This window comes from Erythrolamprus reginae, chromosome 4, assembly GCF_031021105.1.
Source record: "Erythrolamprus reginae isolate rEryReg1 chromosome 4, rEryReg1.hap1, whole genome shotgun sequence".
Lineage (NCBI taxonomy): Eukaryota > Metazoa > Chordata > Lepidosauria > Squamata > Dipsadidae > Erythrolamprus > Erythrolamprus reginae.
This window is the reverse complement of record NC_091953.1, coordinates 46,036,675-46,108,763: the sequence shown is the minus strand read 5'-3', so window position 1 is coordinate 46,108,763 and position 72,089 is coordinate 46,036,675. Positions and strand designations below refer to the sequence as shown.

At 38.8% G+C, this 72,089-nt stretch overlaps 1 pseudogene; it reads right to left on the bottom strand.

Moving 5' to 3' along the window:
• Nucleotides 1–31,657: 31,657 nt before the first annotated feature.
• LOC139167415 (U1 spliceosomal RNA) lies at nt 31,658–31,809 on the bottom strand (annotated as a pseudogene).
• Between the last annotated feature and the right edge of the window lie 40,280 nt (nt 31,810–72,089).

The window sequence follows — 72,089 nt, the reverse complement described above, 5'->3', positions numbered from 1 at the left end:
AATATGCTAATCTGCAAATTTTGAATTGCTTATGTTACAGATGTTTAATTATCACTTATATTGCTAGCCTTCAGGTTAAGCTTTAAAGAAAAAGCTGGCTCTAGTACACAACTGCAATGAGCTATCCAGGATAAAATGCAAAGACCTTGTAAGGGACAAATAATGGAGGTAAGAATTTAGTTGTTGATCCCTTTATTTTTCTTACAACAAATTCTTAATTGTGCACAATCTCCTTAAGCATCTGGTATGCTGATCCTATGCAAAGATGATGGAAGACATAATTGATTTATTATTTTCCAAAGTATCATCTTTGATTTAATCATTTTCATACTATGACATAACTGACAAAAACTAGTCCATGATTTATCATTTAATTATACATTAAAAAGAGAGGTCAGTTGCAAGAAAATTTTATGTATTTATTGGCTAGGTTAGGGGTCAGCATCCTTAAACACTCAGAGAGCCATTTGGATTTGTTTTCCACAGAAAAGAAAACACCGGGAGTCACAAAACTCTTCCCATGCCTATTTCCTGAGCGGCCACAAAACTAGCATTTATAGTTGAATTAAAGATTCTCTTTTCTTTTGAAACTTTTTTTCTTGGATTTATCCATGGTTGGCCTACCTTGGGTTGAAAGTTTAATAAATTGTGCATCAGTGGCTGTTGCACATTGGCAGTTGTAATGTATATTTTTAGTAACAGGGAGCCACAGCTGATGAAAGAGCTACATCCAGCTCCAGAGCTGTGAGTTGCTGACCCCTGGGCTAGGCTCATGTAGATGGAAATTGAGCACTTTGAATGACTAAACAGAACTACTGTCATTCTTTCCAAAGAGTCTGGATTTCATTTTGTTCACAAGTTGTAAAACAAAAAAATATTTTCTGAAAGGAAGAAAAAGAGGGAAAAAAGGGACTGACAACCATGATATTTTTCTGGACCATATGTGGGGGCTGTGGATGGCTGACACTATTTCAGAGAGTTTTGGTGAGGTTTCAGAGATACAACTCTTGGTCACTATTTTGAAGTGCAGTAGGGCACAGCTGTCAGCCGCATGCTATTCAATATCTTTCTCAAATGGTAGGAAAGGTCATCAGTAAGGCTGAGTGAAAGACTGTGTAGTGATTAAATAGGAAGAAACAAACTCTGGATGAATTCTAGCAAGATTGAATTAGCATTGATGAAAAATAATCTGGCTTACTTGCTCTAAAAATGATCTAGTATGGGATAACAGACCCTATGAAGGAGAAGTACAGTATATGCATAGTTTCCCATTCATCAGGAAATATTGACCATAGCTGTGGCTCGGATCTCTGTCCAATTAAGAAGGTGTACTAGTTACTTGGAGCATTTATGAAGAACAAACGCCTACAATGGTTACTGTTGAATATTCATTAGCATGATGAGCCATAGATTGTTGAATGGTGATTGGTTTAAAATGCCCGGGAAATTCAAATACGCGTCAGTTATTTTGAGCGGGAAGAAACAATGTATAAAAAGCCGGAAAGCCAATACTGTTGCAGTTCGCGCCTGGGTTACAACTCGTATAGCAATTCTGTTTCTGCTATGTGGTGAATAAACTTTACTTTAAACTGACTCCAGCTTCAGTACTTTTCATTGGCGACGAAGGAGGTCTTACCTACGTACTTCCAGAATGGATAACCTGCTTGTAGGAAAATCACCCGACCATTTCGACCCCGAGAAGTCTTCCTTTACATTTATACAACTATCAGGTTTCTTTTCCTCTATTGTATTTAATATAAATAAATGTCATATTTCATTATACTTGTCCATACAAAGTTTAGGTCTGTAGGCAATCTACTCATAGGTGGCACATACAATCAGGTCTTCAACCATTCAATGAATGAAATCATACATTTATTTTCCAATGCTGCAATATCAGCCACTGGCCAGGAAATCAGTTAATTTAAGAAACAATCCCAGTTTAAAAGCTTGGTTGCCGATACTTACTTGAGAAAAAATACAACATATGCACTTTTAAATGAAGCCCAGCTAATTCAAATATCTCTTCTCTCTTCCCATATATTCTTATATTAGAGAGGGTTAGAAATCCTTCTTCATTTATAAAAGTAGGACAACTTGCACCTCCCCATTGTTTTGATGATTGCTCATCCCTTTATCAGTGTAGGAATTAATTCTCGCAGAAATAAATCACCCAATCATTTCAGACTGAGTTGGGGTAGAATTGTGAATAAATGAATAAGTACAAACATTAAAAAGGGAAGCCCAGATTATCTGTGTTCAACCATATATTATGTAATTAATTTTGAATAAGATTTCTTTTATCCTTGTACTAGTAAATATACAATTAATAGTTCCATCTCAGAGAAATATAGTCATGTTAATACAAATAAATCATTATGTAAACTGTTGCATTAGTCAGTAATCTGACTCTCTATAGTCTTATACTCTGCCTTCTTATGATGTGTGTTGTGTGTATGTGTGTATGTGTGTCTGCCTGTCTCTCTCTCTGTTTCTGTCTCTGTCTCTTTCTGTCTGTCTGTCTATCTGTCTATCTGTCTGTCTTTGTGTGTGTGTGTGTGTTTTCCTGGGAAAGATGACTGAGAAGTTCTAAGAGTTCTTCCAAAGTATCTCCAACCTCAGAATAAGTTCAAACATCAAACTATATGCCGAAACATACAAACAGACAGATAATAACCAATTCACAGAAGATCAAACATAGATGAAATGAATTTAATGAAATTCTGTACATTAGAGAACTAACATCCAAAATACTTTAAAAGATACAGTACTCCCTATTTGAGAGTCGACTAAACAATGTCATCTGGCGGGTCCCAGGGAAAGAGCCTTCTCTGTGGCGGCCCTGACTCTCTGGAACCAGCTCCCCCTGGAGATTAGAACTGCCCCCACCCTCCTTGCCTTCCGTAAACTCCTTAAAACTCACCTCTGCCGTCAGGCATGGGGGAATTGAAGCACCCCCCCGGGCCTATACAATTTATGTATGGTATGTTTGTGTGTATGTCTGCTTTAATAATGGGGTTTTTAAATGTTTTTTAAAATTTATTAGATTTGTTATTAATTGTTTTATTGTATGCTGTGAACCTCCCCAAGTCTACAGAGAGGGGCGGCATGCAAATATAATAAATAAATTAATTAATGAATGAATAAGAACCTCTACTATTAAATGCTTTGATTATATCAGCATTCTGGTCATTACCAAATTGAAAAGTTACAATTGTTCATTACAGAATAAATACTTCTAATAAAAATATCTAAAGTAGGAGTGTTGTATTTGCTCTACAGTCAATTTGCCTATACATCTGACGTCTTTGTTGTCATTGCAATGTATTATTTAAACATTTCTGCTAACTTTTCCCAACAGGATTTCTGAAGTCTCCTCCAAGGTGAAGCCCTCTCCCTGGGATGCACAATATCATTATATTTTGAGTTTCTGACCTCTGCTCAGCAGCAATCAGTACTGCAAAGCAAGGGCAAGTGAGATCACAACATAATGGGGCCCATTGTTCTGATTATTCTTCGATGTCACAGCAAGGAGGTGGAGACCTTGCCTTAGGGATTCTGTCTCTCGACTGCATTCCTGATATGGAAACTATATAATGTGGCAGCTTAAAAAGTTAATTAAATTTTAGAGGAAATTTAACACCCAGATCATGAGAAACAATAGTTCTACTTTAGTCTGTGCTGGTCAGGTGATACTGGGCATTGCAATTTAAGATTGGATTAACATACAGTATTAGAATTCATAGAGAGAATGGTTAATAAGATGGTATATTTGAAAAAAATAAAGTATGCCTGGATTCAGCCTTGGATTAACCACTAAGCAAAATAAGTACAGTATGTGCCTGGCACCAGAGGTGAAATCAATTGTTTTTTTACTACTGGTTCTGTGGTGCATGGTTTGATGCACGTAGTGTGGCTTGGTGGGTGTGGCTTGGTGGGTGTGGTAGGAGAAGGATTCTGCAAAAATCTCCATTCCTAGCCACCTCATGGGAGAAAGATATTTAAAACTCCATTCCACTCAACTCTGGGGCCAGCCAGAGGTGGTATTTGCCGGTTCTCCAAACTACTCAAACTATTTTTGCTACCAGTTCTCCGAACTACCCAAAATTTCTGCTATCGTTTCTCCAGAACCTGCTGGATTTCACCTCTGCCTGGGACCGGTCAATGACTACTTCAGTTTCAACCACAATAACCCAAGAGCACACAACAGATTCAAACTTAATACGAACTGCTCCAAACTTGATTGTAAAAAATATGATTTCAACAATTGAGTTATCAAAGCGTGGAACTCATTACCGGACTCAATTGTCTCAATCCCTAACCCCCAACATTTCTCCCTTAGACTCTCCACGATTGACCTCTTCAGGTTCCTAAGAGGCCAGTAAGGGGCATACATAAGTGCACTAATGTGCCTTTCGTCCCCTGTCCAATTGTCTTTCCTTTCTTTCACCTATCATATATATTCTCTTCCTTTCATATATCCTCTCCTCTAAGTTCACTTTTACCCTTATATATATTACCACATGTCTATTTTTCTTCCTATGTATTTGTGTATTGGACAAATGAATAAATAAATAAATAAATAAATAAATAAAATAAATAAATAAACAAACACAACAGTTTCCTTTCCCCACCAGCTGTAATGTACTTAATATTTTCTGTGACCTACTCATTCTTTTTTTTTTGTAATTATCCTTATCTGCTATGTTTGATTTTTAATCTTCATTATGAGAAAAAAAAATCCTTGATATGGTGAGTTTGATTTGAAAGTGTCGCTAAATATCACATTTGTTTCCGTCTCATAGAAGAAGAATTTTGCTTTCACCAAAGGCCACAATTTGTTGGGGTATGCATAGGACAGCCATTGACCTTAATTCTGCTGATACTTTGACTGGAGAATAAAAGGTTAAGAAGAAATATACCTCATAATTGTTGCTCCATGAAGCAAAACTAGAATAAATGATTGGAAAAGGTAGAGAAGAATAATTGGTAAAGCATTAGGGATAACTTCCTTTGGTATTTTTATGAGGAGAATATATTTTTCAAGTTGTTGAATATGATAAGACTGCTCTGTTCCTTTCATCCCAACTGCCTCTAAGAACTATGTTTACAACATCTTCAAGGATTGCAATATAGTCAAATTTGCATCATAAAATCATATTCAGAAGTCAGACAAAAAGGAAGAAGACAAGCATCATCATGGGCAATGGGGAAAGCAATACAGATAGCAATAGTTGCTCCTAATCCATACCAGCCTTCAACATTATGGGAAAAAATATTGCTGTGATATTGGGTTATACCGCAGAATGAGAGGATCTTTAAATATTAAAGTATCTCTCGATATTGGTGTGAATATTTTCAGTCTTATCCCTACAGTATTGGGGGGGGATGCTTCAGGTTCTTTAGGAGCTTTGAAAGGTTTCTGTGAATGTATGAGTTAAAATGAAACAAAAAAAATACTTTTCATGCAGCAGATAAAAAAGAGATCTAGATCTAAAGTGGAAAGTCCTTGGATAGTGCATTATAGTTTTTATTGTTTAGAAACATAGAAACATAGAAGACTGACGGCAGAAAAAGACCTCATGAAACATCTAGTCTGCCCTTATACTATTTTCTGTATTTTATCTTAGGATGGATATATGTTTATCCCAGGCATGTTTAAATTCAGTTACTGTGGATTGATCTACCACGTCTGCTGGAAGTTTGTTCCAAGGATCTACTACTCTTTCAGTAAAATAATATTTTCTCATGTTGCTTTTGATCTTACCCCCAACTAACTTCAGATTGTGTCCCCTTGTTCTTGTGTTCACTTTCCTATTAAAAACACTTCCCTCCTGGACCTTATTTAACCCTTTAATATATTTAAATGTTTCGATCATGTCCCCCCTTTTCCTTCTGTCCTCCAGACTATACAGATTGAGTTCATTAAGTCTTTCCTGATACGTTTTATGCTTAAGACCTTCCACCATTCTTGTAGCCCGTCTTTGGACCCGTTCAATTTTGTCAATATCTTTTTGTAGGTGAGGTCTCCAGAACTGAACAAAGTATTCCAAATGTGGTCTCACCAGCATTCTATAGAGCGGGATCATAATCTCCCTCTTCCTGCTTGTTATACCTCTAGCTATGCAGCCAAGCATCCTACTTGCTTTCCCTACTGCCTGACTGCACTGTTCACCCATTTTGAGACTGTCAGAAATCACTACCCCTAAATCCTTTGCTTTTGAAGTATTTGCTAACACAGAACTGCCAATACAATACTCAGATTGAGGATTCCTTTTCCCCAAGTGCATTATTTTACATTTGGAAACATTAAACTGCAGTTTCCATTGCTTTGACCATTTATCTAGTAAAGCTAAATCATTTACCATATTACAGACGCCTCCAGGAATATCAACCCTATTGCACACTTTAGAGTCATCGGCAAATAGGCAAACCTTCCCTACCAAACCTTCCCCTATGTCACTCACAAACATATTAAAAAGAATAGGACCCAGAACAGACCCTTGTGGCACACCGCTTGTAACCTGACTCTGCTCAGAATACTCGCCATTAACAATAACTCTCTGATGTCTACGCTTCAGCCAGCTGCAAATCCATTGAACTATCCAGGGATTAAGTCCAATCTTCAACCTGTTTTCCAAAGTCCAATCTTCACTAATTTATCTATCAGCTCTTTTTGTGGAACCATATCAAAGGCTTTGCTGAAGTCCAGGTAGGCAATATTCACGGCACCACCTTCATCCAACACCTTTGTGACATAGTCAAAGAAATCAATGAGATTAGTCTGACATGATTTGCCTTCAGTAAAGCCATGCTGATTTGGGTCCAATAAGTTATTGTTTTTTAGGTGCTGATTTATCCTCTTTTTGAGTAGAGTCTCCATCATTTTAACTACAACTGATGTCAAGCTAACTGGCCTGTAGTTACCAGCTTCTTCTCTACTGCCCTTCTTGTGGATAGGCACAACACTGGCCATTCTCCAATCCTCAGGAACATCTCCTGTTAACAAGGATTGGTTAAACAAATCAGTCAGGGGGGTAGCAATGACAGATCTGAGTTCTTTAAGAACTCTGGGGTGGATGCCATCTGGACCCATTGCCTTATTTATCTTTAATCGTTCAAGTTCTTCTAAGACATCGACTTCTAAGATCACTGGAGCTGAATCCGTACAGCTGGAAGCAATGCTATATCCCTCTATAGTTTTATTTTGTAAGGTGTCTTTTGAGAAAACTGAACAGAAGTAGCTATTGAAATGGTCAGCGATCTCCTTATTCCCATTAATGCATGTATTATTCCCGGTACTAAGCTTCGTGATGCCGCAGTTTTTCTTCTTCTTATCACTAATATATCTGAAGAAGGTTTTATCCCCCTTCTTTAGAGATTTGGCAATTTCTTCCTCTTTTGAGGCTTTAGCAGCATATATTATCTGTTTCGCCTCCTTCTGTCTCATTTTATACACCTCCCTATCAGCTATACTTCCAGACTCTTTATACCTCCTATAGGCAGCCTTTTTTTCATTGACTATAGCCCTTACATCATTGCTAAACCATAGCGGTTTCTTCTTCCTTTTACCTTTAGTTATTTGTCTTACATACAGTCCAGTGGCTTTTAAGATGGCCTTTTTTAATACAGTCCACTGGGTGCTCGCTCCTGCCATTTTATCCCTCCCCTTTAATTCATTATCTAAATATTCCCCCATTGCATTAAAATTTGTTTTTCTGAAATCCAATACTTTGGTTGCATTATAGGATTGCTCACAATGCGTTTTTACATCAAACCACAAACATAGATGGTCGCTGCAACCTAAATTTTCTCCCACCTTGACATCTGAAACCCAATTCCCATTCGTAAAAACTAAATCTAGAATATTCTCCCCTCTAGTTGGTATCTTAACCAGCTGTGCCAGAGCTGCTCCTGTAAAGGCCTCTACTATATTCTTACTTTTGCATGTAAGGGCACTGGGGATATTCCAGTCAACATCAGGCATGTTGAAATCACCCATAACTACAATATCTCCCTTTGCTGCCATTTGGGTAATTTCATCCACCATCTTGTTGTCATATTCCTCGGATTGCCCTGGAGGCCTATAGATCACCCCAATTCTAATGACAGAACCTTCTTTATTTTGCATGCAAATCCAGAGAGTCTCTAGGTCTTGACATGTATTTTGAATTAGTGTTGTTTTTAGACTTTCTTTAATATAAATGGCTACTCCACCTCCCCTTCTCTCTATTCTATCCTTCCTATACAGTGTATATCCTGGTATGGATATTTCCCATTCATTAGAATCCTTAAACCATGTCTCAGTTATGGCAACCAGGTCCAAATTATCTCTAGATATTATGGCCATTAATTCACAGAGCTTGTTGCTCAAGCTTCGAGCATTCGTGCAGATTACCCGAAGAACATTATTTTCATTATTAGTTTGCCCCTTATCATCAACAACTACATCTATTTTATTTGCAGCTCCCTTTTCATAAGCTTCCAAAAAATGCTTTATCCTCATTGGTCGGGGACAGAAATCACTCACATCAGTTACATCTCTGTCCCCTTTACCTAGTTTAAATGCCTGTCCAAAAAAGTTCTGAATTCCTCACAAAGTTCTGAATTCCTCAAAAAGTTCTGAATTCTTGACTAAAACTATGAAATGAGGAAGAAAAATGAATGGATCAGAGCAGGTAGCATTTGTTGTCCTTTGATCTATGTCACAGTGTTTCCCAATCTTGGTAACTTGAAGACATCTGGACTTCAATTTCCAGAATTCCCCAGCTGGCAAATGCTGGCTGGGAAATTCTGGGAGTTGAAGTTCAGACACTTTCAAGTTACCAAGATTGGGAAACACTGATCTATGACATTTACTTTTTTTCAAGCAGGACTCATTACCTCAAATAGTCAATGGACTTGAAGGATGTTTTTTGATAAGACCATTCATTCTGCGCTTCTATAACATGGAGCTAATTCTGAACCGTTCTTATAAGGGATGCATGGATAGTTGATTAATGAATACATTAATTGAGGCAGTTTATACATAAATTGCATGCTATAAGTTTTTGGAGCATTAATCTCTCTCAGGGGCATTAATTAACTATCTTTCAAGGCATCATCAAAATTATGAAGATATTTTAGGCAGGGCACCACTATGTTGCAACAAGATGACAGTGTGGATAAATTAGTCCTGACAGGAAACTGATCAAAGAGAATAGCAACATAGTGGCTGTTGAAGTGGAAGAAAGAGAGAGAGAAAGGGAAAAGAGAAAGAAGGAAAGGAGGAAGAAAAAACTTATTAATGAACATTTTAATTGCCAGAAAGCTACCCATATTTTTCAGAGTATAAGATGCAATTTCCCTCCCCTGCAAAAGGGGGTGGAAATGTTGCTGCATCTTACACACTGAATACAGCCATTTTTGGCTTGCCGAAGCCCCGTCTCTATGTGCCATGTTTGGGAAAAATAAGCCCATTTTTGCAAAAAAACCAAACCCAGGGTGCACAGAGCGTTTGGGAGGCCTGCAGAGTGCTTCTGGGAGCTGAGAGAAAGCAAAAATGTCAATTTTTGCTAAAACTGGGCCATTTATTTTACAAAAATGGGGGCATTTTTGCCTTCTCCACAACCAGAAGTACTCTGCAGGCTTCCCAAACCCTCTGTGTGCCCTGTTTTTCACAAAATAGGCCCATTTTTTACCCATGTGTGCAAACAGCAGGGTGCACAGAGGGTTTGGGAGTCTTGCATTGAGCTCCTGGGGTCCAGGGAGGACAAAAACCTTTTTTTCTTACTTCTTCAAAATCTTGGTGCGCCTTTTCGTTCGAAAAATACGGTAATTAACTTTTGCTTTTCTGCAACTAAAATATAGACATAATGTCATAACATGTGCCCTTACCTGCTTTCAATGACTTTACCAGAACAAAGTTTGCAAAGGTGTATTTTTACAAACAGTAGTATTGGCAACCATATGTAGAGCAGGAGTAACTGAACTACAAGCCCCAGTATTCATAAGTATTGCTGGGTAGATTGTTGGTAAGCCATGTTATGTATGAGTCTATGGAGAGGGGCAGCATATAAATCCAATAAATAAATAAATAAAATATAGCCATAGTTTGCAATTATCAGATAGGATATATTTTTGAATTAATAAATCTTTAATATTAACATTTCCGATACAGTACAATCACCCTGTAAATACTTTAGAACAGTGTTTCCCAACCTTGGCCCCTTGAAGATATTTGGACTTCAACTCCCAGAATTCCCCAGCCAGTGAATGCTGGCTGGGGAATTCTGGGAGTTGAAGTCCAGATATCTTCAAGTGGCCACGGTTGGGAAACACTGCTTTAGAAGGTATCATCAAGGCGCATCATTGCATGAAAAGTTGTAAAAAAACAATGACATCCCTCCCCCAATTTTATTTCATTTTATAAAACAAAATGGACATTGATCTAAGATGACTAATACATTAGACTCCTTTAAGAATTAATATTAAGAAAAGTAATGCTTAATATTGTACAACAATCTTTAATCATCAAAGAAATAAACATCATACGTTTCCTAAAAACATGTCAATGGTTTCTTTATTATAACACTACTTCAGAACATTCCGAGTATCCCTCCCTCCATTTAGCTGCTAATTGTGCTCAGACAGAGGATTCTCAGCATTTATATATATTTATTAACCTACTTTTACAAGCTCCAGTAGTTTCTTCAATGTTAAAATGAGCAACACAGATCATAAGAAGTAGTCCCTCCTGCAGGGACTAGACACAACGGAAATAGGAATAATTTAAATATGTAATATTATGTACCAGAAGAATTTGGAATAATAGAAGAAGTTGTAAAGCTAGCTTTCCAACTGAGGAAGGTAGGTGAATAATTTCAAAAACATATTTGAATATTCCTTTTGTGCTATTAATAATGGTGTGAAGGGAGATTACACCCATCTCAGTTTATTTCCTCTCCCAAACTGGGAGAGACAATTTGTAGGGGCAAATATTTTGGACAAGCTCCACATTAAAGACATTTCTCTCCTACATAATAAGAGGAGCATAAAGATAAATCATTAAGAAATGTAACTCTGATATCTTGGTTCATGAATAATAATCTGGAAGAAATGTGGAGCAGAAAACTATTAGTGCTTAGTAAAACTAAAAAAAAGTAAGGAAATGAACTAACATTAGTGATTTAAAACTCAAAGACTGGGGTAAATTAGATGATATTATAGAAATTTGTTTCTTAACAATTAATTTTAAGTATACATGAGTCTGGGGGGTGGGGGGCTATCTCCCAAAGTAATATATTAGAGAAATAAACTTGACAATTTAGCCTAAACTGTTCTGCCTAGAGATGGTCTTGCAGCTCAAGTATGATTCATCCGAATTGCCAGGACCTTCATAAATTTACCCATATCTTCCTTCCTATACCACCACACTTTCTGAAGATTCAAGGCAATTTGCAATATTAAAATAAATGAAATAGAGCTTACCAAGGCACGAATGACCATATAATGTTATGTGGGAATGATCTGCCCACGTGGATAGCATGGATCTAACACACAGGTGGCACAATTCAACATTTCAAAAAATGTTGTCAACTTTCTGTTCTGTCTGGGTCACTCCAGAAGCCAATACCAACCCAAAAAGAGAAGCCAGACACACTGGTAAAAGGCAAAGGCAGTTTTATAAAATTCAAGAAAAACACAGGTAACAGAAAATGTCCTTACAAACAGGAAAATGCTGTATCTTCAGATATATCCACGAAGGCAAAAGTCCATGCAGCAATACAGAATTCTTGCTGCCAAGCCGAGGCTGTAGATAGCAGACCTACACCTCCCACGGGTCTTCCAAAGCTGCTGGGCCACAAGCCAGGAACAGGATAATGCAACTCCAAACTGATAACACTCCACATGGCTTCAAGGGCTTGCCTGCCTTTTAAACCCTGCTAAGGAGGACCACACCCAAACCCAGCTGTTCCTAATTCAGTGCTGATAATACTTCTTTAATTGCTCCTTTCTTTGATCTGACCGTCTGTGTCGCATGTCAATGATGGCTTGAGCTTCATCACCTAATGACTCCAAACTACTGGCCAGGGAGAGCCCCCCCCCGGGGCTCTCATGCTGTCCTCCTTCATCCCATTCCTGATTTTCCTCTCCCCCGTCCGACTGTTCAGCCCCCTCCTCTTCGCTGTCATCCTCCTCCGGGCATGGAGCCAGCAGAGACACAGCCGGTCCCTGAGCAGCCTCAGGCTGAACCACAACACTTTCTAAGGAATCACTGAATTGAACACTCAGATAACTGGACAAACTGGGCCACAGTTCTCTCTGAACCAGAAAACCCGGAACCTCATTCCAATCTAATCTAAGCAACTTGATGCAATAGATGCTCAGTATAATCTCCACAATAGCCAGAAGGCATCAAGTCATCTGAAATATAGTCACTGGGTAGCTATCTATTAATGTAATAAAGGTGAGAAATAAATATATTTCCTCTGTCCTTAGTATCACAATGTGATTCCTCCAGTGGCATTCTAAGCATCTTTTAAGCTCCATCTCCTCAAGTTCATCTTAAAACCAGAAGATTCTTCAGAAACTAAAGACATAGAGGGAACACATAGGTATGATGTGATCCAAAACTTACATTATTTGCTGATTCTCAGCAGTAACTAAAGCCTCAGTTGAATTGTAGCCCCAAGCTTCAATAATTATTCCAACTGGCCTTCAGAACCATTGGCTTATCAGATACCTGGAACAAAAAAATAAAATAGGCCATTCTTTTCTGTAGTGGGTGGGAAGGTAGACAAGAAAACTTCAAGGTTAAGAGAGAGTGAACTGTCTATGACAAAGAACTGATTACAATATCTCCCAATTTCAGATCATGTTTCCATGTATCCTGAGATAAAATCCCAAAATGACATGTGATCCCCATTACAATCAAGATATCAGTTGTATGGATCAGGTCTATGCTGGCCAGGACCTGTTTAACTGCTTTTCATTTTAGATATAACAAAGGCAGGTTAGTGACATCCTTAACCATAGGCCTGGGGAATTCTGCTGCCAACCCAGGCTTCCTTTCAAGTGGCTCAGGCAAGGAAGTTGCTGTGTAGTTGGAAGATTGGTATACAAGCAGCAATCTCATATTTTCCCAATACAGCGGTACCTTTACTTACGAACTTAATTCATTCTGTGACCAGGTTCTTAAGTAGAAAAGCTTGTAAGAAGAAGCAATTTTTCCTATAGGAATCAATGTAAAAGCAAATAATGCGTGTGATTGGGGAACCCACAGGGAGAGTGGAGGCCCTGTTTCCTCCCAGGAGATTCCTAGACAGGCCCCACGGAGGCTTCTCCCCACATTTTCCAGCCCTTTTTCCTCCCAGGAGATTCCTAGAGAGGCCCCACAGAGCCTTCTCCCCACCTTTTCTGGCCCTGTTTCCTCCCAGGAGTTTCCTAGAGAGGCCCCACAGAGCCTTCTCCCCACCTTTTCTGGCCCTGTTTCCTCCCAGGAGATTCCTAGAGAGGCCCCACAGAGCCTTCTCCCCACCTTTTCTGGCCCCGTTTCTTCCCAGGAGATTCCTAGAGAGGCCCCATGGAGGCTTCTCCCTGCTTTTTCCAGTTACAGTTTGGAGGCTCAGGTTTGTAAGTGGAAAATGGTTCTTGAGAAGAGGCAAAAAAATCTTGAACACCCGGTTCTTATCTAGAAAAGTTCATACGTAGAGGCGTTCTTAGGTAGAGGTACCACTGTATTACAGATGTACAAATAGTCATATCTGCTCACCTATAGAACAGTACTCTTGGACGTTACCACAGTGTCCTTATAAAGTAAACCCTGTCATCCCCAACCAGGTCTCAGTAATGCAGGCCAGGTCTGAAAAAGACTCTCAAAAACATTTTTGGAGAGAAAGGAATGTATGGATTGTCTCTAAAGATAAAATACCTTGTTTACCAGTTTTGCTTTTGAAATGACATACTTATAGGATAAAAAAACATAGAATGATTGCCATCTTTGTTGATTTAGCAAACCCTTGTAGGCAGGCAGGGAGAACTGAGTGGTACATTTGGGAATAAACTTGTCAATCACTCACAGGCATGATTTCATTTGATATGGTTATTATTAGATGACAAATTTATTCAGGTTTTGAGATATATTAATAAATTATATGAACATCTGTTGATTTCAGAAATTCAGTCCTTCATTGTAGAATTCCTTCACTCTCTTTCTAACAACCTTACTTTTATTTAAATATAAATGGTTTGGCAAATATTACCTGTGCTTTTATAGTTAAGAATGTTTCACTGTTTGCCATAGAAAGACTGTTTTTGAAAACAACAGAGCAATAATACATCAAAAGAGCTTCATTTGAAGTTTTTCAAAATCTCTCAGACTAGATTTCTTTCAGATTTGCCTTTCTGGGCCCATAATTATAGAAACTTATTATCATTTGTATGTACATAATGGGAGGAACAATGATATACAGTATTGAATTATAAACTCCATATATTTTTGTTTAAAAAATTTAACACTAGGAAATCATTCTGAAAATGGAAAAGCAAGACATTTATGCAAAACATTAAATCACAAAAGGAACGTCTATTTCCTTAGAATGAGTGACGCTTTAGAAATGGTGAAAGAAATATATTTCTGTTAAGCGGCCACCCTTTCCCAAACTGGTATTTTTCATATATGCCAGCCTGGAGATTCATTATCCCAGCCAATTATGATGAGTTGGGAAGATTGTCTTAGAAGGATAAGCAATTTTCCATGGGTTTCTGTAACGAAGAAGCTGAATATTATATCCATCCCTCATCCCAAGCCATTATGCATTAGATTCCCCAAAACATTTGCCTAAAGAAACACAGAAGAACTTTTTTTAAAAAATTCACATTAACAATGAATTTACTCAATTGCAAAATCAGCTCCTATCATACTTACATTTATTCATTTTATTTGTTTGGATTTCTATGCTGCCCTTCTCCGTAGACCCAGGGCGGCTTACAAAAATAGGAATAATACAAGATACAATAAGAGAAACCGAAACATAAAACTAGTGCTAAATTCCCAAAATTATTTAAAACCAGATAACAAACATCTTTGTTATTTTGTTTATAATATACAGGGGTTTGGTATTTTCAGAGGCAAATATACCAAAGTGATATTACTGCTAAATGAATACTATAACTCACTTTCTAAGCTCTTTTCTTTTGCTGCTTTAGTAGATTAATTACCAAATTATATAAAATTTATACTTATTTTAACTTTTCTTAATCTGCTACTGGACAGACTTCTCAGTCAGCATGGCAACTAACCACAGATCTGGTGGCAACTAACTTAGGAAGATTGGACCAGTGGTGAAATCTAAAAAAATTCCCTACTGGTTCTGTGGGCATAGCTTGATGGGCATGGCTTGGTGGTCATATGACTGGGTAGGTGTGGCCGACTTGTAAAATGTGGTGAAACTCACTTAGCAATTGGAATGGAGTTGGGAAGGCAGGCTTGGATTGTGAGAGGGCAGGGGCAGCTACTTGATTTCCCCAAAGTAAAACATCCCCTGAGAATAAGCTCAATGGGCTTTTGAATGCATGGGACAATTCTTGCAAAATTTTGCTTCTGAGCATGCATAGGAATAAAAAAAGTTCAAAAAACTAAAGAAAAAGATGGCGGCGTCCGAAGGACTGGCACTGGAGCAGTTGCATACAAATTGCATAATCTGGTAGCTACTACCGGTGCACAGTCGCCTAGCAAACCCGTAGCAACCCATGCCTGATCCTTGAAATTTTATCCCATTAGTTCACATACATATACAAGGAAATAGAAGAATAGTATTAAAAACAATTGCAGGGTTTTATTAGTAGTGACATTTTCTGATTCTGCAGCCCATGCCAGCCAGTCCGTATGAATACAGTATAACAAGATTAGATAAAACAATTCTACATTTTTAGTAAAGCAAATATATGTGAGAATGTTTCCATTTAAAATTTTATATTTTAATGTTTCAGAATCTCACAATGTATACTTCATTACTATTGTCCTTTTTTACCTTGCCACACTAAAGTCTAGAACTTTTCCCTATTGTCTCCTAACAATAATTGTCATTTTTGCTACTGTATTGTGAGGTAGTTAAGCCTGAGAACTAAGAGGAAATAAAGTCTGCAGACAGAAAAAATTAGGAAGAAAAAAAAGAATAAAAGTGTTAAGTTTAGCACTTTCTTATGCCTATGGTCAAGATTAACAGTCAGTATATCCCTTACCCCTCCTCCTTTCACAATAAAACTGCAGAATGGCAGAAAAATATACTAATAAAGGAGAGCCTCTGAGGGACCTATGCAAATGTAGAGGCAGATATTTAAATTATGAATTGTAGGATTTCACAACTCAGACAATGGGTTATTATCTCAGCTGGTTTATTCTCACCTCCATTCCTGTGAAAGTCAACCAAGAACATTTTGCTGCATGAGATAGAACAAATGCTACTGCTTTTCCAAGAATTGACACGTTATTTGACTGCAAAGGCAAAAAGATAAATTCTTCACAAGTATTTTTTCTTTGACAATATTAATAAAGGCTTCAACCTTATGCCCACTTGAGATTAAGGTCCTGGTATTTGAGTGGGATAGGTTTTCAAGTAGGTTGTAGAGAATTTCAAACTACATAACTAATCATTTACTGCCCTTATATATATAAATCAGCTGCTTGAGGGAGCTGTTGAATTGGTCATATCTGAGGTCAGATGAAGAAAAGCTTTTGCCCACAAAAAGCACAAACCACACTGAGCCTATTAATTGTTAATGATGAAGCTCACTCTGAAAAATATTTAAGGCAAAGTCTATTTCAAGTCGAGCTTAACTCCTAGTGTTCCATGGACACTTTTGTATAACTTGCTTGGAAACATTACAGAGGTGGTTGACACTGTTTCCTGCTAAGGTCCCCCCTTCTTCCAATTTGCCTTGTTTCTCCAAAAATATAACGTACCCTAAAAGTAAGTCCTAGCTTGATTTATATGTGTGCACCCAATATAAGGTCTACCCACAAAACAAGCCCTAATTAAGACCCTGCCTACTCCAGGGTGGAGAGGTAAAAATTACCTCTGTTGTCCAGTCAACGAAGCAGTGGAAGTGATGTGCCGGTGCCTGGAGGCTGTTGGGGCCTGGATGGGTGTCAACAAACTCAAACTCAACCCAGACAAGACGGAGTGGCTGTGGGTCTTGCCTACCAAGGACAATTCCATCTGTCCGTCCATTACCCTGGGGGGGGGGAACTACTGACCCCCTCAGAGAGGGTTCGCAACTTGGGCGTCCTCCTCATTCCACAGCTGACATTGGAACATCATCTTTCGGCTGTGGCGAGGAGGGCGTTTGCCCAGGTTCGCCTGGTGCACCAGTTGCAGCCCTATTTGGACAGGGAGTCATTGCTCACAGTCACTCATGTCCTCATCACCTCGAGGTTCGATTACTGCAACGCTCTCTACATGGGGCTACCTCTGAAAAGTGTTCGGAAACTTCAGATCATGCAGAATGCAGCTGCGAGAGCCATCGTGGGGCTTCCAAGATTCGCCCACGTTTCTACAACACTCCGTGGCTTGCATTGGCTGCCAATCAGTTTCCGGTCACAATTCAAAGTGTTGGTCATGACCTTTAAAGCCCTACATGGCATTGGACCAGATTGCCTCCGGAACCGCCTGCTACCGCACGAATCCCAGCGACCGATAAGGTCCCACAGAGTTGGCCTTCTCCGGATCCCGTCGACTAAACAATGTCGTTTGGCGGGCCCCAGGGGAAGAGCCTTCTCTGTGGCGACCCCGGACCTCTGGAACCAACTCCCCCCGGAGATTAGAACTGCCCCCACCCTCCCTGTCTTTCGTAAACTATTCATACCACCAGGCATGGGGGAGTTGAGATAGCCCTTCCCCCTAGGCCATTACAAGTTATGCATGGTATGTTTGGGTGTATGTTTGGTTTTATAATAGGGGTTTTAGTTGTTTTTTATTATTGGATTGTACATGTTGTTTTTATTATTGTTGTTAGCCGCCCCGAGTCTACGGAGAGGGACGGCATACAAATCCAATAAATTATTATTATTATTATTATTATTATTATTATTATTATTATTATTATTATTACGTTGGGGTGGGGATAGGAGGGTGGACCCTGCAGTCAGGCCTCGCACACCCCAATATATGCCTTGTCAGCACATTTCTTCTCTGGTCAGCAAAGCTTTCCTGAAGTTCTCTGCAGCCGATAACAGAGCTCTGAATCGATCTAGATATCTGTTGTCAGCCGCAGAGGACTTCAGGAAAGCTTTGCCAGCTTTGCCTGCTGCACAAGTAATTCTTGAAGACCTCTGACAGTGAAAAACAGGCCAAGGGTGAGGTGCACAAGTTTGGTGAGTCAGTGGATGGCATCATCTGAAAATAAGACCTGGTGTCTTTTTCGGTGGCAAACAAATTATAAGACAGGGTCTTATTTTCTGGGAAACATGGTAGTTCAAAAGTGTGGCATAACAGCTGCAGCCAAAACATGGTTTTGGAAAGACAAATTTTATGTTTTTGGGGTTTATATGTCCTTGTTTTTCAGAAACGTATGATAAAGACTGCAAGATCAAGTGGTGCACAATTTAACTGCAGTAATATACAATAGTGGAAATTTCAATGGAAGAAGAATATGAAATCTATTCCCAATATTATACTTGGTGAAAATTGATATATAATGTTTTATTGCTGCAAATTTTGTTGCTGAAACAGACAGTTCATTTTCTAAAAATTCAATTTATTTATTTATTGGTTTTAATATAGCAAAATATAGCAACATAGCAAAATAACAATAACATATACAATATACAATAACATATCGGAAATCCAATTAATATAAATAATTAATCTAAAATCATTCTAAAACAGCAAAAACATTAAAAATCATTCATTCAGATTCACACCACAAACATACCATACACTCACTGGCCAGAGGCTAGGGTCTAGTGACCCCAAGCCTGGTGGCATAAATAGGTTTTCATATTCTTGTGGATGGCGAGGAGGGTGGTTGCAGTACGAATCTCTGGTGACAGCTGATTCCAGAGGGCTGGGGTCCACACAGAGAAGGCTCTTCCCCTAGGCCCCGCCAAATGACATTGTCTAGTTGATGGGACCTGGAGAAGCCATGTAGGGCTTTATAGTTCAATGATCAGTCTGAAATATTGTGATAATATTATTAAAGCTCAACAATTTTGGAAAGTGATGTATAATTGAATGAAACACATTTTACATTCTAAATTTCTTTTGCAAGTTGCTATTCAGTAATTCTGTGATACAGTACTATTAAACTTCACATTCCTGCAAAATACACTGAATTATAATTATAATTATCACTGTGTATGTTTACTGTTCCAAACTTATATAGCAAAATTCACTGTTTCTTCTGCAAAAGAATTGCTAATGGAAGTTTAAAACAATCTTGCATTTACAAAAATCACCTGAGTTTAACTCCACTTGGAAACTTCATTTTAAGAAGTGAAATATTTAAGTATGTTTTGCTCCATTTTACAATCTTTCTTGTCACAATTGTTAAATGAATCACTGCAGTTGGAAAGTTACTCACCCAGTTGTTAAATGAATCTGGCTACTTCATTGATTTTGCTTGTCAAAAGATCTCAAAAAGTGATAACTTAACTTTGAGATGCTACAATGGTCAAAAATGTGAACCGGTTACCAAGCATCTAAATTTTGATCATGTGATCATGGCAGATGCTGCCTGGACGTAAATGAAAAATGGTCATAACTCACCTTTTTAATGTCATTGTAACTTTGAATGGTCACTAAATGAACTGTTCTAAATTGAGGACTACCTTTATAACGTTATACATGGGATTGTACTGTATCTGAAAAGTAGGTTTCTTCTAATATAAAATTGTTATTACTTGAATCATAATAACTATAATTTTTCATATCATTTTATTGTTTTTACCATGTTGGCTGTTCATGTTTTTGTTGGATTTTAATATGATTGATAGCTTTGAAAAATACAGTACATTTATTTACTTAAGCTAATTAATTGAATATTAAAACTTTAAAGTAATTCTGTGAAACAGTACTATTAAATATTCAGTTTATCTAATTTGTGCTTTCCTTTTCATGTTTTTCTTTTTCTTAAAAATATTCTTTAAAATGATTAATAAAATAAGCAATAAAATAATTTTTATTATAAAATAACCAAAGTAGCAGCTTCTTATGGTACCTTCTCAATATAATCTAAAGACAGCATACTATATCATTAAGACAGTAGTTCTCAATCTGTTGTCTGTAGATCTTTGGGGGACCATGGTATCTTCACAGGGGGTGGATAAAGGCTTGAAGAAATGTGATGATTTAAATCTTGAGAAATCTTAGTGGTCTGAGGCCTTGGTACATGGCTACAAGATATTTACCAGGCCCGGCCCGGGGGGGGGGGGGGGGAGTCATGATGAATAAAATGTTGAAAAACACTGGGTTAAGATGTTGGTCTTGGAACAGGAAGTTCTAGACATCAGTCCTCACTTAATATAGAATTCACTTAATAAATTTGGGGCAGATATTTGCTATCAACACAATCCATTTATGATTCCAAGACACTGGCTTAAGCTCCCAAAGATGTCATATAAATGTAGTTATAATTGCTCTAGCTATTCAATTGCTTTCCTATGGATATTGAGAACCATCCTGACCTTAATGCCAAAGATAACATAACATCTACCTTCATAACTATCTATCTACCTGACAATTGCCCTAGAGAAGAAAAATAGATTTCCAAGAATAAATGTCAGCCCCCTGCTGCCAGACGCCTAATGGTGCACAGCTCTGCGGCTTTGGAATGTGAGTGTGGGATCAAGTGCAATTATGCTTCCTGCACCTATGCAGGTAGCAAAATCGCACACAGAGATGCGTGTGCAGGCACGTTTTGGTGAGGTTTTTTGCTTCCCCACATGCAAAAGCAAAAAACCTTGCCGAAACGCACAGGTAATTAGGCATACCGGCAGCAGCCAACCTCTGGCCCTTAAGTATGTAACTTTTAGAATTTGATCAGAATACTTTGAAGAGCCTTGAATGTTCTGAATAATTCCTTATCAGTAATGATTCTATTATACAGCAACTTATTTGTGAAAGCACGAACAAAGCATCAAAATAGAATGAAAGTAGCAATAAATACATACATATATATATATATATATATATATCATATATATTCTCTCCTTATCTCTTATATCATATATATTCTCTCCCTCCCATCTACTTCTCTTCTTTTTACTTTCTATCGTCATATATATTACTTAATGTCTATTCTCTTCCATATGTATTGTATATTGGACAAAGAATAAATAAATAAATAAATAAATAAATAAAATAAATATCCTTAAAATGTGTAGACAATGCCTTTTTTAGCTCAGAAATTAAAAAAATGTAATTCCACAAATTCAGCATACAGAACATATTTGAGAAATTCCTGCTTTTTGCAAATGTAGACCTCAAGCCTTCACTGAGGTCTACATTTAGTACAGCATAAGCATCTTAGTAAAATCAAATTCATGAAGGCTCCAATAGATAGCCTCCATTTTTTAGCTTTTTATTCTCATTGATGGGGTAAAGGGAAGGCTAGAAGGAAATACTATTTGTTCCCCCCAAAAATAGGTTGTCAGTTTTTCAGCCGGGGAAGCAGAGAAGAGGCAAAGATAAGAATCTTGCTTTACCCATAGCAATTCTGGTAGTCAATGGAATGAAAGCTGTAAAAAGTTGATGATTCATCTGGAACTGTATTCCAATGTTAGAGAGCTCCCAGGTTGAGGTAATGTTGTATAGATGAAAGTAGCAACCATTTGGGAACAATGCAAAAATGCTTATTAAAGTGTTGTGGTGGTGGTGAGGGCATTTGGGCCAGCAGCAACTGTAACACAGATTTCTTTCAAATATCACAATGGTGCAATTCTAATTACAAAAAAGCAGCAGGCTGACATAACAAAAGGATTGAACTAAATTATGACAAAACAAAGTTTGAGCTTTAGGTAGAAAAATATATGGGTTATGTGGCATACACTGAACTCTGACAAGTGATCAATCACATATGTTATTCCATATTACAAAGTTTCTCTGCAGGAAGGGAAAAAATAAACAAACAAACATATGGAGCTGGCCACCCGTGAAGATCTAGCTGGTTGTCATTTTCTAGTTTTTATTTTCTTCCAAAGGAGCATTTTTAAAATTAAAATTTACAACATTTGTGCTCAGAGAGAGAGTAGATTCCTCCTCTTTCAATTCTCTACCTTTCCCAAATATGCCCATGTTACACCAACACTCCGCAGTCTGCATTGGTTGCTGATCAGTTTTTGGTCAAAAGTCTAAGTGTTGGTTATGACCTATAAAGCCCTTCATGGCACCGGACCAGATTATATCAGGGACCGCCTTCTGCTGCACGAATCCCAGTGACCAGTTAGGTCCCACAGAGTGGGTCTTCTCCGGGTCCTGTCAACTAAACAATGTCGCTTGGTGGGATCCAGGGGAAGAGCTTTCTCTGTGGTGGCCCCGGCTCTCTGGAACCAACTTCCCTCAGAGATTAGAATTGCCCCCACCCTCCTTGCCTTTCGTAAGTTTCTTAAAACCCACCTCTGCTGCCAGGCATGGGGGAACTGAGATACTCTTTCCCCCTAGGCCTTTACAATTTTATGCATGGTATGTCTGTATGTATGTTTGGTTTTATAATAAGGGTTTTTAACTGTTTTAATATTGGATTGTTATATGCTGTTTTTATTACTGTTGTTAGCCGCCCCGAGTCTACGGAGAGGGGCGGCATACAAATCAAATCAAATCAAATCAAATCAAATCAAATCAAATCAAATCAAATCAAATCAAATCAAATCAAATCAAATCAAATCAAATCAAATCAAATCAAATCAAATCAAATCAAATCAAATCAAATCAAATCAAATCAAATCAAATCAAATCAAATCAAATCAAATCAAATCAAATCAAATCAAATCAAATCAAATCAAATCAAATCAAATCAAATCAAATCAAATCAAATCAAATCAAATCAAATCAAATCAAATCAAATCAAATCAAATCAAATCAAATCAAACACACAAGCATTTTTAAAATTAAAAGGGCACTTCAAGGCAAATAATAAGCCATGTGGTAGCCTAGTAGTGAAGATTCTCACCTCCCACTCTGAAGGTTGAGAGTTCACTCCTAGGTAGTGGCAGATGTTTCTCTCCTAGGGCACAAAGAAAAAAAAATCTGCTGCAAACTCTACATAGGCATCAGGAAGGGCATCCAGTCAGTAAATATTCAGCTATGTCCAGTTGCGCTGACTCTATCTGAAATAGTGACTATAAGGAGGGAAAAAAAGGAATTTACTTGAAGGCAAAGTATGGTGTTGCACCATTTTTTAAAGCTTAGAAGCCTTTTGAGATTTAAAAAAAACTATATTAAAGATCAAAATTGTGTTATATTTGCAAACAGTGCTGGGCTTGAATAAGAAGTACACGTGAATTTTGCTCTTGAGTTTTAAGCACTCTTCTTTTCACCTTGATTATATGTGTTAACACCTATTAAACCTCGCACTCTGATACTGATCTCTTTTGGTTTCTTAGAAATGAAACTTTTAAGTACAATTTATTTTGTCAGATAGGTTCACCTGGCTCAGTGTTTCTAAGTGTCCCAGTTTTCATTTTAGGGACTCTGGGAGAATAATAAATCAATTATTAATTTAAAATGACTGTAATTAACTTGGATTGAGTCTTAGTCATAATGTGAATTACATTTTGATTTGCGGGCTGGATTAACTCTTTTTAAAGAAGTTTTTAGCCAACGTTAGAAGAATTGTAATTTCAGCCTGTAAGCTCTAACACAGAAGAGAACAAAGACAACATCTAGGAAATGGTAAGGAGTTACCAAAATCCCTAGCCATTATGCATACAGGTTTACTTTCACAGTGATATCTCCAAGACTAAACACAGAGTCTGAGAAAAGTACAGGCTTCAATATTTTTTTTCAACTAGTAATCCTATGTTGGTCATCAACTATAAAGCCTTTCATGGCACCAGACCAGGGTATCTATGAGACCGCCTTCTGCCACACGAATCCCAGTGACCGGTTAGGTCCCACAGAGTTGGTCTCCTCCGTGTCCCGTCAACTAAACAATGTCGTTTGGTGGTACCCAGAGGAAGAGCCTTCTCTGTGGCGGCTCCGACCCTCTGCAATCAGCTCCCTCCAGAGATTAGAACTGCCCCCACCCTCCTTGCCTTTCGTAAACTCCTTAAAACCCACCTCTGTCGTCAGGCGTGGGGGAACTGAAACATCTCCCCCTGCCTATGTAGTTCTTTGTGTATGATATTACTGTATGTATGTTTTTATATATTGGGGTTTCTTGTTTTTTAGACTTTTTAAATGTATTATTGCTATTTTAAATTCTAACTATTAGATTTGTCATTATATATTGTTTTTATCATTGCTGTAAGCCGCCCTGAATCTACGGAGAGGGGCGGCACACAAATCTAATAAATAATAATAATAATAATAATAATAATAATAATAATAATATTTATTTTTATTAATGAAATATGTTAGGGAGGAAAAATGAAATAGCCATTCAATGTACTTTTGATTTATACTGTACTAGTATTCATGACACAATCGCCAGATTAGAGGTGGGTTCCTGTTGTAGCCTATCCACATCCTATGCAGCTGATCATGGATTCTGAGATTTGAGAGGCGGGTGTGGGCTAGGCCAGTGTACCTGGCACTCATGTATGAGGGCAAAAAGGTCGGAAAATATGTGGTATCAGAAGCTGAAAGGCTTCTGCACCTCCCTAGGTGCACATGAGTGACTCAGGAGAAGAAGGGGAGCCTCTGAAAGACTGAAAGGCCTTCTGCACTTCCTGAGGTGCACATGAGTGACTCAGGAGAAGAAGGGGAGCCTCTTCTTGATGCTAGAGGATGCAGAATTGTCAGAAGACACGAGTGACTAAGCAAGAGTAGGGCTCTGTGTGAATAGATCTCTAGAACAATTGGCCACACCCTTTGGCTGTTTAAGGGTAAGTCCCATGACGCTTCAGTGCGGAAGTCAACTTTCGAACGTTCCACATGCCTGATCGGATCTTGCTCTTGGGCTATTCCTTTTATTACTATGAATTGGAAACTAAGAAAGTGGAATCATTATTTCTGGGCTTCTTGCCAACTCAGAGTGAGTCAGTTATATGAGAGCTATGTGATCAAAGAAAAAAATATCTGTGATTTTAATAGCTGATTTTGGACTATAATCACCGTATTTTTCCGAGTATAAGACACACCTTTTTACTCCCCAAAAGAGGGTCAAAAACTGAGTGTGTCTTATATTCTGCATGTAGCTCCACTCACCCGCCAGCCCCCACCCTTCGGCCTCCGCACATCGCATTTTTGGGTGGTTTCAGGCAGCAGAGATCCTCACTTCCACTTGTGGTCCACGAAAGGTAGACACTCAGTTGGTGAAGTGGGCTCTGGACAGGAGGCATAAGGCAAGGTGACTCATCCCTTGGCCTGGATAGGAAAGTGTTTTCATCGCATTTCAGGTGGAATCCTCCTCGATTCCAAAAATGGGATTTGCAACCAGACCTGCCTCAGGAGAAGAAGGGGAGCCTCTTCTTGATGCTAGAGGATGCAGAATTGTCAGAAGACATGAGTGGCTAAGCAAGAGTAGGGCTCTATGTGAATAGATCTCTAGAACAATTGGCCATGCCCTTTGGCTATTTAAGGGTAAGTCCCATGATGCTTCAGTGCGGAAATGAAGCTGCCTGAAATGCAATGTCTGTTTTGGTCTCTGCATGCTCCATTTTTGAAATCAAGGAGGGGAGTGTGGCACTTCCACCTGAAGACACTTTCCTCCTCGATTCCAAAAAGGGAGTGTGGGGAGATCAAAAATGTGAACTGTGTTTTGGATGGCAGGCAGTGCCTGTTGCATGCCCCATTTTTGGAATCAAGGAGGAAAGTGTTTTGGGGCTGTGGCACTGGCCAGAATCACCCACTGCCTGAAACGTGATGCTTTTTTTTTTGCCTCCTCATTGTTGGCATACAGCATGGAAAAAGGGAATAGAATGTTAAGAGACAGCTAATTTGCATATTGGTATGTAAATCTGTTTTTGGCAGTTGGAAGATAGAATTTGATTCGTATGCTGACTGTTGGTGAATCTGCATCATAGAGAGCAGATGTAGAGAGAAATATAGTTATACTGTCAAGTTGTTTGTTATTTGTAAATATGAAACCAGTTCAATGAAAAAAGAAGAAATTAAAGCATAAGTTTTATATTGGAGTCATTATATTCGTACCCCAATATACATTGTATCACAGTTCTGCTATGAAGAGACTCTGCTGCATGAAGTGAAATACATCACTTGAAAAACATAAATAACATAGAAATCCAAAACTCATTTCCCATTTTTGGACTGGGGATGGATGGGCGGCGGGTGGCTCTGGCTGGCATTGCAGCCTCAAAATACTTTCTACCTTATTCCCAAAATGGGGCATGATGAGGCAAAAAAAAAAAGAGGATTGCATTTCAGGCAGTGGATGGTTCCAGTTGGCACTGCAGCCCAAAAACACTGTCCTCCCCAATTCCAAAAATGGGGTGTGTAGCCAGTGCTGCCTGCCACCTGAAATGCAATGCTTTTTTAAAATCTCTGTATGCTCCATTTTTGGAATGAGAAGGAAAGTGATGGACCGAGCACACAAAGTTGAAATAGTAATCAAGATATTGAAATAACTTGGGTCTTATGGCACAAATTGCCAAGCAGTTCAGCACACATCACCACCAAAATCAATAAATAAAAATCTCCAAATCAAGGTCTCAAGAAACCCGATTTGAGGAATCAGGTGGGAGAATCGTGAATCTCTCTGGTAGTGATGGACAAACCGAACCTGCACAATTCAGGTCCATACCGAATTTTGCGGTGTTCAGTATGCCAAACATGAACCCAATTTTTTTTCAGACTTCGGGCAAAGTTCGGGGTTGTGTTTGACATTTGGAGCTTTGACGTCACAAGCAGGTTGCTAAGGACGCCAAGGTGATCACTTCCTGGATTCCATGGAATCCAGGAAGTGATCACCTTGGCATCCTTAACAACCTGCCAGTGACATCAAAGCTCCGCCCCTGGAATCTCTTTGTGGGAGGGATTCCCCAGCTCCTTCAAAGGGAGGTCTTCATGTAAAAATAAACATTGTTATTTTTATGAAAAAGGATGCCGCAGCGGCACTGCAAGCAAAGGGCAGTCCTTTCACATAAAAATAAACATTGGCATCCTTAGCAACCTGCTGGTGACATCAAAACTCCGCCCCCAGAATCTCTTCATTCGGGTTCGAGGTCGGGTTCGATTCGGGTTTGGCTGAATTTTGCGTAAAGTTCGTCCAAACTTGCCGAACCCGAACACCGTTGGGTTCGCCCATCACTACTCTTTAGCTCTTGTGTCACTTGGGGGTTGCTCTCTGCAAAGGTGCAGGGAGTTTGCCCAGAAGCCCGACAGTGTGTTTATGAAATTGGAACATCCAGAAGGGTTGAAATGCTGCCTCTCTTTCAGGCCTTTCTGCAAGAAAGCCATGCTTTCAATGGCTAGGACTATAGGAAGGAAGAGGGTGATGATGGGGTCTCGGGAGTGGAGCTTTTGGTGCCAGGTCCCTCTTCTGCCCCCTTGAAAATAATTTCCCACCCTACGCACTGTTTTTCTCCCCCAAAATTAAGGTGCACCTTATACTCCGGTGCGTCTTATACTATGGAAAATTCAGTAGCAGCTGGCACCAAACAGACATTCCTTGCTTTGTTGCTGCATTTTTAAAATCCAAACCTCTCTGCTACTAAAACATTAGTACACTATTACAATTCTTGAATCTTGTAAAATCCATGTGTGGGGGCCTATTTCTTGGGGGCTCATCACTGGGACAGAACAGGTTCCTACCAGTTCTAACTGGTTCTTTAGAACCATTAATAAATCAGCAATGATGCTATGGAGCCAGTTCTGTTGGTGTTTCTGTGGGCACCGCCATATTTGAGTTTGGGGAGGGGGTTTGTGCTAAATATTGCTTCTGTGCATGTGTAGAAACTACTTTTTTTTATTGCTGTGGGCACAGGTATAAGATAGCTTCTCCAGACAAGTCATTTCCCTCTCGCCCTGCCAATCAATTGCTAGAATAACTTCTCCAGGTTTTGTAACATGCAGTTTCCGGCAACCTATTTATTTTTAGTTCTGTGATCACTGACCATTGGTAATGATATAAAGGGCAGACAGTCTCAATATATAGCATAATGAAATCTTACATCATATAGTACAGTGTATGATCAGAGTTCTAATTCTTGTACAGCTACAGAAATCAATGAATAATTTTGACCCAATCATTGCAGCTCAATCTAATCTACCTCCCAGAATTCTTCCAAGGATAAAAATAGGAAAGGGGAGGAAAACATCTTAAATGTAATTTTTTGAGGAAGAGGAACCAGTACTAATGCCACAATAATGCATTTTCACTTACATGTTTAATAAATACTTATTATCTTGCATAGAAAAATATGAAGGCAAAATCAGTGGTAGTAAGATGCTGATAGTAGCACCTGAGATAGGACAAGTAGTAATAAATAGAAGCTTATCAGAGGGAATGAACCTGTAAATAGGGAATAATTTCCTGGTAGTGAGAACAGTTTCCTTGCTAGAGCTGTGACTGCTCCGTTACTAGAGGTTTTCAAGAAAAGATTGGAAAACCATTTGTCCTGATTTTATGTGGATTTCTGCTTTAGGTAGGGGATTGGACTATAAGATCCCCCAGGCCCCCTTTCAACAGTACAATTGTGTGGTTTTAAGATGGAAAAAAATGTTTTTTCCCCTTAGAGAGCAGGTTGAAGGAGACAATAAAGTATAAATATAAGTCTTCCAACAGGAGGGCGGGGGGAGAAATCTTGCAGCATGGCAAATAGAAAAACAATGAGCAAGTCCTTGGTCCAATGGTCAATAGACTAAACAATGCAAAAAGTCAAAATTTCTGGTGTTGTATCTCCAGCATAAACTGAAATCAGCAGAAACACAATAATAATATATTTACAAAATTAAAACCAGCAGAAACTGTACTAGGAAAACCCCATTGTAACTGTAATGCAAAAATTTAGAATTCAGATTAAAAATTCAAAATACTGGCAGATTAAAAAGGTGTTTACTTAGTTCTACACTAAGATTTATCAAAGGCAACAGAATACCTTTCTGGAGAAAATGTTTCTCCAGGATATAGATAACCAATGCCAATGCTTCATTCATAACAAACTGTCTGTTGATGTTCATTATTTAGGAATGGACAAATCAAAAGTGGATTTCAGCAGATTCTAACTAGTTCTGGAGAACTTGTAGCAGAAATTTTGAGTAGTTTTGAAAACTGGTAGGAGCCTCCCGAAAATTCAAGGGTACAAATTTCAGACACACACACGTTTGAAAATTCAAAACAATGTTCTTTATCCCAAAAGTCAAAATAAACTAAGCACTCTTTTTGTATTGCAAAGAGCACTCGTCCCAAAACAATCGGGTAGTCTGTACAATTAACCTTAAGCAGTCATTAAGTACTTAGCTAGCAGCTGTGAAGAAACTTCACACCCCTTCTTCTTCTAACGAAGTGAGACACACACATACACACACACACACACACACACACGGTGCTCTGCTTTGTTTTCAAAGGCATGAAAAATCAACAAGCAAAGTCCAGAAACCAGCAACCCAGGATTCCTGACGAACTGCGATCAGATACTCTTTCACAACGGCCAAACCCACATGCTGCTATTTATAGCAGCAGCCCTAATTACTGGAGCCCCACCCAAACACTGGTGGCCTCATTTTTTCTTGTAATAATCCTTTAGTTGTTGTCTCCTATGCATCACTCTACGCATGCGTGGATGTGTCATTAATTCTTGTTCAGAATCCAAAGATGATACAGATGATTGATCTCCTCCTGGGCTGTCTGCCAAACTCCCCTTTTCCCTGTCACTCATGCTGCCTTGGTCAGAGGATGCTTCATCAGCAGATTCCATCAGGAGCAAAACAATCCTGCGGCATGTGGATGTCTCCCCCACACCCACCTGCACATTCCTTGGGGCAGGAGCTGGGCCAGAGCTAACCACAACAATTTCTGTCTTGTTTGAATGGAGCTTCAGCTTACTGGCTTTCATCCAATCCATTATCACCAGTAATGATTAATCTACTCCACCGACTTGTGTTAATTCTAATGAGGAAAAAAAGACCAATGACCTACTCTACTCTAAATGTCTGAATACTCTAAATCTCTGAATGGCTTCATTGAACATGTAGATATTAAGTGGAATGCAGTTAACAAAGAATACTATTGAACTTTATATATACATTCCCTGTGTTTGAAAAGAAAAAAACCCTTGATAATACAATCTTGTATGGTCATCCATCCAAGTAAGATCACTACAAGTTCAAATCTGCTTCATCCTTTTTTATAACAATACAGTAATCAATAACTACTGAGTAGTCAAATAGAATAAGTAGAGACTCATCCCTGCTCTTTTCCTTTAAAAAAAAAGATCTTTATTTCATTTATTTATTTTGTCCAATACACAAAATAAATAATACACAATGAAGGTTATAGTGGAAATACTGAAGAAGAATAGAGGAGAAAATACAGGAGCAGAATATATCAATGAGATAATAGAAGAAAAGATATAGGGATAGGAGAGAAGAGATTTGAGATACGGGGTAGACAATAGGACAGGGGACAGGCATCCAAGGTGGTGTTGATGCTAACATTCGCTGTAAAGTGCAATTATAGATGTAGGAAATTCATTACTAGGCTTTAATCATGCACCTCACTAAAAAACCAAATACTAGCCCAGATATCCACAATTAATCACAATGATACAAAAAAAAAAACCCCCTAGAGCATGGGTTGTACATTAAACAACAGTGATCCAGTACTTTGTATTTTTTCAGGATTATATCAGCTACTTTGGAATCATTTTATGCTCCAGAGAAAAAGTCAAAGCTTCAGAGACCCTCCCTATTTTGCCTCTTTCTTTTGCTTCTAAATATCTTTGAAGACAGAACACTTTTGAATGTAGAGGGCCAGCAGTCTCTTCCTCCATTTCATGCTCAGGCTGGCTGGGAAGTTCAGAATTAATATTTCACCTTGTTTTTCAATTAGGCTGTTACAAACTTCAGAATCACCTTCCCCCTTCATCTATCATCCACTTACTTTACCCTGGGATGAAAGGGGGGGGGGGAGGATGAAAGTGATCAGTTCCATCTTGATATAATTATAATTATAGTATGATCATTATCATGAGCCTTCTGTGAGTATCAATACATTTCATTTAACAAGAGAGCCAGTTTCAAAGCCATTTGACACATACTGTAAAATACAGTGACTTTTATTTTTGTACGTGTCTCCTCCTTTCCCCCTCCTTTCATGTTCCTGCAAGATACTACCTTGAAATATGTTTAAGCTTACAACAAGTACTTTTAAATAAAACAACATTTAAGGTGCAATGTTTTTCATTTTTCATTTTTTAAAAATTCGGTATGAAGAAAGCCTTCAAACATAGATGAGAAAAGGGGTGGGCAAATGTACACACAGTTGGCAACTGTGTCTCTTGGGTTTTTGTTTTCTCTTTATTTATTTTCTTTGTTTCTATTTTTTAATTTTAAAAAATTAGAAGAAAGCACGAACACAGTACCCCACTACCAGCAATTATGCTTTTGAGTTTCCTGCATTCGTAGAAATCACAGGGGTCAGTATATCCGGAGTGCAATGGATGGAACAACTTCCTTTGTGATCAGAGTTTTTCCCCTCCCAGGTAAGTATTTTTTTTCCTGAAGGAAACAGAGTCCTAGGTTATCTTTAAGGATGTTGGAGAGAGAGGGTGGCAGGGAGGGAGGAAGAGAAGTGTTTAGCTATGGTTTAAAACATATATTTGAAGTATTTATTTTAAATTTGGTGCCTGTGTTTTTATGTATGTTGAGGCATGACCAAAAGATGATGCTGCAGGATTCTCATTTGACACTTAAACCACTGGGCCATAGTCTTAGGCCCAGTGGGGATAATATGTATGTTAAAGTGAGATGTACCAAGCAAAATAAAGCCACATTTTCTGAAACCAAAGCTAAAATAATACACTGCTTCTAGAATCTCATCAGCTTTTTAAATTTCTGCTTTAAGGAGGTAAGACAGCCTCATTCAGCCAACACCCTCATAATACTGTGCTATTTTTCAACTTTTTTTGTTCAGTTTTTAATTATCTGTATTTTTTTCTAGATGCTCTGAGTGTCCTATGGTAGAAAGTATTGTTCAACATGACAGCCTATGCAACTAGTTCATGTGGCTCACTACTGTTTATAATGAAAATTGGAGTTATTGCAAGTCATTTAGAGATGCAAGTAATTGAATCACACAACTTTTGCATGGAAACATCTTTAACGTTGACACTTTAGTCTGTTGAAGTTGGGTTCTTAAATTCTTATAAGTTGTTAAATGGCCTTTTTAATAGGTGTAAAAATAAATGGTTGATTTAGCGGTGTATTTTTTTTTATTTCGTATGTATAAGTATGGGACAAAGACAAGACATTGTTTAGAACTTTTTCTGAAAAATAGTTAAATTGAAGGAAGAAGAATGAGGCATTTGAGCTGATGTCTTTCTTTAATACATTAATCTTTGCTTACTGCACTTAATTTTATGCCTCAACAGAAAAATGATAGGTACAGCTTAATAATTTTATTTATTTATTTAGTACGTTGATTTACTAGAAAGAAACCAGGAAATAAACAGCACAAAATTTCCTAGTTGTAAGAATGAAACACCCTGAAATGGATCTAAGCTAACTGTTAAAAAGTACATTTATCAAAATCAAATATTAAACATTCAGTATTACCACAAAAATGAATAATTTAGGGAGAAGTGGTAAACCAATCCTGTGCTTTACCAGACAAATTACATGAATAAAAACACAACATGTTGGATGATAACATACTTCCACATACTTATAAGGGATAGCTAAAATCTTTGAGATTACTAATTGTAATGTTGGGATGTTTAGTTTCTGATATTGCCGTACAGGGAAAGAAAATCTGAAACTGCAAAGAAAGAATTAGTGGAAATATGGAATGTAAGAAGTACTAACACAGGAAATTACCAACCTGGCAAAATATAAAATAAATTGGTTATACATTGATATTTTAACACATACGCAGATTAAAATGGACTGCAACTGGACATTTTCAGTCAGAAGATCACATTGTTTACTCCTCAAGCTATGAAAAACAAAATGGAACAGCATTGGTTTCATACTCAGGAAAGATATAACAAGCCCAGTATTTGAATAGAATGCAACTAATTACTAAATAATAAAATTAGATGTCATCAACAATTCTTTAATGTAATTGTTACCCAAGTTTATATTTTAAACATTGATACAAGAGAAGAGGACTGATGAATATACTAGCAAAGTCAATCTGAAATGAAGAGAGCAAGTTAGATGTACTGTTGTTAGTAAAGATTGAAATGCTTTGGAAATAATTTAAAGAAGAAAGTATAATTGGACTGCATAGACTAGGAAACAGAAATGAAACAGGAAAAGTATTTATCGATTTCTGCCAATCCAATGATTTATTTATTGCTAGCATAGTCTTTCAACACTTGAAACAATGCCTGTAAAGCATTCTGTATCTTTGCTAGATGGAGTGTACAGAAATCAAACGGACTGTATTGTTGGAATAGGGAATTAAAAGAGCTAATTTATAATAGAAAAGATGTGGCAAGAAGCTGTCGGGAAAAAATATAATGAACTGTGCAAGTTCACACATAAATTCCAAGTCAGCCTAAAGCAGCAGAAACAACCTAACATGCTATGATTTTTAAATATAGAATATTTTTATGAGAACATCAGGAATCATTTGAAATTATGAAATCCGTGGATAGGTAATCAGTAGAATGTTGAAGGAATTCAAAGAATTGTAAGGTTTAATGTAAAAAAATGAAAAGGGGGATGGATAAAAAGTAAAAAGGAAGCAGAGAGAATGATTTCCCTAGATCAAACTATATAAGAGCCAGAGAATAGGAAAATAAAAAGTATTTCTTTTTTATCATTTTTTTCCTTTTATTAGCTATCCAGGCAAAGAGTTAGTGGGATTCCCATTTCTCTAATAAACTGATAATGATGGTATACGGTATCTTTGAGAGTAGTAATTACTAAGTAGCTACACCTAAGTAAAAATGCAAGCAGTGTATGTACTTTAGTGAACGTAAGACTGCCAACATTTTACTTTATGGGCTTACTTTTCTACTATCACAAGGCAAATATTGGTGTGTGTGTGTGGGGGGGGAGAGAAGATAACAATTATGTACACAGAATTCCAAATAAAACCAGTAGAGTCATCATATCTAAGGTCATTACTTATTACCCCCTTGAGTGAGATTATGAGTTTTAGCCATTGTTCAGTCTTTGTAAGTGGTGGATAGAGAGATACTGTATGCTTACATGACATGGTTATTTGAGGGACTGCCTCTACCTAGTTACATGTACCAGTCAGTGATGGGCTGCAAAATTTGTTACTACCACTGTGGGCATGACCAGGTGGGAGTGGCTTGATGATCGTGTGACCGGGCGGTGGCTTAAAGGTAGCCAGCTTGACGTCACTCACGTCAAGGGTTTGGGTTAGGGTTAGGATGCCTGGCCTCTCCTCGCCTCAAAGAGATACAATTTCCCTATCTATTTACTATTACTGAACATCCAAAATATACTATTTAATTCTATGTATATATGCCATATGTGTACATACATATTGCACACAGGCATACAAAAATATACATTATCTATTATATAAAATGTATGTGTATGTACACACACACACACACACACACACACAGCTCTTCTAAATTATACACATTCAACCTCATTTACTGTGATAGGAAAAACATACCCAGAGCCCAGAAGAGAAAAAAAGAAAAAAATTAAAAAATGTTCTACTGGTTCTGCATATATGACCATACCCATAGGAGCCCATCACTGGTACCAGTGCCTGACCCATCAGGTCTGGCAGGAGGTTCAAGTCCAATAAGACATTTCACCTAAGAATTCTTCTACTTAGCCAAGTGTTATGTTCTGTCACAAAATTGTCTATCTCCACCCTAAACTTGCAACAATGTCTGGTTTCTGTCTGTTGGTCGAAAAGTGAAATGCAAATTCCATACATAAATAGATAATGCTGAAAAACATTAGGACATATCTGCTGTTCAATTACATAGCTGAGCTTCAGTTAACTAAGAAGGTTCCTTCATACATTCTCATGCCACATAGGTTTCAAGCATCTATGACAATTACTGTATATCCTTCCTTCCACAAGTAACATTCTGATGTCATCTCCTTTCTCCATTCAAGTCACTGTACTTCTTATTTTAGTGAACCGTGTCCAGAAGGTATATTTCTATACACTATTCAGTTATATCATAGTTTATTTAACTCTAGAAATGCAACACAAACTAACATTTTAGTATAAAAGGCTTATTCTACATGATACTCTAGGAATATTGAACCACAGCTTTTACGATTGCCAGAAAGAATAAACATTATTCAAAAAAATATGCAAAAAATATAATTTTCTGGGAAATGATGGAAAGTAGAAGTTCAGAAGACTCTCAGAGGAAACAGGGGAGATAAGAACATAAGAACGTAAGAAGTGTCATGCTGAATCGGTCCAAAGCCCATCGAGCCCAGCATTCTGTGTCACACAGTGGCCCACCAATTGTACATGGGGATCTTGACCAGAAAGAGAAGGCAAAACCTTCCCTTTCCCTTGAACCCCAACAAATGGTACCCAAGGGAATCCTGCCTGCCTCAACTAACACAGAGGTGGCACTTGGACATCCGTCACTTGAAGATGACAATATGGAAGAGAGAAATGCATAAACAAAGATAAAGGCTGTAAAACATGTAAGAAAGTGGGATGCATGATATAGAAAAAAATATATGCCCATTTACTAGAGATGCAGGATCACTACCTGTATCTTTCAAATCACACACTCAAAAGGCAAGGCTAATTAGATCATTATAAATTTGAGTGGATTATAAGGATTCTTTTCTTGAAGCTCATGTCAAAAGGTGAAACTTGTTTGTGCATTCCAAACAAAAGAATAAGCTTTCACATTCAAATTATCTAAAATAAGCCTGAGAAAAACTTGAGAAAGGTCCCATATGATATAAAAACTAATTTAATTACAAGTGAAGAGTTGCCTTTCCTGCTTCCCCCTAAAAGATTTAGGGCATAATTAAAAGCATATTTCCCAATCATATGTTCCTGTGAATTAAATTAATTTTGCTTTGTATCATAATTATAGCTAACCAAGTTATGAACAAGAAAATGAAGGGTCTTTACACTATTGAGGATTCATGTCTTACTGTAGTGTTGGATGGTAAATGCTACAGAATCCCCTATGCTGACAGGCTTTGCCTTTGTAAAGCTGGAAGCTTGATTGAATTATGGGATCATGTCCTGCTTTTCAGTTTATTTTACTGGAACACTTGCAGTGAGTTACTAGCCCTTCTCCTTAATCAATTTCCAGGTTGGACAGTAGAATTCTATGTGTAGGTTCTTTTGGAAGATAAATTTCCTAAGATAATGTTCGATGTTGCAAACTTTGCATTTTTAAACTATACAATTCGGTGTTGTTGACAGCAAAGTAAAACAAGCATGACATAGGCCATTTTTTTATTATGTACTATGTATTATTGTATGTATTCTGTTTTGTTTTATGAGGTCTGTATCTGTGAGCTGTAATAAATTTGATTGACTGGATTTAGTGAAACTGTGAGCAGGCATGTATAAGATGGCGCTATTTACGTTAGTTGCAAAGAGTGATACAAATGAAGAACCAGAATGGAGGAGGGGAAGGGAAAAGGGAAAGGGAAGGGAGGGAGGGAGGGAGGAGGAGGAAGGGGAAGGAGGATGAGGAGGAGAAGGAGAAGGAGGAGGAGGAGGAGGAGGAGAAGAAGAAGAAGAAGAAGAAGAAGAAGAAGAAGAAGAAGAAGAAGAAGAAGAAGAAGAAGAAGAAGAAGAAGAAGAAGAAGGCTGGTAGACAACATCATACACAAACAAGGAACAGATAGCTAGCAGAAAATGTTGCCATCTGTAAACAAATGCAATACCAAGTTATATCCACTGAATTTTCCATAAGACAGTGTTGGAATCTTAATCTACAGTATTCAACAAAATAAAAGTTTTAATAGACTAATAGGAATGCCCTGTCTTCGGTGTACCTTCAAAAATAGACTTATAGAGCAATATCAAGAATAACTGGCTTTGAGAGCATAATTTATGAATGAGACCACTTGAGTATTTGGATGGATAGCAGAGGACCAGAAGATTCTATTTTAATTAGTTTTAAATCTGCTTCAGTTTTTTCTTTTTCTTTTTTGTCTCTTCATACTTTTTATCCATGGTCTTTACTATCCAGATTCAAAACAAACAAAAGGTGCTTTTGATCTGTGTAAGAATCTTTAAAGAGCAGTATATTTTCATTGACTTGCATGTACCTGCAAGTATTTTAGATAGTATTTTTGAACATTATGGTTGGTTTGGGTGTTTGAGAAATATATCTTCCTTCTTTTCCTTCACAAACCTCATAAAGAGTTCTTCCATAAGACTGGCTTCAAAGAACTATACTGAAATGGGAAGAAAAAATAACCTTGAGGAACATGAACTCAACCAAGGCAGTAGTTTAAAAAGAAAAAGAAAGAAAGAAAGAAAGAAAGAAAGAAAGAAAGAAAAAAAAATTGAGTAAAGGCAAAAATTATCATCCAAGCAAGCATCCCAGAATAGACCTCTCTAGTTTTCAGAAAATAATGACAGAGAGTAGGGAAGTGCCTTCAAACCTGCAAGATTATGCTATTAATAATAATAGCATTATTATTATTATTTATTATTATTTATTTATTTATTATTTATTATTTGGATTTGTATGCCGCCCCTCTCCGAAGACTCGGGGCGGCTCACAGCAAGTAGTACAAATCATAAATAATTCAATCAGTTAAAATATTTAAAGCTTTAAAAAACCCATATACTAACAAACACACACACAAGCATACCATGTATAAATTAAACATGCCTGTTGTGGTTCAGTCTGGGACCCCTCCAGGAATGGCTGACCTTCTGTCGGTTTCCAGCTCAGAGGGAGAGGCTGAGGAACAGGAGGTGCAGACTGACGAGGAAGAGGAATCCCAGGCTGAAGAAGAAGGACAGCCAGAGTCCCACCAGGGGGAGCTCTCCCCAGCAAGCAGCCTGGATTCCTTAGGGGAAAATGCTCAAGACATCATAGATATGCGACAAAGGAGAGCTAATCAGAGACGGACTCAATTGGCTAAGTATTTCCAGCATTAGAGGTCACAGCTGGGTTTGGGTGTGGTGCTCTTGGGAAAGGATAAAAGGCGGACCCACCCTTCCTGGCTTGTGGAGTTTTATCTTGGAGATTCGTGAGACCTGTCTGTGAACTTTGGTGGCTTACAATCCTGGTTTGTGCCTTGGACTATTGAAACCTTGGGGGGGGGGTGCCAGCAAGAAGCTTGTGGTATTGACTGGACATCAGGACCCTGCTGTAACGTATTATAGCCTGTCTGTTGTGAAGACAGGTTTTCCTTTGTGCTTATTTTTTCCAGCTATAAAATACTTTTGGCTTTTACCAGAGTGTCTGGCTGTTTTTTCAGTTGGTGTTGAGGTCTGGGAAAACCCAGACAGAACAATGCCTAGGGGGAGATGATTCAATTTCCCCATGCCTGACGGCAAAGGTGGGTTTTGAGGAGCTTACAGAAGGCAGGAAGAGTAGGGGCAGTTCTAATCGCCGGGGGGAGTTGGTTCCAGAGAGCCGGTGCCGCCACAGAGAACGCTCTTCCCCTGGGGCCCGCCAACCGACATTGTTTAGTTGACGGGACCAGGAGAAGGCCCACTCTGTGGGACCTAATCGGTTGCTGGGATTCGTGCGGCAGGAGGCGGTCTCGGAGATATTCTGGCCCAATGCCATGAAGGGCTTTAAAGGTCATAACCAACACTTTGAATTGTGACCGGAAATTGATCGGCAGCCAATGCAGACTGCGGAGTGATGGTGAAACATGGGCATACCTAGGTAAGCCCATGACTGCTCTTGCAGCTGTGTTCTGCACGATCTGAAGTTTCCGAACACTTTTCAAAGGTAGCCCCATGTAGAGAGCATTACAGTAGTCGAACCTCGAGGTGATGAGGGCATGAGTGACTGTGAGCAATGAGTCCCGGTCCAGATAGGGCCGCAACTGGTGCACCAGGCGAACCTGGGCAAACGCCCCCCTCGCCACAGCTGAGAGATGGTTTTCTAATGTGAGCTGTGGATCGAGGAGGATGCCCAAGTTGCGAACCCTCTCTGAGGGGGTCAATAATTCCCCCCCCCCAGGGTAATGGACGGACAGATGGGATTGTCCTTGGGAGGCAAAACCCACAGCCACTCCGTCTTATCCGGGTTGAGTTTGAGTCTGTTGACACCCATCCAGGCCCCAACAGCCTCCAGGCACCGGCACATCACTTCCACCGCTTCGTTGACTGGGCATTATTATACTATTATTGTAGTAGTAGTATTACTATATAAGTACTGTATACAGCTATTATACTAGCATATTACTAGTATTAGTATAGTAGTATTATAATGATACTCTTACACTACTATTATTGTACAGTATGATATTCTACACTAATGGTAGAATTAGCTTGTGCAACTTTGATTTCCTAATCTGTCCTCCTCACATATGTGTTTATACTGTAGAAGAATTATGTCCTGAACATCCTGAATTATTAAATGGGTGTACTTAATAATAAGGCAATCCAGGTTAGAACTGAAAAAATTGCCAAATGGTTCAAAATACAGATTGTGCAAAGAAGCAGAAGGAAGAATAGCTCATAAACTTAACTCATGCAAAAAGATCATGAGCTGAACATAAACAACGACATTACACAGTGGCTAAAATTCACCTGTGGTTGAAAAGAACATGCATGTTAAAAACAATGAAGAAAGTCTTAAACTTTTTTGCTGCTGTTGCATGGGAAGGGAAGCTATGAAAATATCTGCAAAATTAAATAATTAGAAGTTGAGTAATAATTGATCAATGAAGACTTTGGGGTTTCAGATTAAGTATTCCATCTTATTTATCGTACGAAGTAAGTTCTGCTTTTATAGTCAGGAGTTTGTGTGTCATTATTCAATCATTAGTTCATAAGAAATATGAAATGTAAATATAAAGGTTCCCCTCTTTAGTTGTGTCCAATTAATAAATATAGTTTAAAAATTAGCCTTCATAACTTTTGATCCTTCATGACTAGGGCTGTGATGGTGAACCTATGGCACAGGTGCCACAAGTGGCAGGCGGAGTCCTCTCTGCAGGTATGCGAGATGTTGACCAGCACTCCACATGTGCGAATGCCTGCCAGCGTCCAGCTGATTTTCGGGTCAGACAAGCTCATGCTTTCTCCTCACTTTCTGCCATCTGTGCCTTTCCAGATCTCTGGAGATTCCATCTCTGTAGCTGCCATAGCATGTTAGGATAGGATTTGATATCTGGACGTCTAACAACAAATGCCTTATACACTCCAATTCCATTAGCCAGGAACAGGACTGCACGTAGGTCATAAAGTGAGTCTGCATTTCTGGTGAAATCTGCTTAGGAAGTGACTGGCCATAAAATGATTCAGTGGCTCTCCTCGAATAACAAGAATGTGTCAACAGGAAAAGAACTGTGTGATCAAAAGACGCAATTTACATTCCCTGGGGTAAACAGGACGAAGACTGCGATAAAAGACCTTGCTTTGTGGTAAACAGGAGATAGCCGTATTAACAACAAAGGGGGCCCAGGAAATTGGCCATGAGAGGCATTTGTTCAGTAGAAACTAGTTACGTGCCATATGTAGATAGGAAGGACTCGGAAGTTGTGTCATATCTTAGAGTTACGTTATTGGATGTTTGTATATAACTTGACATGTACGTATAATCATTCCCAATTTTCATATTCCCCCAATAAAAAGAGGTGCACAGCTCAATACTGTGTCATTTCACCCGGAGAGAAATGTGTCCAAGTTTTCTTTCTAGGATTCGCATTCGTGAGTGACCCCCCATGGCTGGGGTTGCTCTAAGTCCCTTTGAAGACATCGTCCCCCTCAGGGACTTTGCAGCACCCTCACATCTCAGCGCTGTTGGGCACTCAAAGCTTTGGGGCAAGAGGCTTTGGAGATGGGACACTTTTCTCCTCCCCCATCACTGTTTTGGGATGTGAAACCAAAAAAAGGGGATGTGGGTGCATGCGCGGTGGGTTATGTGTGCATGTGCAGGGAGTGCGACATACAGGATGGGCATTGCATTATGGGTATGGTCACTCACACACGTGTTGTGGGAGGGGGGCTTCTTGTAGTGGGTGATTCGATTATTAGAAACATAGAGAGATGGGTTTGCGATGGAAGAGTTGCCTGCCGGGTGCAAAAGTTGCGGACATCATGAGGCATTCAAAGGATTATGTATATCTTTAGGGGCTATGTGCATTTGTTGCTGTCTGCACAGTAAAACACCGTAGTATTAATAAAGAAAAATTGAAGTCCTTTAGAACTCATTTGGGTTTTTTCCCATTATTCATCACATTTTAGCAATCTGATCTTTAATGCTTCCGCTTCATTTAATCCAGCATGTGTATCTGGCAAGTATTATTTGATGTATTCTTTTTGTTCTTCATGCATTAATTTCAAATGCCATCAAACCTTTTGACTCTAAGTGGCTCATAACCAGCAACAGGCAAAGAAAATGAGTCTAAGTGTTCACAAGCAGCAATAGGCATGTCACAATAATAGAATGATAAAAAAGTCAAATATATCAGGAATAAAAATGCTCTGCAATCAACAGTTAAAATATTACACTCATAAACCAAATGCTATGTATCAGCAGACAATGAAATATTCATCATATAGTCAGATACCTCTTCCCATTCCCACCTCAATCCCCAAATGTATATTATAAAGACATGTTTTTGCAGTTTCTTAAATTTACAAGTACAGGTAGTTGGGAATAGCAATTTGGTCTTGTAATCTTACTTCAGCTTTTCTTTTCTGTACAGATCTGTAAAAATTGTAAATGGGGGGACTGATCATAAAGTTACTTTCCATCACCATCATCACTGCAAACAGATGCTAAATAAGACAGCCATTCATCAAGGACTAACTGTAAGGCAAGAATCTTATATCTACTAGAAAAATCTTCACAGGGAAAGTCTTGCTCAGAATTTGTCCACTGCTGAAGTGTGGACTATAAGAAACTGAGTACATTGTTACTGGAATGCAAGATAAATGCAATTATTACTAGTCTTTTGAGTGTTTTAAGTCTTTCTTTTGTAAGCTGCCCAGAAGTCTTTTAAATAAACAAATCAAAAAACGAGCTTGCACATACTCTATATCTGTATAGCTATTCAGAGCTATTCAGTACATCCATGCCATTTCTATGTTGCATCTTATTTTTCCAGTAAACCTTTCCTTTTTCTGTTGTTTTTCATTGCATCTTTGCATACAAGTTTTTCCTTGATTTCTATAGTTTTAAAGTAAATGTCTTGCTGTTCTCAGTTTTGGTGCACTGCTTATTTAGCTATAATAAAGTGGTATCTCTACCTAAAAACGCCTGTACTTAAGAGCTTTTCTAGATAACAACTGGGTGTTCAAGATTATTTTTGCCTCTTCTTAAGAGCCATTTTCTGCTTAAGAACCTGAGCCCAGAAAAAAATTCCCAGGCAATTTGAGAGCAGCACGAAGGCCCGGCCAGTTTCCTGCCATTCCCTCTTTAATCTTGGCCATCTTGGGCTTTTCTGGGCTTGCAGAGGAGCCTTTCGGTGGCGTTTAAGGAGGCTTTGGCAGCCCAGAGCGAAAGGAGGGAGGTGTGTGCTCCTCCTCACTGCCTCAGAGTCCCTCTTTTTTTTCTTTTAAGCATTAAAGTTTTATATTTTTTTGATTCCCCTCATCTCACCTTCTTCCTCCTCCTCTTCTTCTTCCTCCTCCTCCCTCCCAAATTCTGAGCTTTTATTTCTTTCCTAATGGGTTTTCATGCATTATTTGCTTTTACATTGATTCCTATGGGAAAAATTGCTTCTTCTAAAGAACGTTTCCAATTAAGAACCTGGTCATGGAATGAATTAAGTTCTTAAGTAGAGGTACCACTGTACCTTCTCTCTTATTTTCTCTCTCTTTTTTCTTTTTCTTGGGTGGTGGTGGTGGAATTCAACATTAGTCAACCAATTTTTTTTTTGTCTCTGTGGCTTTTTTATTTCTTTTAGTTATTTTCAGCATATCAGCATTAGCTCTTTTTATTTTGCAGCTCTATTGTTAATAATGTCATGAATTTCAGTCAAGTTCTTTAGACACTCTCTTTATCAAATCAGTAAATTACTTTTTTTCTTACATTCCCTGTGTACTTTTTTGGGTTGTTGTGAAGATTATTGAACTGATTGATCTGATTATTTGTTCTTTAGTTTCAGCTTTAACTTTGTATAAAATTGTGATCAGAGTCACAGTTAATACTAGTTTTTTTTTTTTGACTGCATAAACTTTTAAAGTTTTTCTGGCAGAATATATAGTCAACTTGATTTTTGGATGATCTGTTCCACAATCTCTATGTGTGTTTTTTTAGGTTGCTGCAATCCTGAATTTTCATAGCATTTTTAAAAATTTTCATTGATGTCTATTTTGCTTCTCTTTGTTCACACAGGCCATATTTCCTACAAATCCGGATATTATTTTACTCCCAGTTTAAACATTTCCATGTCCTCTCATTTCCATCCTTTTACTCTGTTTTACAGAAATGTTTGACTTTAGGTTAGAGCAGTGGTCTTCGAACTTGGCAACTTTAAGACTTGTTGAAGTCCACAAGTGTTGTGGTTGGCTCTGGCCCAGCTCCTGCCCCAGGGAATGTGAAGGTGGATGCAGGGGAAACTTCAACATATCATAGGCCTGTGTTATTGCCGACAGAGTCAGTTCAGAGTTTAGTTTCCTTGGACGAAGAAGAAGGTGTGAGTGACTTGGAAGAGGGGGGCTTGGCACACAGCCCAGGCAGTCAATCTCCATTATCTTCCATTGATTCGGATGAAGACGTCTTGGACCCACGCAAGCACAGAATTATACGTAGAAGAGACCAAGTAAGGACATATTACAGGAGATAAGAGAGGCCACCTGTGTTTGGGTGGGGCTCCAGTAACTAGGGCTGCTGCTATAAATAGCAGCGTGTGGGTTTGGCCATTGTGGAAGAGTATCTGATCGCAGTTCTTCAGGAATCGTGTGTTGCTGTTTTCTGGACTTTGTTTGTTGATTTTTCACGCCTTTGAAACCAAAGCAGAGCAACGTGTGTGTGTGTGTGTGTCACTTCATTGGGAGAAGAACGGGTGTAAAGTTTCTTCACAGCTGCTAGCTAAGTACTTAATGATTGCTTAAGGGAAATTGTACAGACTACCCGGTTGTTTTGGGATGAGTCCTCTTTGCAATACAAAAAGAGTGCTTAAATTTTGAATTTTGTGATAAAGAACATTGTTTTGAATTTTCAAACGTCTCTGTGTGTCTGAAATTCATACCCTTGAATTTTCGGGAGGCTCCTACCAGAGAGCCCAGCAGAACAACAAGTCTTAAAGTTGGCAAGTTTGAAGACCTCTGGGTTAGAGCAAAAACTTGGGTAATCATAACTGATTGGCTTGCTTTCTACTCCAACTAAGACCATTCCATTATTTTTGGTTTATATGTTTCAGAATGCATAATTTCAGTATACAAATGTGCATTACAAAATCCATCAACCAATAAAGGTTAATAAAAGAGCATTATGTTTTCCATTCAGCTATATTTCAGAGGGCTATATGCTTGCTTGAATGAGGCTGTTTTAGATTAAATTATGGAGTGTTCTTACTGGGGATGCTTCTTGGCTAAGTAGGGTAGAACACTAAAGGGCAGCTCTTTGAAGAGTTACAGCCAGCAGCTGTCAGTTCTCTCTAACAGCCCCAAAGCACTTTATGTGATAGGAAGTCATTTCCCTGAAGCCTGTTACAATCAAAAGCCAGGCATTTGGACTGATTTGCAAATTTGACAAGCAGTGTTTTTCAATCTCTTGTTGTTCAGGGATGAAAGAGATAACTCAGCTTTTGCATTTGCCTCTCTAGACTTAAGCAGGGCATTGCCTGCCTTCTGCTGCAGAATAACACATGTTGGCTTGTTCTTATGAAGCGTGAGTGGAAAATCAGTAACAGATTGTGTGTAGGCTTCCTATTTGGGTTTATATCAGTTTATGCAGTGTTCTGGTAGCACAGAAAAGGGTTTTACTGAAAGTTTAAAGGAAAACAAATTGAACCAAACCGGATAAAGAAATGGCTATAAGATCATATACATTTTAATCATGAGGCAAAATAATTCCAAGTTTATATTAAATATTGAACCAACATTTATTATGACATAGTAATAAGCTTTCTATTTGTACTATACCCAGTTTTCAGAATAAGAGTTGTATTCAATGTAAGCCTTTGTTATTCTTCTCTATTCGTAACTTATATATTTTAATATCAGATGCACTAATCACAAATATATGTATAGTGTTCTTCCGTAAGTGAGAAATTGGAGAAATCGTTTTCAGCAGAAGACAGCTTTGCTGAAGGGGATGATTATGATGCCAGTTCTGAAATCCTTCTTTTATTCCTTGTGTAGTGTAAAAGATCTGGAAAATCAAAGATAAAAATGGTTAATAATTCCTTTGTCCAATAACATTTCTTAACTTTAACATGATCTATTTAGGTTTCAGATTTCCTTCATTTTTAGATGATGATAATGTACCATCAACTTGATACCTCTTAGTAGCAACATAAATAGTTTTTTTCCATGATAATCTGTCCCCAACCTGGCCCTTTAGTGGTACCAAGGATTTATTGATTGCCACTGTAACTGAGTCTATCAACCTTGCTCTGGGCTTCATCTTTCTTTCCATCTTTCCCAACATTAGACTGCCCATTTTTGTCAGCATTCACAAAAGTTGGTCTGAATATGCGGGTAGACCTTGTTTAGTAAGTGTTCTGTCAGGCTCTCTGGTACACTCCTCCCAGAAATTCACAGGTACAAATTTCAGACACACACACGTTTGAAAATTCAAAACAATGTTCTTTATAATGAAAATTCACTTAAACTAAGCCCTCTTTTGGTATAGCAAAGAGCACTGGTCTCCAAACAAACTGGCAATTTGTACAAGTCCCTTATCAGTTCTGCAGCTGTGAGGCAATTCAAAGTCCTTCTTCTTTCACAAAGTGAAACACACTTTGCTCTGGTTTAGTTTCCAAGAGGGGAAAAATCAGCACACAAAAGGTCAAAGTCAGTAAAGCAGTCAGGAAACACAACAATCAGATAATCCTCCACAATGGCCAAACCCACAGGCTGCTATTTATAGCAGCCTCACTAATTACCACAGCCCACCCAACCACAGGTGGCCTCATTTTCTTTGATAATAATCTCTCAGTTGTTGTTGCCTATGCATCACTCTCCGCATGCGTGTCTGTATCATTAACTCTTGTTCTGAATCCAAGGAGGAGCTAGATAATTGATCTCTTTCTGAGCTGTCTGCCACACTCTCCTCCTCCCTGTCACTCATGTCTTCTTGGTCAGAGGAGCCTTCATCAGCAGATTCCACTGGGGGCAAAACAGGCATGCAGCATGTGGATGTCTCCCCCACATCCACAGTCCTTGGGGCAGGAGCTGGGCCAGAGCTAACCACAACAGTAAGGGCCTGATTTAGCAATTGTGTGCAGTTCCATTTGTGATGAAAACGTAACTTTGTGGCAATCATTGTATTTAGGACATTTGCACCTCTGTAAAGCAAAGGAAAGCTGAAACAAGATCCCAGTGGGAGTAGAAAGTCACAATTTCACTTAGCAACCAACTTCTCTTAAAACCCAAATTGTCCATCCCAATTCTGGTTGCTAAATGAGAATTAACTTATAATGTGTCTGAAGTAGGTTAATTTGAGTCTAGTGCTTTGATGGAAACTTGATTTGTCTGATTATTCATTTACAGTATTTGGTTTTTTGGCTGTTTGTGGTATTCTCAGGAGTCTTCCCCAACAGCACAAGTTCAAAAGTATTAACTCTTCCTATCTTCAAAGTCCAGCTTTCACTTCTGTAGACTTTCACATGGAATATTGTGGCTTGCACATTTCTGATCTTAGAAGATATTTAAACATCTTTCCCAAAGCCTTCATGGTTGCTTTATCTACTGCTAAACTGCAGTGTGCAGGTAGTCTTAAATGCACAACCTAAAATTGACTCCAAAATTTCTGTTGCTAAGTGAAACATTTGCTAAGTGAGTTTTGCCCCATTTTACGACCTTTCTTGGCCCAGTTGTTAAGTGAATCAGTGCACTTGTTAAATTAGCCACATGGCTTTTATGTGAATCTGGATTATCCTTTCTCTGACTTTGTTTGTCATAAAATGGCAAAAGATCATTGCATGAGCCCAGAACAGTGGAACCGTAATAAATATGAATCAGTGGCCAAGCATCTGAATTTTGATCAAATGACCATGGGGCTGCTGTAATAATTGTAAGTGTGAAAACTGGTCACAAGTCACTCTTTTCAGTGCTGTTGTAACTTCAGACAGTCACAAAACAAATGGTTGTAAGTCAAGGCCTGTACTGTTGATTACTGATTCTAAAATGCAAAGCTATTCAGAATCTTCCAGAGTCTGGAAGTATAGCTGATAGGGAGGTGTATAAAATGAGACAGAAGGAGGCGAAACAGATAATATATGCTGCTAAAGCCTCGAAAGAGGAAGAAATTGCCAAATCTGTAAAGAAGGGGGATAAAACCTTCTTCAGATATATTAGTGATAAGAAAAAGAAAAACTGCGGCATCACGAAGCTTAGTAACGGGAATAATACATGCATTAATGGGAATAAGGAGATCGGTGACCATTTCAATAGCTACTTCTGTTCAGTTTTCTCAAAAGACACCTTACAAAATAATACTATAGAGGGATATAGCATTGCTTCCAGCTGTACGGATTCAGCTCCAGTGATCTTAGAAGCCGATGTCTTAGAAGAACTTGAACGATTAAAGATAAATAAGGCAATGGGTCCAGATGGCATCCACCCCAGAGTTCTTAAAGAACTCAGATCTGTCATTGCTGCCCCCCTGACTGATTTGTTTAACCAATCCCTGTTAACAGGAGAAGTTCCTGAGGATTGGAGAATGGCCAGTGTTGTGCCTATCCACAAGAAGGGCAGTAGAGAAGAAGCTGGTAACTACAGGCCAGTTAGCTTGACATCAGTGGTAGTTAAAATGATGGAGACTCTACTCAAAAAGAGGATAAATCAGCACCTAAAAAACAATAACTTATTGGACCCAAATCAGCATGGCTTTACTGAAGGCAAATCATGTCAGACTAATCTCATTGATTTCTTTGACTATGTCACAAAGGTGTTGGATGAAGGTGGTGCCGTGGATATTGCCTACCTGGACTTCAGCAAAGCCTTTGATACGGTTCCACATAAAGAGCTGATAGATAAATTAGTGAAGATAGGACTTAATCCCTGGATAGTTCAAAGGATTTGCAGCTGGCTGAAGCATAGACATCAGAGAGTTATTGTTAATGGCGAGTATTCTGAGCAGAGTCAGGTTACAAGCGGTGTGCCACAAGGGTCTGTTCTGGGTCCTATTCTTTTTAATATGTTTGTGAGTGACATAGGGGAAGGTTTGGTAGGTAAGGTTTGCCTATTTACCGATGACTCTAAAGTGTGCAATAGGGTTGATAAATGATTTAGCTTTACTAGATAAATGGTCAAAGCAATGGAAACTGCAGTTTAATGTTTCCAAATGTAAAATAATGCACTTGGGGAAAAGGAATCCTCAATCTGAGTATTGTATTGGCAGTTCTGTGTTAGCAAATACTTCAGAAGAAAAGGATTTAGGGGCAGTGATTTCTGACAGTCTCAAAATGGGTGAACAGTGCAGTCAGGCGGTAGGGAAAGCAAGTAGGATGCTTGGCTGCATAGCTAGAGGTATAACAAGCAGGAAGAGGGAGATTATGATCCCGCTATACAGAATGCTGGTGAGACCACATTTGGAATACTGTGTTCAGTTCTGGAGACCTCACCTACAAAAAGATATTGACAAAATTGAACGGGTCCAAAGACGGACTACAAGAATGGTGGAAGGTCTTAAGCATAAAATGTATCAGGAAAGACTTAATGAACTCAATCTGTATAGTCTGGAGGACAGAAGTAAAAGGGGGGACATGATCGAAACATTTAAATATGTTAAAGGGTTAAATAAGGTCCAGGAGGGAAGTGTTTTTAATAGGAAAGTGAACACAAGAACAAGGGGACACAATCTGAAGTTAGTTGGGGGAAAGATCAAAAGCAACATGAGAAAATATTATTTTACTGAAAGAGTAGTAGATCCTTGGAACAAACTTCCAGCAGACGTGGTAGATAAATCCACAGTAACTGAATTTAAACATGCCTGGGATAAACATATATCCATCCTAAGATAAAATACAGAAAATAGTATAAGGGCAGACTAGATGGACCAGGAGGTCTTTTTCTGTCGTCAGACTTCTATGTTTCTATGTTTCTATGTAATCTTCCTTATTTATTTTAGTCTTATTGTTAGAATGTAGGTAGATGGAAAAATATGAAATTATTTGTGTCATAGCTCTATATCTTTATGGATGAAAGTATTCAGAGAAATCATATATAGTCCCAAAAGATGAATATCACAAATTGGAATAATATAAACAGGATATGGATCTCGCATTTCTCATTCCTATGCATAAATAGTTTAGATGGCAAGCCATTAGGGCCAGATTAATGTATTTTAGAGAGTATAAAACGCACCCTAGTTTTGGGGGTAAAAATATTCTGTCTCTACCTCCCAGAAATATGTTCCCCAGCAAACAGCAAACATTATAGATGATATACACTGTTTGTTGTGTATTTCAGTGCCCGACCCATAGAAATAGCAATTCCTCCCAATTATTTAAATAGATCTACTCCAAACATGACTAAGTCAAGGTTTAACTCAGATGCCTTATCTTAACACTAAAACAGGACACTGTTACATTTCAGATTATACTTGTACGGATGCTGTCAAAAATGATGTGGCTTTCGGGAAGTATTTATTATTCCCTGCTATTTAAAAGAAGATACAAAAGGACTGGGCCTCTTCAGATCAAGCATTTATTTTAAAAAGCTTCTTCATTTTGATTGGTTGTCTAGAACAATAATAAAACAGTCTTTTAAAAAATAAGTGTACAGTGATACCTCATCTTACGAACTTAATTTGTTCCACGATGAGGTTCATAGGAATCAATGTAAAAGCAAATAATGTGTGCAAGCCCAAAACTCACCCCTATTGCCTTACGCCGCTGGGAATCCCCACCTCCAGACTTATGTTGCCAGCCGAAGCGCCCATTCTTGTGCTGGTGAGAGCATTACAGTAGTCAAGCCTCGAGGTGATGAGGGCATGAGTGACTGTGAGCAGTGACTCCTGGTCCAGATAGGGATGCAACTGGTGCACCAGGCGAACCTGGGAAAACGCCCCCCTCGCCACAGCTGAAAGATGGTTCTCTAATGTGAGCTGTGGATCGAGGAGGATGCCCAACCTCCTCCGGAACCTCTCTGAGGGTGTCAATAGTTCCCCCCCCAGGGTGATGGACAGACAGATGGAATTGTCCTTGGGAGGCAAAACCCACAGCCACTCCGTCTTATCAGGGTTGAGTTTGAGTATGTTGACACCCCTCTAGACCCCCAGCAGCCTCCAGGCACTGGCACATCACTTCCACTGCTTCGCTGACTGAACATGGGGTGGAGATGTAAAGGTGGATCTCATCAGCATACTGATGATACCTCACCCCATGCCCTTGGATGATCTCACCCAACGGTTCCATGCAGATATTAAATAGCAGGGGGGAGAGGACTGACCCCTGAGGCACCCCACAAGGGAGAAGCCTAGAAGTCGACCTCTGACCCCCCACTAACACCGACTGCAACCGACCAGAGAGGTAGGAGGAGAACCACTGAAGAACAGTGCCTCCCACTCCCAACCCCTCCAGCCGGCGCAGAAGGATACCATGGTCGATGGTATTGAAAGCCGCCGAGAGGTTGAGAAGCACTAGAACAGAGGGCAAACTCCTGCCCCAGGCCTGCCAGAGATCATCCATCAACACAACCAAAGCAGTTTCCGTGCTGTAGCCGGGCCTGAATCCTGACTGCTGAGTGCCTAGATAATCGGCTTCTTCCAAGGACTGTTGGAGCTGGAGTGCCACCACCTTCTCAACAACCTTCCCCATAAAGGGAAGGTTGGAGACTGGATGATAGTTGTTAAGAATGGCTGGGTCCAGGGTTGGCTTCTTGAGGAGAGGGCGCACAAGTGCCTCCTTGTAAGGAGCCGGAAAGGACCCCCTCCCCAGAGAAGCATTATCTCCTGGACCCAGCTCCGTGTCGCCTCCCTGCTGGTCAAAACCAGCCAGGAGGGACACGGATGCAGTAAACTGGTGGCAGAACTCACAGATCCAATGGCCTTGTCCACTTCACCAGGTGTCACCAGATCAAACTCTTCCCAGACAGATGGACAAGTATGGGCCCCAGTCACCTCGACTGACTCATTGTCAGTCAACTCTGTCATCCAATCGGAGTCGAGGTCCGTCCGGATCCGAGCGACTTTATCAGAGAAAAATATGTTAAAATCCTTGGCACTGCTCTACAAGGGCTCCCCAAATTCTCCCTGGTTAAGAAGGGAGTGGGTCACCCTAAACAGAGTGGCTGGGCGAGATTCCGCTGATGCAATCAAGGGGGCATGATACGCGCATTTTGCTGCCTTGAGCACCACTTTGTAAGTCTTAATATGAGCTCTTACAAGTGTTCGATCGGATTCGGACTTACTCTTCCTCTATCACTTCTCTAGACGTCTCTTCTGGTGTTTCAACTCCTGGAGCTCCTCGTTGAACCATGGAGCTCCCAAAAATACGATAATTGCATTACTGTTTTTGCAGTATCCTTCTCCTGGAGTGGGATGCAAATGTAGATTTTATAGTATCCTTCCCCTGCAATGGTCACCAAGCCACATCCACCAAGCCACGCCCACATAACTGGTAGTAAAAATATTTGAATTCCAACACTGTCCCAAACTGTCTAAAATTAGCAAGACTGCAACAGGTGTAGAACAGAAAAATCAAATGTTCTGCTTCCTTCCACTAAGAGGAAGTTTATTAGTTTTTATTCTTAAAATAACCCAAATTGCATCTTGTTTTTCTGTAATTGCTGGCTTCCTTTTTACAACTACTAAAAATATAAGATGGGGTAATAATAAAATGTTTTCTGGTCATGGCAAGATAGTTTATGCAATAATTTCTAATGTTTTATCATGTCTAAAAGGATTTCAAAATGAAGATAAGCTTAAATAAAAAGTTATCATGCTTACATAAGGCCAATTTAACTTCTGTTCCCTCATAGATTATCTTTACATGTATTGCTGCAGAAATCCTCAGGAATGCAGGAGAATACTATAGGCATGATGGGATACATCACTGGTTAATATTGCATATTATAATCCCATCCCATTGATATCCATCTATCCTGTTTATTCTCCCAAATTAGCAATAGAACAGTTTTAGAATTAGGCAAATTAATGTTAATTATTTAACCACAATAATACTTCGATGGTCATTTGAATATATAGTTCAACAGATACCTGTCAGTCTGATGCATCTTCTACGATGGTGTGCTAGAGTAATTAATATTATTAGTAATCAAGGAAATTATTTTATTTTGGAATCATAATATTTCAGCTGACAGGAACAGAAGTGTTCACAGACAAAATCAATAACCATTTAGCAGTTTTTATGAAATTAATATATATTCCATTTTTAATATATATACTTTAAGGAATTAATATGTATTCCATGGAACTATTATTATTTATTATTATTATTTATTTGATTTGTATACCGCCCTTCTCCAAAAACTCGGGGCAGCTCACAAGATGCAAAAAAACCAACACAACAACAAATCTAATTAATTAAAAATTATTACTAAAAATCCATATACAGTGGAACCCCGACATAAGAGCTGCTCTACTTAAGAGCAACTCGAGATAAGAGCTGGGAGGGGAGAGATATTTTTGTTCTACTTACAAGCCCAAATTCGAGATACAAGCGCCAAGGAGCTGTCTCCTGAAGCCAAACGCTAACTTCCGCGTTCGGCTTCAGGAGACAGCTGCGAAGCGGCGCGCGTGTTTTAAAAGGTTGCAGCCGGCCTGGGGGGCTCGGGGGGGTGCTTGCAGCTTTCTTTCTTGCTCTTTTTCTTTCTCTCTTTTACCTTCCCTTCCTCTATTTCTTCTTTTCTTTCTCCTTCCCACCTTCTTCCCTCCCTCCCTCCCTTCACTCATTCCTCTCTTACTCTCCCCTTTCATAAGTTTCCTTGCTTCCTTCCTCTGTTCCTGTCCCTTCCCCCTTTCTTTCTTTCTTTCTTTCTTTCTTGCTCTTTTTCTTTCTCTCTTTTACCTTCCCTTCCTCTATTTCTTCTCTTCTTTCTCCTTCCCACCTTCTTCCCTCCCTCCCTCCCTTCACTCATTCCTCTCTTACTCTCCCCTTTCATAAGTTTCCTTGCTTCCTTCCTCTGTTCCTGTCCCTTCCCTCTTTCCTTCCTTCCTTCCTTCCCACCCTCCGTCCATTCATTCACCCATTCCTCTCTTGATCGCTTAAAGCCGGTCCTTGGTGCAAAAAGGGTTGGGGACCTCTGTCCTACAGGATTGGGTGGCAGAGAAGTTGAACATATGTAAATTTAAAAGTTTAAGAAAGTTTACAAGTTAAGTGAAAGAAACTTCATTATTCATTTATATGTACATGTACATTTCTTCATTAAAAACATGTCTTTCTGCATAATTTAGACTAACTTTGTGAGTTTTTTGAGGGCTGGAACCAATTAAAATTATTTACATTAATTCCTATGGGGAAAAGTCGTTCGAGATAAGAGCTGCTCGACTTAAGAGCCCAGGTCCGGAACGAATTAAACTCGTATCTCGAGGTACCACTGTATATTAAAATCAGTCAGTGATGCTTAAAGTATCTTGTGAAACTACCCAATCAATCAATCAATCAATCAATCAATCAATCTGTGCCTAGTATGACAGGCATACATACTGCCTAGTCCCTCAGCAATGATAAGATGGGTTAATGACCAAAGATGGGATAAAGACATTTTTACTGATTATGGTAGAGAGAAGGGCACTATACAAATTAATTAATTAATTAATTAATTAATTAATTACAGGCATACATACTTTATATATCATGATAAGACATGGTTTGCTTACCCTTGATTGTTGTTGTTCTTTTGAAAAAACTATAGCATGCTAGTTTTCATACATTGCAGTAAGCCCTAAATTCTGATTTATATCAAATGTCTAAATGTATATATAACATCAAACCTAAACTAAGCAAACCACATTAAAGCTTATTCTGAAAGGTGACTGTTAAGAGTTGCTAGCTAGTTTGCTTTTCTTTTATGGTTTGAGCAGACTACAGGAACATGCTAACAATAATCCTAGAAATGACAAATAAAGCATGCTTTCATATATACATCTAAGCTGTAGTTACATCAGTGAGCCAAAAAACTATTTTTTCAAGTTAGTTTATTGGCCTGAAAGAAATCATGATTTATGCAATGAGCCTATTTACATATCATAATGAGCCAAAAGCAAAGAAATCACATTAAGTTTAGTGCAATGTGTAAATCAAGTCATTCTTTCCCGCTTCCAGTAATCCATGGAGGAAAGACATTTTATAAAATAACGTAGTTTCTTTCAGATTCTACCCAGTGAACTTTCTGAGAAATAATTGCATACATGAGATTTTACCCATCCACTGCTAATGATGGGATCTGAGCCCTTTCCAAGTATACCACATTGAAACTCTGCATATTCTGAACCTACCATCAGACACAATGCATGGTCTATATGGACATGTTTTCAGCGTATTCATTACCGCTATAATACTAAACAGAGCATTTGGAAGGTATATTGGAAAAACTTTTCTACAAAGAATATGGACCTCAAGCTTCCAAATTGGAATTAGAAAAACAACAACTGTACAGATGGTGCAGATTTAGTTTGTGGCACAGATTACTAAAAACAAAAGCCATTCCACATTGCCTGTATGCATTTACTGCAATATTTACATATACAGTATAATTTTTCAGCCTCTTTACAGATGTGGCCTCCACAGCAATTTCTTTATGGATTTATGGTGAATCCTGTCTTCATCTCAGAATGGAATGAATGTAGAAAACTGCCTTTTCAGCACATAAATACAAATAACTCTTACACTTTGCTAAGAGTTATTCAGATTTTTGTAGATTAAACCATACAGACCAATATGCATGATGCAATTTGTACCAGATCTCTAAGGTCCCAGGCAAAGATTCCATCTCCTTGGATTTCACTGGAAGTGAGAAGAATTGGATCAAGAACCCTTTGCATTCAAAAATGTGTATTTTGCACTGAGCTATGATTCTAAACGTGTCTATTTCTTTCAGAATTATACTTCAGGTATAAAATTGGTAGAAGTTTGATTAATTCTTTTTTTAAAAATATGAATTGCCTGGGAAAATATCAATTGCTATGGTGACATTGGGTAATTTGTGGGAATAGCATGCTGTGTTTCAGTATATTCGTGAAGCACATCGTAACACAGGTAGCAATTGGGGTTGCAATTCAATGACTAACATGATTAGTTATTTCACCTGACATGCCAGCTATTCCTTTGATTTTGCTTGTCGGAAGCCAGTTGAGAAGTTGCAGATGCCAATCTTATCAACTCTGCAATAGCCACAACCTTGAAGACTAGTCACAACCCTCCTTTTTTAGTGCTCTGACAACTTTGAATAGCTACTGGTTGGTTGGTGAGGACTCTCTGTATGAAGTCATAAAATGGTTTATCTGAGCGGGCATAACATATACACAACAATTGTGTTTTGCTAATTCAAGTTTTGTTTAACATTCTGGATGAGACAAACTCTGCAAGTGCTCAAAATCCATGAACAGTTATTTTTGAGGATAACAAACATTAATTACTCAGATAGATCAGTGCATATGTAATTTATTCTGCAACTGGAATAGTTTCTTACAGTAACAAACCAGTTTCTGGAAGTGAAACTCCCCCCTGCCTAATAATTGTCATTTTTACAGTTTTATTTCTGTTGTGGTTAGCTCTGGCCCAGCTCCTGCCCCAAGGACTGTGGATGTGGGGGAGACATCCACATGCTGCAGGCCTGTTTTGCCCCCCCCGGTGGAATCTGATGATGAAGGCTCCTCTGACCATGAAGACATGAGTGACAGGGAGGAGGAGAGTGTGGCAGACAGCTCAGAAGGAGATCAATTATCTAGCTCCTCCTCGGATTCGGAATAAGAGTTAATGATACAGCCACGTATGCGGAGAGCGATGCATAGGCAACAACAACTGAGAGATTATTATCAAAGAAAATGAGGCCACCTGTGGTTGAGTGGGGCTGTGGTAATTAGTGAGGCTGCTATAAATAGCAGCCTGTGGGTTTGGCCATTGTGGAGGGTTATCTGATCGTTGTGTTTCATGACTGCTTTACTGACTTTGACCTTTTGTGTGCTGCTTTTTCCCCACTTTGAAACTAAACCAGGGCAAAGTGTGTTTCACTTTGTGAAAGAAGAAGGACTGTGAATTGCCTCACAGCTGCAAGCTAAGTATCACAGAACTGATAAGGGACTTGTACAAATTACCAGTTTGTTTGGAAATGAGTGCTCTTTGCTATACCAAAAGAGGGCTTAGTTTAAGTGAATTTTCATTATAAAGAACATTGTTTTGAATTTTCAAATGTGTGTGTGTCTGAAATTTGTACCTGTGAATCTTTAGGAGGAGTATACCAGAGAGCCCGACAGAACAATTTCCAACTTTATTTTTAATCAGTTCTAGCTCAAATTTTGTTATAGCTTATCCTGGATATTAATTCAGTCTTGTTCTGTCATCTCCTGCTAAAGAACAGCAATGCTTTATAACAGAATCTGTTCAGATATATGCAAGTAGAACATCACCTTCAGAATAAATAGGGCTTATGGTGTTCTGGAGTACTTCAAAAATACTTTTCAGCCTATTAGTGCTTATGAAGCCATTTTCACCGCTTCACCATAAGGCTTTTGTTTTCCATGATGCAAACCTCTACATCTGGTTTTTTTGAAACTGAATCAAATCTTGAAGATTGAACCTCCCGTTGCATGCATTTGTGGATGCTATTTTTCTTTGCACCTGCAAGCAGAATGGAGAAGAGAACCTCCAAGCATCTGCATGTGTATTTTGCTCATAAATGAGTAATCTCATGGGTCTGGTATTAGGGGGTAACATCTGTTAATTAGTGATATTAGGAGGAGCTATAATTGCACCAAATTTACATTTCATCTCAAAATGCTAATATTAAGATGCCGAGCACTCGTTTAAATGGTCAACCAGTTATTAAATGCATGTACAAAGAAGTCAATAAATAAGCTGCAGCAGAACCATCCTTTCAGGGAGCAGAATGAAATCTGTGATTTTAAAGCATCCCATTACTTTTGTTCTTAGTTATGCAATAATATGTGAATCATACATTTGGGGAATTAGAACATGGTCTGCAAAGTTGGTAGAAATACTGAGCAAAGATTAGATAACACTGCAATTTAGATCACAGTTTCAAAAATCCTACTCACAGCAAATACATCCCAATTGTCATTATAAAATAATGGTTTTGTGAAATTAAAATAATGACAATAAGTTGAAGGACCTCTGATGAAGAGCTAAGAATGGGTGATAGATCATAGATAGATAGATAGATAGATAGATAGATAGATAGATAGATAGATAGATAATTATCTAATAGATAATAGATGTATTATAGATAATGTTGTGGTTAGCTCTGGCCCAGCTCCTGCCCCAAGGACTGTGGATGTGGGGGAGACATCCACATGCTGCAGGCCTGTTTTGCCCCCAGTGGAATCTGCTGATGAAGGCTCCTCTCACCAAGAAGACATGAGTGACAGGTAGGAGGAAAGTGTGGCAGACAGCTCAGAAGGAGATCAATTATCTAGCTCCTCCTTGGATTCAGAACAAGAGTTAATGATACAGCCACACATGCAGAGAGCGATACATAGGCAACAACAACTGAGAGATTATTATCAAAGAAAATGAGGCCACCTGTGGTTGGGTGGGACTGTGTTAATTAGTGAGGCTGCTATAAATAGCAGCCTGTGGGTTTGGCCATTGTGGAGGATTATATGATTGTTGTGTTTCGTGACTGCTTTACTAACTTTGATCTTTTGTGTGCTGATTTTTTCCCGCTTTGAAACTAAACCAGAGCAAAGTGTGTTTCACTTTGTGAAAGAAGGACTGTGAATTGCCTCACAGCTGCAAGCTAAGTATCACAGAATTGATAAGGGAATTGTACAAATTACCAGTTTGTTTGGAGACAAGTGCTCTTTGCTATACCAAAAGAGGGCTTAGTTTAAGTGACTTTTCATTATAAAGAACATTGTTTTGAATTTTCACACGTGTGTGTGTCTGAAATTTGTACCTGTGAATTTTTGGGAGAAGTCTACCAGAAAGCCCGACAGAACAGATAATAGATAATTATCTATTATCTAGGAGGGCCTTCTCTGTTGTTGCCCCAACTTTATGGAACCAACTCCCCCCCTGAGGTCGGTATGGCCCCCACCCTGGTGGCTTTCCATAGGGCCACGAAGACCTGGCTATGCTGGCAGACCTGGGGACCCTAAATCGACCACTAGCGTGTCCATGTGTCCGAACTGGTTTGAATTACTAGTATGTATGCAATTGAATTGTCTTTAGTTTTAATTATAATTTTAGAAATTAGTTTTTTTCCTTGACTTCTTTTTTATTGATGCTGTTATTTGTAATTTTTTATATTGTTTGTAATCCTCCCTGGGCGGCATAGAAGTCAAATTAATTAAATAAATAAATAATAGACAAATATGCAAAAATATACTGATACAAACATTAGAATGGCCAATTATTTACATATTAAGTTGGGCAATATTTAAAATAAATTGTAAACATTCTTTGGTCTCATAAACCCCAAATGATCGCATACAATTGGAACAGACTGCACAAGTCTTCCAATAACTTGCACAGGTGAAGGTGCGCTTGAATGTGAGTCATCTCCGTTCTGTTCCTCATTTGCATCATGCTGGCTATCCACGTAACAACCCAGACAACCTCTCCCAGAGGGCACCTCTATGAACTAAAAATTATAGCTGCAGTCTGACTCATATAAATCCATTTATTGAGCCCATTAAAAATACAGAATTACACTATAAACTGAAGATGGATGAGTATTTTAAAGAACAAATATGTATGTTTGCGAATTATTAGAAAATTTTATATAACTCCCAATAAGTTTAGAATAATATCCAATTAGATATTGATGAAAATAGCAGAACAATTTAAAATATTCATATTTTTTGAAGTTTCAGCATATCTAACAGCATTTTAATAAATACACACACACACACACATGTATCTGTCTGTCTGTCTGTCTGCCTTCCTGCCTGCCCGCCCGCCTACCCATCTATCTATCTATCTATCTATCTATCTATCTATCTATCTATCTATCTATCTATCTATCTATCTATCTATCTATCTATCTATCTATCTATCTATCTATCTACCGTATCTATCTATCTATCTATCTATCTATCTATCTATCTATCTATCTATCTATCTATCTATCTACCTATCTATGTCTTTATTTCTTGATAGTGGCCCCTAGATTGTGAAATGCATTGCTCACATTTGTCACACTTTCACAATCTGTTAAATGTATATATTTGAAAATGGCTTTTTAACCATTTAATCGTCTAATACATGGCTGTCAAACTTGTAGGTTGCAGGCCATATGCATCATGCGCTGGCCATGCCTACGGCCAGTTTAGCAAAGGGGGAAAAAGTCCCAATATGTCACTTGATGCCTTCATGATTGTGCGAGTTTCACACCCTGATCTAATACATAATGAGGATGAAGCTCATTATCTGTTTATGTTGGACTTGTATTGAGACTACATTTTGCAACTCTTGTGCTGTTTAGTTGTGTTCCTGTGCTGGCATAAAACAGTCGTTAAATAAATAAATTAATTAATTAACAAGCAATATTTAAAAGAAAGGACCAATAAAATATGAATATTTGTAGTGCTTTAGAGCTGCACATCAATTTGGTGTTTTAGTATGCCTGCCCAATTCTGGAAAAGCCAGTATTATGGTGCCAAAGCAGAGAATGCATTCAGGCAGATCATAGTCTTCACTAGCTATTTAAAAGTGCTTTTAGAATTATTCCATATTTATAATGATTCTCATGGATACCTTCAGCCCTTAAAATGTAGAATACATTGGAAAATTAGTAGGTTGTCTCTCAATCCAGATGTCTCAAAGCTTCAAGCCACTGACACCCAACAGATGTCCTTAGGAAGTTAATAAATGACCAATTTTTCAGCTTCAGTTTAGTATCTTTGAAGAAGACTCTTAAAATTAGATAATATAATTTTAACCAATAACCAATAATATATGGATATTTCTTCTATTTCTTAAAATCTACTACCAAAAAGCAATCAAATAAAGAAAGCGGCTGCAAGTGGCCATCAGCATTTGTGTTCAGTTCTTTGAGTCTTCATAGTTGGAGCCAAAACATTGGTTATTTTTGTTCTTTTCAGTGGGGATTAAAAGGCAAAATGGATATCTTCAACCTTGCAAAGCTCCGTGGAATATATTTAATTCCTAAATCATGTTCCCACCAAATTTTAGAGCACATTCTTTAATATGAAGGACAACACCAGATGTAGCTCACAGTCATAGAATTCTTACTGGAGTACTATATCCTTCTCCGCTTTAGAGCCCTTTGTGTATTGGATTACAGTATCCATTATCAGGCACCAGCCTCATTTTGCAAGGAAATTATGAAAGCATTTATCAAATACATCTGGAAAATAGCAGGTTGGAAAAGGCTGATCTACACCTGGCTGGTGATTATACAGATTGCAACACGGGATTTGGCAATGACAGACAAATTGATTATGGATTATGAAAACTGTAGAAAATTAATAAAAAATGTTTTTCTATAAAGGAATTTAATTCAAATGCTATTAGGTTCCCTTGGCTTTTAAAGAAATTGAAAGGTTTTTTGTTTTTCTTTTTTCTTACTATACACACTTTTCTTATCAGACTTGTTAACTGTCCTTGTTAATAATCATTCTTCTTAATTGAAAGTGGGACAACACATTTTAGAGTCACTATATGGTTGCACAAGGCACAGAAGAACAGAAATTCAATAACAATAACCTTAGTTTTGGCATTGCACAAGTGTTCACTGAAGCATCTGGTAAATTGACCTATGCCAAAAGCCTTAATTTAGCTTTTGTTCCCTGCCCCAGCCTCCCAAATCCTGTCTAACTAAAGGCACAGATTTTTATGTAGCCTCTGAATTCTATATCTTCTTTCATAATTTGTTGAAGTAGGTTATAGGCTAGGCAGGTTGCATTAGATTAAGAAACAAGCTATGCTGATTGTATTCATGTTATTTGTAATTCTCTATGTGATTGCTTATTTTTGTTTTGTTTTCCCAGTGTTGTGAGTGGCTCATGGCCATCTCAGCCGGTCACAGACTTTTAGGAGGGTGAACTAGGTCCATCTGGGTATCCTAGGCCAGTGTTTTTGCCAACTGAGTCTGAGATTGAGAGTGAAGGAAAGTTAGAGCCTGGAGGACCACCAGAGGCTGTAGAATCCCCAGCTATGGTAATGTCTGAGTCAGAGGATGATGGGGACATTGAGGACCCGATATTAGATGCTAGAATCAGAAGAACGAGAGGTACAAATATCTCTATACAGTGTTCCCTCAATTTTTGCGGGGGATGTGTTCCGAGACCGCCCGCGAAAGTCAAATGTCCGCGAAGTAGAGATGTGGAAGTAAATACACCATTTTTGGCTATGGATAGTATCACAAGCCTTCCCTTAACACTTTAAACCCCTAAATTACCATTTCCCATTCCCTTAACAACCATTTACTCACCATTATTACTGGTACTCACCATTGAATAAGACACTTAGTGATCCTGATATTTATAAATATAATTATTTATTAACAATATTTTTTTTGTTATTTATTTGCAAAAATTATTAGTTTGGCGATGATGTATGATGTCATCGGGTGGGAAAAACCGTGGTATAGAAAAAAACCCGCAAAGTATTTTTTAATTAGTATTTTTTGAAAAACCGTGGTATAGGCTATTCGTGAAGTTCGAACCTGCGAAAATCGAGGGAACACTGTAGATGTAGATCCAGGCATTGAATATCTCTATATACATTTTGCCATCCCTGTGGGTATAAAAAGGGAGGCCCATGGGAAAGTGGGTGTGAAGATCAACGTTCATACAATGGAGAGAAAGGACTTGCAGCAGAGAGCCGTTCCTAATCCTCCTGGATTTTGAAAATCTGGAACTTAGTTAGTAATAGTAAACTGTCAGAGCGGAGAATTAATGATTGAGAATTTACGATTCTATTATGGCCGGCTTTCGGGACTATGCTGATAACAACTGAATAGTCAGTTGGCCTGGCATTCTGAGGATCCCATCGCTGTTTTTTAGCATGTTTATATACAATTGTTTAAGGTTGCCTTTGCATCTGAGTCTTAATTGTGGATTAATTAGTGGTAATTAACTGGCCCGGGCAGAACACCCACATTCTTTTTTTCCTAACTAAACTATTTTACAGCAATATCTAAATCTACCTTCCTGCCTTAACAAGGGAAATTCGCATTAAAAGTGTCTGTATATATCAGATTGCATAGTTACTATATTTTTCGGAGTACGCACCTTTTTCCTCCCTAGTGTGTAAGGAATGTGTCTTATACTTTGAATGTAGCTTTTTTGAAGCTTTTTCCCCCAGCTCTAACTAGGTTCTAATGATCCTCCCAGCTTCCTATTCTTTCCCAAGAAGATTTTTTCCAGCGCAAACTCTTTGCAGGCTTGTTTTCATCCCTACTCTCTCTGAAAAAGCAGTGCTTTTTGGCGCTAATGCAGTGCTAACGATCTTCCTGGCTTGATGCATTTTTTTTTATTTCTACAGTTTTTCCTGCACTAAGTCTTTGCAGGCTTGTTTTCCTTCCTACTCCCTCTGTAAAAGGCTTTTTCAGCCCTAACCAGGGGATAAAATAATGTGATGAGCTGAACAGATTAATGACGCTAGCCAGATGAATACCTGGTAGGTAGATTCACCCCCCCTTTTTTCCCTCCCCCAAAACAAATATGCACCTTATACTCCGAAAAATATAGTAGACAGCTACTTATGTGTTTCAGGAGGTCTCTAGAACTGACTGAAGGCAGAAGTAAAAGAGATAAGAGCTCCTCAAGAAGGCAAACTAGGGTAAGTCAGGAGGGTCAGCCTGACTGATTGAAGTATATTATAATTAACATTTACTGAAGAACCATTGAAAGAGAGGGTCTGCCTGTGCGGTTTTAAATTAACCCGCTCTCCGTTTGTAAGACATGTCCAAATCACAAAGTAATTGGTACCTAACCAACCACAAATGATTATGTCTCTGCAGATCTGAAGGAGATTGTTCATGAATTATTTATGTGAGTAGGGATATTGTGAGCAGTGAAGAAGGCTATAAGCGGGATTTAGGCTGAGACAAACATCTTAATTCTGTGAGCATCACATTTACCTTCTTGCAGAGTTATTCAGTAAATTATCTGAAACAGTAGAGGAGAGCAGCAGCCGATGCTTTCAAAGTCCTGATGAAAATACCCCAGGTAGCACTTGTTTCTGAGTGACGCTTCTGAAAGCTAATCTCTGCCCCAGCAAGAAATGTTAGGGGGCAAAAAGATGTCTCCCTCCCATGGCTACTGACATATTTTGCCCAAGATAATTTTATGCAGTCTGATGTAAATTTTAATAACAATAGTAGAAATATTTCACATCTATGAGATCTTCAGATTGTAATAACCCAAGACACAATTTATAGGTGATCCAAATATGGGCCCTATGTTTTGATGCAAGATACTCAGAACAATTCAGAGACAAAGTTGGAACTGTCCCACAAGAGCTTTTTCAAAAACATTATTGCTATTATTTTAAAAAACCATTCAAAAATTAAGATAGAACGCCTGGTGCCCATTCAATGTTACATTTAAATATCTGCTGCCCAAGGAGCTGCTGATACAGTTCTACAGAGGAATCAATGAATCTGTAATCTGCACCTCTATAACTGTCTGGTTTGGTTCTGCAACCCAACAAGACAAACGCAGACTTCAGAGGATAATCAGAAATGCAGAAAAAACAATTGCTGCCAACCTGTCTTCCATTGAGGACTTATATACTGCACGAGTCAAAAAGAGGGCGATGAAAATATTTACTGACCTCTCACATTATTATTTATTATTATTTATTAGATTTGTATGCCGGCCCTCTCCACAGACTTGGGCACATCCCGGATACAATTTTTTTTCAATTCCTACCCTTAAAACGTCACCACAGACCACTACACACCAAGACAACTAGACACAAGAACAATTGTTTTCCTGAATGCCATCACTCTACTAAAGAAATAATTTCCTCAACATTGTCAAACTTTTTACTAAGTGTGCACTTCTATTTCTACTAGTTTTTTTCTCATCATTCATGTTCGGTCTGGGTCACTCCAGAAGCCAATACCAACCCAAAAAGAGAAGCCAGACAGACTGGTAAAAGGCAAAGGCAGTTTTATAAAATTCAAGAAAAAAACCACAGGTAACAGAAAATGTCCTTACAAACAGGAAAATGCTGTATCTTCAGATATATCCATGAAGGCAAAAGTCCATGCAGCAATACAGAATTCTTGCTGCCAAGCCGATGCTGTAGATAGCAGACCTACACCTCCCACGGGTCTTCCAAAGCTGCTGGGCCACAAGCCAGGAACAGAGACGCCGAGAAACAAGACAAGATAACACAACTCCAAACTGATAACACTCCACATGGCTTCAAGGGCTTGCCTGTCTTTTAAAGCCTGCTAAGGAGGACCACACCCAAGCCCAGCTGTTCCTAATTCAGTGCTGATAATACTTCTTTAATTGCTCCTTTCTTTGATCTGACCGTCTCTGTCGCATGTCAATGACGGCTTGAGCTTCATCACCTAATGACTCCAAACTACTGGCTGGGGAGAGCCCCCCCCTGGGGCTCTCATGCTGTTCTCCTTCATCCCATTCCTGATTTTCCTCTCCCCCGTCCGACTGTTCAGCCCCCTCCTCTTCGCTGTCATCCTCCCCCGAGCATGGAGCCAGCAGAGACACAGCCGGTCCCTGAGCAGCCTCAGGCTGAACCACAACAATTCATATCACTCTTTTCTTCCCACTTAGGACTGTATGACTTGTAACTTGTTGTTTCTATCCTAATATGTTTATTAATATTGATTGTTTCTTTATTGATTATTTGACTCTATGACAATCAATAAGTATTGCACCACCTGATTCGTGACAAATCCATATTTTCTTTTATGTACACTGAGAGCATATGCACCAAGACAAATTCCTTGTGTGTCCAATCACACTTGGAATAAAGAATTCTATTTGAACGTATGGTATGTGGTTGGGAAATCTTCAATTTTCACTGAACCCTCTTTCTGAAAATTGGAGAGGTCATGGAGAGTTGAAAGAAGGAATCTAAGACAAGATTTCCCTTTGGTTTCTGAACAAATTTTCTGCCTGTGGGATGAATATCCGGCACAATCTAGAATTCCAGAAATATCAAAGTGGAAGCTGTAAATTGCTGTGCAGCTTAACTGTTTCAAAATCACTGTTTTACCACAGCCATTTGCTCTAACCTGAAGATTATGGACCATAATGCAAGTGATTTCAAAACTATTTATGCACTTAGAATAGCATTTCCAATTAGTAATGGATTTTATCTCGAGGATACCCTTGGGAGAAATTGAAATGGCAGTTACCACTTTACTATTTGTGCTTAGGCTCCTACCTGTATACCGAAGAGATGCTTTTCCCATCAAGAGGCAAATGCATACATGCATAAAATTGGGCGCATCTCTTATTAACCTCAGATCAGCCGCTCACAAATTCTATTTATTTTATTCACTTAGTCTATATCTTCCTTTCCTCTCTCAAAAACATTTTGAGATGGTTTACAGTCAAAAAATAGCACACATTAAAATATCAAAACAAGAAAATAAACATAACGGAAGATGAAAACAATCTAGTGATTGTAAAGGGATAGTAAAAGAACAGAGAAAATCCAGCATCAATAGTAAAACAAACAAAATTTCAAAAACTTCAACTACTGAAAGAATATAATTAAAAAGTATGGATAAAGTAAACCAATTTTACTTTGTCCCAATTTAAGAGAAGGTGTTGAGAATATGGACTTATGGAGGGCATTGTAACAAGGCAGTACAGTGGTACCTCTACTTACGAACTTAATTCGTTCCCATAGGAATCAATGTGAAAGCAAATAATGTGTGCGATTGGGGAAACCACAGGGAGGGTGGAGGCGTTGTTTCCTCCCAGGAGATTCCTAGAGAGGCCCCACAGAGGTTTCTTCCTGCCTTTTCTGGCCCTGTTTCTTCCCTGGAGATTTCTAGAAAGGCCCCATGGAGACTTCCTCCCTGCCTTTTCCAGCTTTAGTTCAGAGACTTGGGTTTGTAAGTGGAAAATGGTTCATGAGAAGAGGCAAAAAAATGTTGAACACCTGGTTCTTATCTAGAAAAGTTTTTAAGTAGAGGCATTTGTAGGTAGAGGTACCACTAAACAATGATCAAAAATACTCCTTATCATTCAGTTACTACTGGCTAAATTTCAGTAGAGAAGAGTATCTGCAAAAAAAAGGCTTTTGCATGTTAACTTGCAACTCAGTCATGTTTATTATATATGGGATAAGTAGTCAAATCATTTAGATCAGGCACGTCATATTCTATTACACTGAAGGCTGCATCAAGATTGTGTTTGACCTTGGGGAGAATGGGCATGGCCAGGGTGGCCATGGCCAGCTCAACGTCACTCATGTCAAGGGTCACCTGTGGTGGCCAGAACTTAGTCAGAGAAAATGGGCCACTAAGCTCTGTTTTCAGTTGTGACTGCCTCCTGCAACCCTCTGCCTGTGAAAAGGGAGCTCAGTAGGGCTGCAGGAGTGCTCCCGAGCTCTGTTTTTGCTGGCAAAGGTGCCCTGAGCTGGTACTTTGCTGTTTGCAGGGCGGCGCCATGACCAGATCTAAGCAACCTGCAGGCCAGATCTGGCACATGGGCCATGAGTTTGATACTTCTGATTTAGAGGCATACATGCAAGTAGTTAACAATACAGTGATACCTCATCTTACGAACACCTCTTCTAATGAACTTTTCAAGATACGAACCCGGTGTTTAAGATTTTTTTGCCTCTTCTTCCGAACTATTTTCACCTTACGAACCCAAGCAGCTGCTGCTGGGATGAAGGGGTTTCTTTTTTTCCCCTTTTTTGAAGAAAGAAAAGGGAGGGGCAGCTTGGAGGAGTAAAGATTTTGCATGCTTGCAAAGGCACTGAAACGGTGTCTTTTTAAGAAAGAAAAGGGAGGGGCAGCTTGGAGGAGTAAAGATTTTGCATGGAGCCCCCCCCTTGCCTTTCTTCCTTCCCACTCACCCTTTAGCCTAGCCTTGCTTCTTCCACCCGTCCCCTTTAGCTGCTCCTCCCTGCCCTCTGTTCGCCTCCCTTCTAAAGTTTGGGATTTTACTGAAGGATTTGCACGCATTATTTGCTTTTACATTGATTCCTATGGGAAACACTGTTTCATCTTACAAACTTTTCACCTTACGAACCTCCTCCTGGAACCAATTAAGTTCATATGATGAGGTACCACTGTATTTTGAATTTTGTCTTGTTAGGGTTGCTATTTTAGTTCTGGTTAGCTTTGTTTAGCAAAAACTAGATTAGCCAGCTGTTTTGCTGAAGGAGTTGACAAAAGAGTCTTCAATAGTAGTCATATCAATGTTAGCCAATATGGTTCACCAAGTTGGAGTACTCTATGCTAGGTTTTGTGGTTTGCCAGGCATGGAACATAGCTGATCTTAATCATTTGGGAATGAAGTTCTAACTTGCTGAAGATACAAGCATTGTGTCCAGTAGATACAGGTACAGTATTACAGCTGCAACTTTTTCTTACTTTGACCCCAACACTTTTCAAGTGAGTGAGTTAGATCCTAAACCTCCCACTTCCCCAGTGCAGCTATTCAGCACTCTATCGAGTAGCATATAACCAAATAGTTTAGCATACGGCTCTCTGACTCAACAGCCCTGTTCTTTTTGCAGCTATTGTCAGGATGTTGCTACTTCCGTCTTGACAGTGAAAGTGCAGCTTTTGGCAAACCCTTGTTATTTCAGCTGAGGCTCATCAGCCATCCCACTGTCACTAAATGCTTCATTATGTGCAATTAATAGACTGAATGGGAAGAGCTATGAAGTTGTTCTTATAAATTCATTTTTAGACAGCTGGGTTATTTCTAAAGTAGGAGTACTGTCTCTGAACTGTAAAAATCTAGATTACCACTAAATGGCAACAAAGAGCATCCAGCTGTCAGATTTGTGCAATCTAGATATGGCATCACATTTTAGTGACATTTTTTAATTGGCCAGAGGTAGAGGAAAGTGACAGAAAAGTCAGAAAATATAGACTTTTAAGAGCTCTAAGTAGGGTGATGCAGGGAATTCTTTCTGCCTGCTTATAGACCCAGTTCATTGTAAATTTAGTATATTATTAATTTCCACATATATTTGCATGGTGTTTTTACAGGAACATTTGCCTTCAATTATAAAATGACTACTCCACATCTATGATACAAAATCTGCAGTTTTTCCAGATCAAAGATTTGCTATCTGATGTCTTTATGTTTATATGTGTACTATCGTCCTGTTTCTCAACTCTTTAACAACTAAAATGTTCATTCCTTGACATGTGATTCTCAGTCTTCTATAGCTTGCATAGGGAATTGGTGCAGGATCTTTGCAGAAAAAACAATGGAAAGTTGCCACTATTTCCAATAAATAAAAATAAATGAAAATAAAGCAAGGATAGCTATCTTTCCCCAAAGTTAGTATCTTACCCCTAAAAGGAGAAAAATATATCCTTCTAAATCCACAATTGGGCAATATTTCTGTTAGGGCAACTGAAATATCACAAAACAGCGAAGAAGCTTTCTTTTTTGGCAAACCTCATCATGCTATACGAGAGAGAGAAACATTTGGCCCTCTAGATGTTACTATATTACTTCTTCCAGCGTTCAGTAGTGATGAATGCGGGCAGTGAATGTTATCAACATTTTGACAGTTACAAGCTTCTTGTTGCTGGACAGAAGATAACAAAGTTCTACTAGTACGGGGGCTTACGATCTACCTTAAATCAATGATAAGGAGGCTGGTGGCACTCGACGGTTTTAGATTGCTACTTCCCAAATCCCTTTATATCCCTGAAGATATTGGTCTGTTGGCAAAATCAAGACCCCACCACCACTAATGTTGATTTGAAGTGCTATCCATGGCATTTGTTACCCTCAATGCTTTATCATATCCTACGTTTTTGGTATCTGTTTGAAATGACTGCTGAATTTCATGGCCCTTATGGGATATATGCAGCATATCGTGCAGAATGCAGCCGCGAGAGCCATCGTGGGGCTCCCTAGATTAGCCCACGTTTCTGCAACACTCCGTGGCCTGCACTGGCTGCCGATCGGTTTCTAACAATTCAAAGTGTTGGTAATGATGTTTAAATCCTTACATGGCATTAGACCAGAATACATCCGGAACCGCCTTCTACCGCACGAATCCCAGTGTCCGATAAGGTCCCACAAAGTTGGCCTTCTCTGGGTCCCGTCGTTTGGTGGGACCCAGGGGAAGAGCCTTCTTTGTGGCAGCCCCGGCCCTCTGGAATCAACTTCCCCCAGAGATTAGAATTGCCCCCACCCTCCTTGCCTTTCGCAAATTACTCAAGACCCACCTTTATTGCCAGGCATGGGGGAACTGAGACATCCTCCCTCAGGCTTTTATATTTTATGTTTGGTATGTATGTGTTGTATGGTTTTAAATTGTTGGGGTTTTAGATATGTTTTATTTTAATATTAGATTTGTCTCACTGTTATATTGTTTTTGCATTACTGTTGTGAGCCGCCCCGAGTCTTTGGAGAGGAGCGGCATACAAATCTAATTAATAATAATAATAATAATAATAATAATAATAATAATAATATGAAAATCAAAATGATTGATTTGCTTTCCACTTTTGCAGGCTTTCTTGTTCAGCCCACCATCAGCTGCCTTGAAAATATCTGCCAATCATGATTCTGCATTAGGAACTGTTGTGGTTGGCTTCCGGACAGCTCCCATGGCTGCTGATTTTGACTCAGAAGAGTGGGAGCCGTCTGTTCACAGAAGACCCGTCTGGCTGGAGGAGGAATCAGACAGTGAACCAGAAGGAGACAAGAATTAGGAAGGGGTTAGAGAGATAGAGAGGGAAATGGAGCCAGTCAGATCTCCAGACAGAGTTTCCTCTGAATCAGGGGGAAGGACATAATGAATAATCCTAATCACAATCAGTGTTCACTCTAATTTTTTTTGGGGGTGGGCGGAAAAGTATAGTGTCTGAGCGGCAGTCCCTTTGGGACTGGGCGGCACTCTTTCCCTCTCACTCTTTCCCTCTTGGCTTCTGGGCAGGTTTCAAAAACTCTGAGTTGATGATGATTTTTAAGTGAGCGATTGCTCACTGCTCAGCTTAGAGGGAACTATGATCACAATGTTTGGGTTAGGAGAATGATGGGAAGCCAGGAGCAGCTGCGCAAAAGGAGAAACAGATTCTAGGTCACAGGTGTTAAGAATTAATGATGCTGCCACAGCCTTGAAAAAGGGAAGCTTGCAGATGACGATGTGGCAGTGTATCTGTTCAGTTCGTGGAGTGACTTTGATGAATTGTGGTTTCGTGTTTGCTGTGAATAACTGTGGACATTCTGACATTTAAGCATGAGATTTGGCTAACGTAAGCCAGAAAGACTTCTGTACTGACTTGAGTGAATTAACTCTGACCTGCTGGTCTCTTAAACTAACATTGCTCTGAAACTCTGTGGCTTGCAGCCTTCTGAATATAAAGAAGACCCTTTTGCTTTATTTTTTACAAGCCTGCGTGTGGTGTGTGTATTTGATTAATTACTTCATTTCTGGGTGGCCTGGGGCTAGGCAGAACAGGGACAAGGTGATCAGATTTCATCATATCGTTCCTTCCTTCATCTCTGAAGATCATAAACCCATCGGATCCTAAACCATTTTGAATAAACTACTTTTTAAAAGTTATAATAGGATAACAGAGTTGGAAGGAATCTTGGAGGTCTTCTAGTCCAACCATACTCAGACAGGAAACCCTACAGCATTTCAGAAAAATGGTTGTCCAATCTCATCTTAAAAAGTTCCAGGGTTAGACAGTAGTGGGTTCTAAATCCCATTGCTACTGGTTTGTGTGCACACTAACGTGTGCACACAATACCTCTGCACATACACAGAAGTGTCCTGGGCAGGTGAGCAGAGTCTCCTGCTACCACCATTACCAGTTTGCAGAACCACGTTGAACTGGGAGCAACCCACCATTGGTGTCGGAGCATTCACAGGTTCTGGAGGCAAGTTATTGCACTGGTTAATTTTTCTAACTGTCAGAAAATTTATTCTTAGTTCTAGATTGCTTCTCTCCTTCATTAATTTCATCCATTGCTTCTTGTCCTGCCTTCAGGTGCTTTGGGAAATAATTTGACTCCCTCTTCTTTTTGGCAGCCCCTGAGATATTGGAACAGTTCTATCATGTCACCTATAGACCTTCTTTTCCCCAGACTAAAGATACCCAGTTCCAGCAACCATTCTTCAAATGTTTTAGCCTCCAGTCCCCTAATCATCTTGCTCTTCTCTGTAGTTTCTAGAGTTTGTTGTATAAATACATCTTTTATTCTGTGTACCCAATTTGAGAAATATACAACAAATACTGAGAAATTTGGTGCTAAT